The sequence below is a fragment of the Quercus suber genome, unplaced genomic scaffold, assembly GCF_002906115.3.
Source record: "Quercus suber isolate HL8 unplaced genomic scaffold, Cork oak 2.0 scaffold_21, whole genome shotgun sequence".
Lineage (NCBI taxonomy): Eukaryota > Viridiplantae > Streptophyta > Magnoliopsida > Fagales > Fagaceae > Quercus > Quercus suber.
Window position 1 is genome coordinate 12,934 of NW_027069486.1, and position 72,089 is coordinate 85,022.

The following is a 72,089-nucleotide window of genomic DNA, read 5'->3' on the forward strand; positions in this document are numbered from 1 at the left end:
CTTGAGGTTGCAAGATTTTAAAAGTGTGAGTGAGTACGATTCTGCACTTTTTAAAATAATCTCACTATTAAAATTATGTGGGGAAAAAATCACTGATGAAGACATGTTAGAGAAAACATTTACTACATTTCATGCCTCGAATATGCTCTTGCATCAGCAATATTGAGAGCATAAGTTCACAAAATATTCTGAACTGATATCATGTCTTCTAGTGGTTGAACAAAATAATGAGCTTTTGTTGAAAAACCACCAATCTCGCCCGACCGGTTCTAGTCCACTCCCTGAAGCGAATGGAACCTCATTTGATAAACATAGAGGAAATTATGTTCGTGGTCGTGGGCGTGGTCATGGTCGAGGCTGTGGATGGAACAATCAATATAGAGAGGATTGTACTCATAATTCTTCAAAAAGGAATAACACACCTTACCATCAGAAGAATCAAAACGGCAAGGGTTTACAAAATAAACCATCAAATAGTCATGAAAATAAGTGTTATAGGTGTGGAATGGAAGGTCATTGGTCACGTACCTGTCGTACTCCTAAACATTTGGTAGATCTGTACCAAGCCTCCTTAAAAAGAAAAGGAAAAGGGAATTGAAACAAACTTTGCTAATCATAAATCATAATGATCCTGAAGATCCTATGAATTATGTTGATTCTTCCAAATGGAATGGATATGACTCATCTTGATGTCTCTGATTTCTTTGAGGATGTTGATGGAAAATTTGATAATTTGATTGGTGATGGAAATGTCCATACCAATTAATTATTTTCTTTTATTATATTATCATATTCTAATAAGTATGATTGGTGATGGAAATGCCCATACCAATTAATTATTTTTCTTTCATTATATTATGGCATTGTGATAAGTATTTTTATTTTAATATGTTTTATTTATGTTTAAAGTAATAAAGTTTAATTTATGTTTTGCATATATGAAGATGCATGGGTCCTACTGGTAAAATCAATTCCAAGATGAATAAAGAAGATTTTTGTCTAGAAGACAGTGCAATAACTCATACGATCCTTAAAGATAAAAAATATTTTCAAATTTTAAAATTATGCAAAGCCAATGTCAATACCATATCAAGTTCATCAAACTTAATTGAAGGCTCTGAAAGAGCAATTATCATATTGCCAAAGGGCACAAAATTTTGTATTGATGATGCTTTGTATTCTTCTAAATCAAGCAAAAATTTACTCAGAGTTAAGGATATACGTTATAATGGTTATCATATTGAAACCAATAACGAAGGCAGTGAAAAATTTCTTTATATTACTTCAATAGTATCAGGCCAGAAGCTCATATTAGAAAAACTGCCTATTTTCTCTTCTAGGTTATATTATACTACAATGAGAACAATTGAAACAAATGTTGCAATACACCAGAAGTGTTCGGACCCAAAGGTTTTTATGCTTTGTCATGATCGTCTAGGTCATCCAGGATCAATAATGATGCGTCGAATTATTGAAAACTCCCGCGGACATCCCTTAAAGAACTAGAAGATTCTTTTACCTAGTGATTATCCATGTAGTGCATGTTCTCAAGGTAAATTAATTACCAAACCATCACATTCAAAGATTGTTGTTGAGTATCAATCTTTCTTAGAAAGAATTCAGGGTGATATATTTGGACCAATACACCCACCTTGTGGTCCATTCAAGTATTTTATGGTTTTAATTGATGCATCAACCAAATGGTCATATGTATGTTTACTTTCTACTAGAAATGTTGCATTTGCTAGGCTTCTTGCTCAAATGATTAGGTTGCGAGCACAATTTCCTGATTATCCAATTAGGAAAATTCGTTTAGATAATGCTGGTAAATTCACATCTCAAGCTTTTGATGACTATTGCATGTCAATTGGAATTGATGTTGAATATCATGTTGCCCATACACATACTCAAAATGGTTTAGCTAAATCACTTATCAAGAGACTTCAAATTATTGCTCGACCTTTGCTTATGAAATCAAAATTACCAGTTTCTGCTTGGGTTCATGCTATTTTACATGCTGCATCATTAGTTCGTATTAGGCCAACTGTTTATCATAAATTTTCACCATTGCAACTTGTACTTGGCCAACAACCAAATATTTTTCACTTACACACATTTGGTTGTGCTATATATGTACCTATTGCACCCCTACAACACACTAAGATGGGTCCTCAACGTAGACTTGGAATTTATACGGGTTTTGATTCCCCATCTATCATTAGATATCTTGAACCTCTAACTGGTGATATTTTTAAGGCACGTTTTGAGGATTGTTATTTTAATGAAACAATCTTCCCACCATTAGGGGGAGAAAAGTCGTTGCCTGAAGCATGACGTGAGATTAATTGGAATGTTTCGACACTATCTCATCTTGATCCTCGTACAAATCAATGTGAATTGGAAGTTCAAAGGATTATTCATTTGCAAGGAATTGCAAATCAATTACCAGATGTATTCACCGACAATAAGAAAATAGTGAAATCTCACATTCCAGCTGCCAATACTCTAGCACAGATTGAAGTCCCTGTAGGACAATCAGTTAATACAGCAGCAAATGAATCAAAGCCACACTTGAAGCGTGGAAGACCTATCAGTGTTAAAGATGAAATTCCCTGAAAGAGAAAAGTACAAGAAAAACAAGTTACAACTTATAAAGAGGCTATATCCAAGAAACAGGTCACATAAATAATTGATCTATCCAAAACTTATGAACAAAAATCTCCTGAAAATAAACCTCTTGAAGAGTTATCCCCTAAGAGGATCAGGTACCTGAAAATAACAAGATATCGATACATTATGTATATACAGGAGAAATATGGGATAGAAATAAAATTGTTGTCGACAACATATTTTCATATAAAGTTACCCTTGATATTACCAGAAGTAATGATAATGAATATGAGCCACAAACCATTGGTGAATGTCAACGTAGAAATGATTAGCCAATGTGGAAAGAGACGATTCAAGCAGAATTAAATTCACCAAGTAAATGTGAAGGTTTTGGATCTGTAGTCCGAACACCTAAAGGTGTAATGCCTATTGGATACAAATGAGTATTTGTACGTAAACGAAATGAGAAAAATGAAATTATAAGGTACAAAACGCGACTTGTAGCACAAGGTTTCTCGCAAAGACCTGGTATTGATTATGAAGAAACATATGCTCCTGTAATGGACGCAATTACATTCAGATTTTTGATTAGTTTGGTAGCAAAAGAAAATATGGATATGCGATTAATGGATGTTGTTACAGCATATCTGTATGGATTATTAGAGAATGATATCTACATGAAAATTCCTGAAGGATATAAAATGTCTGAAACATGTAATCTTACATCCCGAAATATGTATTCTATCAAGTTACAAAGATCCTTATATGGGTTAAAGCAATCCGGACGCATGTAGTATAATCGCCTCAGTGAATATCTTTTGAAAGAAGGATTTGAGAATAACCCAATTTGTCCATGTGTTTTTATCAAAAAATCAGAATCTGGATTTGCTATTGTTGTAGTATATGTTAATGATTTAAATCTTGTAGAGACTCCAGAAGAGTTAACAAAAATAGCAAATTGTTTAAAGAATGAATTTGAGATAAAAGATCTTGATAAGGCAAAATTTTGTCTTGGCCTGCAAATTGAACATCTTCCAAATGGAATTCTTGTTCATCAATCAGCGTACACTGAAAAAGTCCTGAAGCAATTTTACATGGATAAAGCTCATCCTTTGAGCACTCCAATGGTGGGTTGGTCACTTGATGTCAAGAAAGATCCGTTTCGACAACAAGAAGATGATGAAGAAACTCTTGGTCCTAAAGTACCATATCCTAGTGCAATTGGTGCTTTGATGTATCTTGCAAATTACACACGACCTGATATAGCATTTGTAGTTAACTTACTAGCAAGGTGTAGTTCTACACAAACTCAAAGACATTGAAATGGAATTAAACATATTTTACGTTATCTTCTTGGGACTACTGATTTGGGATTATTTTATCTAAATGGATCAAAACCACAGTTAGTTAGATATGCTGATGCAGGTTATCTTTCTAATCCACACAAAGGCTGATCACAAACAAGATATTTATTTACTTATGGAAATACTGCTATTTCATGGAAATCTGTTAAGCAATCAATTTCTGCTACTTCCTTAAATCATACAGAGATTATCGCAATTCATGAAGCGAGTCGTGAATGTATTTGGTTGAGATCGGTAATTCAACATATTCGTGAGAACTGTGGATTATCATTAATCATAAAAAGTCCAATGATATTATACGAAGATAATGCCGCTTGTATCACTCAAATTAGGGGAGGATATATCAAGGGTGATAGAAACAAGCATATTGCACCAAAATTCTCTTATACACATGAGCTCCAGAGGAGTGACGATATTGATGTCAAGCAGATTCGATCATGTGATAATTTGGCCGATATGTTCACTAAGCCATTACCAATTGCAAATTTTAAGAAGATGGTGCAAAACATTGGCATGCGTCGACTTAAGGATATTCGATATACTCATGAGGGGGAGTAAAGTTTCTAAAGGATGTGTGCTGATTGTACTCTTTTTCCTTTGCTAAGGTTTTTTCCCACTAGGTTTTCCTTTGCAAGTTTTAATGAGGCAATCCTAAGGCACTAGAAGATATACAAGAATATTGTACTCTTTTTCCTTAACCAAATTTTTTTCCCGTAGGGTTTTTATTTGGCAAGGTTTTAATGAGGCATATTCTTAGAAAGTGGTCATCCAAGGGGGAGTGTTAGAAATAAAGTCTGATTGGAATGTGTAAAGTTTGGGCAATGAAAAGGTTATTTGGGATGTGTAAAGGCTGAAATGTGTAAAGCCTATAGGGGAGATGTATGTCCATAATTGTACTCATTATTACAACCTTATCCCATAAACTCTACAAGTATTCTAAGGTCCTATATATATGTGGATTTCTTTACTGTTATTATAAACATCTAAGAGAGATCAAAAGAATTGTGGATGACCACTTGAATATAAAAGTTTACCAATATATATAAATATATATATATATATATATTTCTTGTTTCTTTTACTTTGATTTTATATATATTTTCATCATTTCACAACAGAGACAAAACTGTTTCTCAACCAAAAAAAAAAAGGTTAGAGAAAAAACTAAAAAATAGTCAGGTAAAAATATATGCCTAACTTGTACTGAAGCATTGCCTACAAAATATGAATACTTTCTATTCAAGTATTTGAAATGCTCCATCATGATTTCGAAGATGGAGTTCCCATTGAATTTATATTACATTTCAATCTTCAGTTATTATTACTCATTTTTTTAAAACGGTTACATCTAAATCAGTAATAATGTCTATTATGACCAATTTTTAAGACCAATGAGCATGAATTTTAGATAAACTAAAATACTTATACATATAAGAAATCCCACTACAATCCAAATGAAAATTCACAATACTTATTCTCCTTTTCATTTCACATACATACGAAACCAAACAACTCAATCAGTAAGATTCAATTCAATTTAATTCTTTGACTTTCCTTCTCTTTCGCTCAACTTTCTCAGCAACCAAACTGATAATAATCAAGCCAATAAGGCAATAATATTATATATTCACATTTCTATCATTTTCATTCTACGTACATCACAAAAACCAAACAACTCAAATGGTAAGTTCTTTCCTCAATTCAATTCCTTTACTTTCCTTCTCTTTTCCTCAATTCTCTTGGCTACCAATAGAGAGTAGGAAACCAATAAAACCTGAACAATGAAACGAATATCCATATCACAGAAAATAAGCTCAAGAATTGAATCAAATCACATAATCAAAAGCCAAGCTAGCACCATTGAAATCAGAAAACCACATCAGCAAATAGAGAAAACAATCAAATTCCTCAAATCAGTTCTTTTCCTTTATATTCTTCACTATTCCTTGCTTTTCTCAGCTACCAAACACATCCTAAATTCAATGCAACTCCAATTTGCACGCACAAACACACTACTTCCAAGAACTACGCAACAAATACAACTAAAACGCATCGTTTAATCGCTAGTACAACACCATTAACACGATCATGATTTACTCATAGTTTCTCATTCTTTCAAAAACAACGAAAAAATTTGATACGAAATCCGTTTTCTTTTTCAATTCCTTAATTTTCCTTGGTTTTCAACATAAAAAAACTAATTCTACCAAAAAATAAAATAAAAATATAAATAAAAATGAAAAGAATGAATTAAATGATTAATAATACTTGTGATTTCTGTATGATTTTGCGTTTGAAAATTAATGAATCAAGCTGATCAATTTAAGCTCTCAGAGAGAGAAGAGAGAGAGAGAGAGTGAGGGTAGCATTGGAAATAGCGGAAATGAAAGCGTGGAAATAGGGTGAAAATGGCCAAATACCACCCTTTTGTAAAATTTGTAGCAAAAAAGTACTGTTTCGGAACTAAATGGGAATCTACCACTTTTTATGTACTCGAGCTCACTAAACTCGAGTTCTAAATGGTACTCGAGTTCTTAGTTTCATTCCACCGTGGCACTGCTGACCTGGAATTTGTGCAATTAAAAAAAATAATATGGTACTCGAGCTTGGTAAACTTGAGTTCTATGCAACACAATACTCAAGCATACTAGGCTCGAGTTCTTTGTAAATAAAATGGTGGTTATTTATTTTTCTACGGTACTCGAGCTTACCAAGCTCAAGTTCCTTGCAATATGGAACTCGAGCTTGCTAAACTCAAGTTCCTTATAACTTTTTTTTTTTTTTTGGATAATCGAAAAATAAACATAAACTTAAAAATAAGTATTTTTTTTTCTGCATTGATAAAATCTGTTTCTACATTAATAAAATTTGTTCTCTGCACATCATATTTACTGTATATTCGAATCTGCTTATTGCATTCATAAAATCTGTTTTCTGTTTTCTCTTTTTCTTTGTATTTTCTCTCTCAACCCGGCTCTGCTCCATCTCGTTCTTTTTTTCTTTTCTTTTTTCTCCTCCATGCGATAATCTAGTGTATTAAGGCAGGGGTTTGCTTTGTAACTATTGGGCTAATAGATTTTTTGTTTTTATTTTTTAAGTTTTTGTTTTGTTAAGTTTTTGGGTTTGTAGTTGACAGTTGGGCTGGGTTGATTCATGATTGGAGGGAAAGAGCCAATTGTAATAATGAAAAAATATGCCTAATAAAAAAAAGTTCTTAGGGTCAGAGGGCTCGGGCCCTTTAGGACCCCCACTGGTCCGACCCCGCCACTAACTATTTGAAAGCAAAGTTAAACAGTAAAATAAGATGTAAGTGAAGAAAAGTGAGCATTAATAATGGTGGATGAGTCACGCTGTGTGTCCTATTTCATTCAGCCATAGGGACCAGGTGTTAGAATTATAACATGATATCATCATTACATTGAGCAAAATACTTTTTTTTTTTTTTTTTTTTTTAACTCCTCCTTTTCTTTTGCTTTGTAGACTATAGAAAGCCAAAAACCTATGTTGGTAATCTTATCATGTAAACATGCTAATCTTATCATGACTTTTTTGTTTTAAAATTTTCTTAACTTAAATCATATTAAGATCTCTCTCTCTCCAAGTAGACTATTGGAAATTCTAAGTGAAAGATCAACTCATCAACCACTTATTCAGCATATCTACTCTAGGGAGGGGAGATTGTATGGATTTAATATCTATAGTTTTATTTGTCTTTTAAAACCAAATCAGACTATAATTATATATAGTCGCACACATTCTTTTTTTTCTTTTTCTTTTTTTTGAGAAAAAAGTAAATAAATTTTATTGAACTAAATCAGACTGGAAAACGATATCCAAATAACTAGGTAGAGATTCTACCCATATATCTGTGTCTACAGATAAAACTGTTTTTCTAGCTAAAGCGTAAGTTGATCTATTTCCTTCCTTTCGAACATGCTGGAACTTGCAATATTAAAGAGTAGCGCCTAAACTTCCACTCTCATCTATCACATGACCAAACAAAGCCAAGGTTTTGGTTCTAAAATTAAAAAGCGTACTTATAAAAGAAATTAAAAATTAAAAAGTATAATCTAAATTCAATTCATGGCAATCATGTCAATGACTTGTTCCATAATGTTTTTTATTAAACACCTCAAATTTGACTAGCTAAAATTAAAGATGCCTAACTTTTTATGTCATATCAAATTTTGTTGAAATATGATGTTATTTATTATTTGATTAATAAGTTTATTTTTTATATATAAATTTAAAATTTAAAAATTTAAATATTTAATTGATAACATAATTATTATTATTATTATTATTATTATTTTCTGAACACGCAATGCAAAAGTTGAAAACAAACCTTTTCCAACTAAAAAAAACCAATAACTTTGATTCTATTTTTAGGAGCGGAGATACAGAGAAAATGGAACAAAGATCAATCATCCGGTCCCACGAGTAAAGGCAATTCCAATGATGAAATGAAACTTCCTAGTTCCTACAGTTTTTCTTAACTCTCCAACATGCTATAATAGTTTTCCTCTTGAATTATTGTCTCTCTATTTTTCTCTTTTTCAAACTGAGCACACGGAAAGTTTTATTTTTTTACCACCAATCGTTCAAGCCTACTCGAATCCTCTCTCTTCTCTTATGCAGTGTTTTGTGTGAATTCTCTGTTTTCTTTCTTTCTTTTTCAAACAAAGAATCTGAATGCCCAGCCATACTAGGATCACCACAGAATTCACAAGAGTTTACAATACCAATAAATGAGAGATATGTTGCAAAAAATAACTACCTCACTAACTTTTTTTTTTTTTTTTTTTGTGGAATAAAAGACATGTTAATGGGTTGAAATTTTTGCACACAGATCTTTCATTTATTAGATTTGATACGAATGATGTGGTAACTGATGTCGCAGAAGCCTGAAGAAGAGCACACACGGTGCTCTCTTGATGAAACAGAAACTAAACTGTTAGTTCCTGGGTAGTAAACCTTGAATCCACGAGGGTTTCCTGAATCCACAAGGAGATAAAACTGGAATCCACCAGAAAAAGAAAATTGACAAAATGTCTGTGCTTATTGATAATAGTCTGTTTTGCCTCTGACGGCTACAAACATATAAATACTGAGCAAAAACGTTTAAAACCCTAATTCGCACTAATTAAGCGATTAGGTGACAAAATTACCGAATTTTACCAAAAATGGCAAAATTGAGTTAAATGCAGAATCATAAACTACTGACCTTAAAAGTCGTCCCAAAATAGACGGGACCTTATTCTGACTTTTAAACTAAAAGTTATTAAGGAAAAACAAATATTACTATAAATAGCAAAAACATTGTTTTCGGAGCCTTAACGAAGGAATTTGCCTAAAATTTGGCGACGTTCATGGCATCTGCATGAATCTGGATCAGAAAGCCGTTTTCCTTCAACCTGCCAAATTTCATGCAATACCGACACTGTTACCTTTGATGGCCCCTACTGGCACCCCCCTTTGATCTTGCGTTGTGACTTCCTGCGCCCTTGCTGCTCCAAGAAGGCATGTGCTGTCTGTTCTACACCAGTAACATTCGATACAAAATATTTTTTACAAACTTAAGCCTAACACTACCCACCAGCTTCCTTTTTTCTCATATATTTATTTTTTAAAATGGCCCATGTGCAAGGTAGTTGGCAACTTGAATGTAGTTGTGAGAAGTGAGATTGTTGAGAATTTTATTGTGACCTCTCGCCCCTCTTTCACATATTCACAAAATAATAATAATAATAATAATAATAATAACAACAACTAGCCTCTAAGCAAGCATGTAAGGCTAGTTGTTATTTTTTCAAAGGTAAAAAAAAAAAAAAAAAAAAATAAATAAATAAATAAATAAATAAATAAAGGTTAAAATTTTTTGTTGATGGGAAATGGTTAAGACTTATTAAAGGTAAAAAAAAAAAAAAAGTGATTTTTTTTTTTTTTTGAAAACATGAGTTTAGGTAGTTGGAGCATTTCAAATACTTGAATAGAAAGTATTCATATTTTGTAGGCAATGCTTCAGTACAAGTTAGGCATATATTTTTACCTGACTATTTTTTAGTTTTTTCTCTAACCTTTTTTTTTTTGGTTGAGAAACAGTTTTGTCTCTGTTGTGAAATGATGAAAATATATATAAAATCAAAGTAAAAGAAACAAGAAATATATATATATATATATATTTATATATATTGGTAAACTTTTATATTCAAGTGGTCATCCACAATTCTTTTGATCTCTCTTAGATGTTTATAATAACAGTAAAGAAATCCACATATATATAGGACCTTAGAATACTTGTAGAGTTTATGGGATAAGGTTGTAATAATGAGTACAATTATGGACATACATCTCCCCTATAGGCTTTACACATTTCAGCCTTTACACATCCCAAATAACCTTTTCATTGCCCAAACTTTACACATTCCAATCAGACTTTATTTCTAACACTCCCCCTTGGATGACCACTTTCTAAGAATATGCCTCATTAAAACCTTGCCAAATAAAAACCCTACGGGAAAAAAATTTGGTTAAGGAAAAAGAGTACAATATTCTTGTATATCTTCTAGTGCCTTAGGATTGCCTCATTAAAACTTGCAAAGGAAAACCTAGTGGGAAAAAACCTTAGCAAAGGAAAAAGAGTACAATCAGCACACATCCTTTAGAAACTTTACTCCCCCTCATGAGTATATCGAATATCCTTAAGTCGACGCATGCCAATGTTTTGCACCATCTTCTTAAAATTTGCAATTGGTAATGGCTTAGTGAACATATCGGCCAAATTATCACATGATCGAATCTGCTTGACATCAATATCGTCACTCCTCTGGAGCTCATGTGTATAAGAGAATTTTGGTGCAATATGCTTGTTTCTATCACCCTTGATATATCCTCCCCTAATTTGAGTGATACAAGCGGCATTATCTTCGTATAATATCATTGGACTTTTTATGATTAATGATAATCCACAGTTCTCACGAATATGTTGAATTACCGATCTCAACCAAATACATTCACGACTCGCTTCATGAATTGCGATAATCTCTGTATGATTTAAGGAAGTAGCAGAAATTGATTGCTTAACAGATTTCCATGAAATAGCAGTATTTCCATAAGTAAATAAATATCTTGTTTGTGATCAGCCTTTGTGTGGATTAGAAAGATAACCTGCATCAGCATATCTAACTAACTGTGGTTTTGATCCATTTAGATAAAATAATCCCAAATCAGTAGTCCCAAGAAGATAACGTAAAATATGTTTAATTCCATTTCAATGTCTTTGAGTTTGTGTAGAACTACACCTTGCTAGTAAGTTAACTACAAATGCTATATCAGGTCGTGTGTAATTTGCAAGATACATCAAAGCACCAATTGCACTAGGATATGGTACTTTAGGACCAAGAGTTTCTTCATCATCTTCTTGTTGTCGAAACGGATCTTTCTTGACATCAAGTGACCAACCCACCATTGGAGTGCTCAAAGGATGAGCTTTATCCATGTAAAATTGCTTCAGGACTTTTTCAGTGTACGCTGATTGATGAACAAGAATTCCATTTGGAAGATGTTCAATTTGCAGGCCAAGACAAAATTTTGCCTTATCAAGATCTTTTATCTCAAATTCATTCTTTAAACAATTTGCTATTTTTGTTAACTCTTCTGGAGTCTCTACAAGATTTAAATCATTAACATATACTACAACAATAGCAAATCCAGATTCTGATTTTTTGATAAAAACACATGGACAAATTGGGTTATTCTCAAATCCTTCTTTNAGAGAGAGAGAGAGAGAGAGAGAGACCTGATGGTGATTTCTTATCACTGCAAAAAACACGTCCATTACATCTTGATTGTCAGCCAGTTTACTGCAATTTTCAAGATAAAGCTCTCCCTTACAAAAAAAATTAGGTTTTTGGAGATCTGGTGCCATTTCCAGTGAGGTACAACCATGTCCCAAAATTTGTACGATATCTATCGGAAGATTTGGCAATGATCGAAGACTCGTGCAATTCATCAAATACATCTTTTCTAACTTACATAGATGACTGATGCTATCAGGAAGGCAAACAAAACTATTCTCACTTAGATCTATTTCTTCTAAAGAGAATAAGCAACCAATATTATTCGGGACTTCCTTGAGATTGCAGTCTCGTAGTTTCAATATAGTCAAAGAATGCAAACCTAATAGAGAGGACAAACCCATGGGATCAGCAATTTTTGGCCTTGAAGAAAAAGGGAGGAGATCATACCAAGATGTAGAGTTAGATGACGATAACCCCTTACATCCATTGAAAGATAGCACTTTAAGATTTTTTAAGAGACCAACGGAAGAAGGCACCTCTCTTATAGCAGTTCCACTCACATCCAGCTCCTCTACACTTTCAGCGTTCCCCACATTCTCAGGCAGTCTCTCAAGTTTTAAGCATCCCGAAATATTCACGTCTTTAAGTAACTTCAAATTAAAAATGCTGCTTGGCAAACACGTAAGACTTTTGCAATCTCTTACATCCAATAAAACAAGGCTGGTCAAACGCCCAATTGATGTGGGTAATTTCGTAATAGCAGTTCCACCCAAATAAAGCTTTAATACACATTGCATGTTTTCTCCAAATTCTGGAATCTTTTTTAGTTTTGAGCAACCAGAAAGAATAAGAACCTCAAGAGACTCCATTTCGAACTTGCTTGGAAGAGTTTTGACATTTACACAGCCTTGGAGATTGAGAAAAGTAAGTCTATTATGAACCAAAGTTGAAGGGTGAATCTCATGTAAATTTGAACAATTTTCAAGAACCATTTCCTTAAGATTTGGGACTTTGATCAAATCAGGGGTTTCTTTAAGGTTTGTAGACCCATTCATTTGGGTGATTTTCAGCTTCTCAAAAGACTATTAAAAGTAACAACAATAAAAAAAGAACAATTAGCTTCAACAAATCCCTACAATTTAATGGAACTTAAATATAAATAAGTACAAGGATGCTTAAATTACCTTTGCTCCTTTCCAAAGTTGTTCAATGCAGCTACCACACAGGTGAAGTTCAACAAGCTCATTTGATTGGAAATTTAATGGCAAAGATTTTGAAGGGTACCTACTCCACCCAAGAAATCTTAAGCCAATAGGAAGATGTTTGGGTTCATGGAGAAGCTGAACATTTCTAATTATGAGCAGTTTAAGATTATGCATCTTTGAAAATGAATCAGGATTCCAATATGCCTCTTTTGATTTAGGCAAATTTAGGACTATGCATTGAATTGCTTCTGTTCCCTAATAATCATGAACAAAAGGGATTAGAGAATTGCAAAATGTATGATTACCAAAACTATTCTGAGTTGAACTTTTTTGAATAATATTATAGGATATATGTTCGAGTTTTCTAAATAACCTCTTACCGTATTTTTAGTTAGTACACTATTAATGTCTTCGAATGACCACAAAATGCTACGCTTTCCAGGTTCTTCAGGGCACTCTTCATGAACTATTTTCCTGCCCATGTCTTGTAGTAAATCATGCATCCACACTCTAGAGTCTTCTATTTTTATGAGAGATTTATCAACTAGAACTTCTAATCCAGCATAAGGGTGAAGACCAAGATAATCTAGTTTCTCTACTACACTATTTTTGACATCATGATAAAAGAAACATGCTATATATAGGAATATTTTTTTCTCAATTTCATGTAGTTCATCATAACTTATTTTAAGTACTTGGAGAATTGCGGGTTCAGGGAATTCTTTAAGCCTAATTAATATACTTTTCCAATGATTGATGCTTCTCTTAAAGAAAAGGGAGCCAAAAATCTCAATAGCTAAAGGAAGGCCTTTAGTATATCGTATGACATCTTTGGATAGCTCTAGATAATCTTCAGGAGGATGGTCTTTTTTAAAAGCTTTCAAACTCAAAAGATGAAGAGCTTTATCACCATTCAATCCTTTAGCTTCGTATATTTCATCTACTTCAAGTATATGCAGTAAATGCATATCCCTTGTTGTTATGATAACTCTACTACCAGAACCAAACCAATTATGCTTGCCAACTAACTTTTCCAACTGGTCTAATTGGCTTACATCATCAAGAACGAGAAGAATTCTTTTATGACGTAATCTATTTTTGATCACGAAAACTCCCTCATCGACATCTTGTATACTTCCGTTTAATATTTTCTAATAAGTTGTTGTTGCAATGGAAGTAAACCTTCTTTTTCACAAACCTCCCTAACATTATGGAGAAAGCAACAACCATCAAACTCCCTCCAAACCCTACTAAAAACAACTCTAGCAAGAGTTGTTTTACCTATTCCCCCATCCCCCAAACCCCTATTATGCGAACATCATTAGACCCTATAGCCAAACATGATTCCAATTCCTTCACTTGAGATTCTATTCCTACAAGGTCTTCAATATCTTCAAAGAATGCATAATTCAATTTATGCCATAACTCTTCCACAATATCTTGGATAAGTTGTGCCTCGGACCTGCAATGAAGGGAGAATGATATCTAGTAAGTACCACCCATAAATAGTACCAAAAAAGATAGTAGACATCCAACGTTCTGTTCTGTTGGTTAAACCAAGAAAAAGTAAATAACTTGGTGCAAGAGAAATTTGAAAGAAATACAAAACATAAATTAGTTAGATCAAGTAATAATAAAAATGAAGTGTGAACATCTATGTTGCTTTACTTAAAGTTCAAAACAAGGCTTAAGATAAGAAGAGTATTTATTTGAAGTTTGAACATCTAAAAAGCAAGTAATATGTCAAATTGGATTACCTATTCTGTAGGTGCCACCCTTTGAGATTCACCACTTTTTCTAAAGCAGCTTTCCATGTTTGCACTTTCTCTATATCGTCCTTGAAGCGTTCTTCATGTTTAATAAAGGCTTGGGCAAAGGTGCCTGTTTGTTTTCGCACCTCAGATGGGTCCACCTTGTAAAATATTGGCAAAACATTCGTCTCTTTCAAGCATCCAATTATCTTTGTAAGTTCATCCAAGCACCATGTTGATGACGCAAAGTTTCTTGAGAGAATGACAATTGCAAATCTCGATTCTTTTATTGCTTTCAAGAGCTCCGGTGAAATAAATTTTCCTATCTCAAGATTTTCCTCGTCTCTAAAGGTATCTATGCCCCTTTGTTGCAAAGCAACATATAAATGGTCTGTAAAACTAGTGCGGGTGTCCTCACCTCTAAAACTAAGAAAGACATCATATGTCCACCGAGGTGTTGAAGATGAAAATGATGACGAAGAGGAGGCCTTCTGAGAGCTAATGGAAGACATTGGAGATATGTTGGCGGCAAGTATTGAACTACAATAAAGAAAAATAAATAAAAGAGGTAGTTTTCAATTAAAATTGACAGAAAAAGTAAAAGAAAAAATTAGAGAAAAAAGGAATGATTTGATATGGATCTTTCATTTTAAGGAGGGAGTGAAAGGATAGAATAAAAAAGATGGACGTGTATAAAGTTAAAAATTATGGATTTGAGAAATGAATGTGCAGTAGTGATTGTAAAGCTAAAAAATATCTTAGAAACAACACATGATTCAGTTCCTATTATATAATTGCTTTTTTAATAAAGGAATGACTATTATTTTTTCTTTTGTTTGCGAGTATGTGAAAGAGAGACGAAAGACATTAATAAAATAAACTAAGGTCACAACAATCTTTCAACTACACCAAATTTGCTAATTACCTCGCACCATTTAATTTTGTTAAAAAAATAATAGTAAGGAAAAAAAAAAAAGCCAGCGTCAGTGATCCTAGCCTTGCTGGGCATTCACATCCTCTATTTTCAGTGAATTCAACATTTTTTTGTTTGTTTATTTTTTAAACAGAGTGGATAACTCGCGGCATTATGATTATTATTTATGCAGAAATTTATTTAACTAACGTTAAATCATTACAAAAGCATCCTCTGTGTTTGTAATTTAACAATCACAGTTCGTATAAGACTAGACAAATTCAGATACTATAAAACAAAAAGGTCAAAACCCAGGAAAAAAAATCTGTATGTTCCTCCTCACCTTTCCCTCTGCTTTCTCATCATCCAAAAGAGAAATCGAAACATATAAATAAATATGTTTACCCTTTAAAAAAAATAATTAGGAACAACCTCAAGTAAAATTAGGAACACCCTCAAATAAAATAAAATAAAAAATTATTTGTTCTACTTTCAAGCAAAAAAAAAAAGCCCAAAAATTTTTTTGAACTAAAATCTGAAAAAAAAAAAATTGTAACAGAGCAAGCCCAGCAGAACATCAAAAAGAACAGATTACAACAGATGGTAGCAAATCCACGGATTACAAATGCAAACCCAACAGATTACAGATAGTAGCAAACCCACAGATTGGATCTTCATGGAAAGCAATTACCTGTTTGCTGGATCTATTCTTCAGAGAAGAAAAAGTGAGAGAGGGAGAGAAAGAGGTAGAGGAAGTGAAGGCTGAAGCTGTGAGAGAGAAATAATTTGTTGCTTTACTCTGTGTTTGAAAAACTGGGGAAGACGAAGTGTAGTAGAGACTGAAAAGTGAGAAGTAGGAGATGGAGACTGAGAAGTATACGTTGAGACTGAAAAGTGAGAAAAGTGAGTTGAAGACAGAGAAGCATATATTGGGAAGAAGAAAAGCTAATTAAAGACTAGAAGACATTATCACTCATCAGATTCAGATTGCTTGGAAATGTGACAGTGGGAATAAGTTGTATATTTATTTGCTTTAATTATTTTCAAATTTAAAAAGACAAGTCTTTTTTCAACATTTGTTTAAATTATTTTTAAACTTACGAAGCTAGGTTTCAGACTTGACCTGAAGGGCTAGTGATGAGTGATGTGCTCACTGCGTTAAAGGACTTATTTATTATATAATATATAAATTTATATGTTATTTTATCACTTTATTAATATTTGTTCTTAATTTTGGTTTTATATATTGGTGTTGGTATTAGTGTTGGTGTTATTGTTGTTGTTGATGAGATATAATTAATTATCTTTTAGTATATTGTAATTTATAATTGTGAATTTATCTGGCTCTTATGATTAGAGTTATGAGACTTGTTTGTTGAGTTGAGTGGGGGTAAATGGGAGCATGGGCGGAGATGAGATATTTGATTTAGGAGAAATAATTGTACATGGAATGTGTTCTAGTACAACTAATACATAGTATTTTCAATAAAAAAAATTTATTAATCAATAATTAATTGGGGAAGTAACTAATTAATAATTTAATTAATCGATATATTATAAAAGAATAACAAATTAAATTATGATAAGCTAAATAATAATTAAAAATTTTATAATTAATAAAACAATAATATAACAAATTATAATTTATAAAAGACAAACAAATTAATGACACAACTAAACAATAATAATTAATAATTTATCTTTTTATTAGATGATGTAATTTATCATTTTTTAAAAATACCCTGAGAGCCACTGCTTGAGGATGCGAGTAGGCTTGAACGATTTGGTGGTAGAAAAAACTGTGTGCGCGCTCAGTTTGAGAGAGAAAACAAATAGAGTGACAATAATTGAAGAGAACCACTATTATAGTTAAAGTTGGAGAGTTAAGGAAAGTTGTATGAACTATGAAGCTTCGTCATTGGAATTGCTTTTACTCGTTGGACCGAATAATTCATCTTTGTTTGATTTCAGTTTATTGGCTTTTTGTTTTAGTTGGAAGATTCCTCTCCATTATGTTCACTAGTCTACAGAGCAAACGAAAAGAGGAGGAAAAAAAGAGTGTACTTTGCCCAGTGTAATGATGAAATAGAACACACCATGTGAGTCATCCACCATTATTAAGCTCACTTTTCTTGACTTCTGTACATCTTATTTTTACCGTTCAACTATGCTTTTTTTTAAATGTTTTCTCAAAAAAAAAAAAAAAAAAACTATGCTTTTACAAAGCTGGTGGCACTTGGAAATGCCTTTAGTAGCCAAATTTATTTTATTTTATTTACTTGATAGCCACATTTTTCCTTTTAGGTTCGGCGCGTTATAGGCTTGGCATTTCCATGGGATCTTTGAGAAAATATCCAGTGACTGTAGTTCCTAACCATCCACAAAATCATTCATCAGACATTCATACCCATTAATTGCCTTACTCGCTCGGCTTGTCTAGGCCCAAATGCGATTAATCCCAAACACAGTTGAGACCCAATTGTACAAGAAGTTTGCCCCAATGACCATGTAAGTGAACATTTTAAATTGAAAAAGGACACGTAAGGCCCTTCTAACGTTTAATTAAAGTTGAGCCCACGGAACGACATCATACATCTATTTTTTTTCTCTCATAAGAAGATATATTATGCATCCAATGCATGTATTGCCTCTTTCACATTGAGGTGGGATGATATATACACCCGATACATGGTCTAATACCACATCCTCTTCAACCCTAACTATATGGTAGAAAACAGAAATAAGAACTTTGTTTAACCACTAAACTATATAATTACAATATAATTATCCTAAATTCATAGGTAAAAAAATGCTAAAATCATAACAAATTACACTAGTTTTGCTACAACTCACCACATATCATTATTATATAATTATCCTAAATCCATAGGTATTCCATAGGAAAAAATGCTATGAACACAACTTTTTGCCACTTGGCGAGTTGTGCTGGAAGTTGTATAATCTATTGTGCTAAGTGGTGTGTTGTGTTAAAAGTTATATAATCTATTGTGGTCTTAGCATTGTTGTTCCATAAGCATTTGTGTGTGCCTTTTGAGTTCCAAAAAGTGAATCTAAGGTAGAGGTTATATATATATATATATATATATATATAACAAATGGAAGAGGGGAGACTTGAATCTTGTTTCTCCACATAAAGGAAATCAATCATATTATTGAACTACAAGACTCTTGATAGTTATCTGCGTAATTTTTTTTTTTATAAATATATTGATAATTGGAATGGGGGATTTAAATTTTAAATATCTATATTAGAAATATCAACAAGTAGCATTTGAGCTACAAGACTCTTGATAGTTATCCGTTTAAATTGTTTTTTAATATATTGATAATTGGGGTGGGAGATTTGAATTCTAAATATCTATATTCGAAATAGCAAAAGGTAGCATTTGAGATATAAGACTCTTAGCAGTTGTCCACTTAATTTAATTAACACCCATTAAAATGTCATTTTTTTCATAATTTAAGATCACTTTTGGCCTTACCATCAAATTTTGTGGTAAATACTAGTAAATTAAAAAAACAAAACAAAACAAAAAAAACTCTAACGACATTTAACTTTTTTTGTAATTACTTTTTTTGATACATTTTTCATCATTACTTACGTGACTTGTTATAATTGATATATAATAAAAATGGTATCAGTGTTAAGTTAAAGTAAAAGTGATCTTACTATGAACACAACTTACTATCTTATCATTCTATAAAAAAAAAATTAATTAAAAAAAATAAAAAAAAACTTACCATTTTATCAAGTTATGACAAAAGTCAAATACTTCTGTCTCTAACATTACTTATAAATTAATTATTAATTTATAAGTAATGTTAATAACAAAAGTAAAAAAACTTACTAATAAATTAATTATTTCTTGGTAGATGGAATTTGGCCACAATAAATATAAAACTGTCATAACATAATCATAGAAATTGTTATGAGTATTATATTCAAGAACCTCAATGAGGTTCGAAAAAGATGATTCATTTAAACAACTAATGAAATTTCGATTGATTACCAAAAAAAAAAAACTATATGGTCAATATTTGTAGCCCAAGCCCAAGAGATATGGAATATGAGCCCAACAAGTCCAGTACAATGAATTTGTAGAGAGTGAGTGAAAGAGTTGGGCTGATAGTGAATTAAACAACCTCTAATTCAGGTTTTAAAGGATAAACAAATACAAAAACACACTTGAAATTTAAATAAACTGATGCCCAAAGAGATAAATTATTGTTTGAAAGGCTAATACAATTCTTAGAATTACAGTAAATCTTCCTTTCTTCTCATTCTTTTCTTTTTTCCGATCCCCCTCACTATGAGAGGTCTCTTACACTTATATAGTTTTCTTTCAGACTATCCTGATCGTCCACTTGTTCTTCATCTAATTGTTCACTTAAGTATATGTCCCATCAGGTATCTTCGTCGATTTTTCATGAGTGGTGGTAGCTGAGACAGCACTGTTCATGCGTCTTCGCCACATTAATGCAATTAGAAAAGTTGCTGCAGTACATTTAATGCGGTGGTAGCAACTTTTTCTTTAGATATTTCTCTGTTCTTATCATCTTTATATGTGCCTGAAGTTTATCCTTATCGTTGGAATTGCCAAGAAGGTCACCCAAACCTCCCAGGTACTTACTTGACCGATATTCTTCATATCTGAGGAGGACACACTCTTTGAACTATATCCTTCGATCATTTCCTTGCATGATTCTCCAATCTGGGGTCTTTCTCAATTATTTAAACCTCTTCGAACATACACTAATCTTCAAATAGGGTCTTAGGCCCAATATACAAATTTGGGATTTTATCCCCACAATAGCCCCTCAAAATTTTAATTTTTCCCTCGCATTCGAGGAAAAAAAATGGGATTTTGATTTGTCACAGAAAATAAAAGCTAAAAATGTAAAAATATCTGAGTTTACACATGTGGGAGCATGGATTTAGGCACTTCATCATTGTTGCTGACGTTTCGGTTTTCACGAAGCGCTATTAATTACTCCAAGTAGCGCTATATCTTTGACATCCAATGGTGAACTATTGATCCAATGAAAGACATTTTTCCTCAAGATTTGGGCGGGATAACTCCCACCCACTTTCTAGCCCCTATATAAAGCCTCAAAGAAGATCATCTCTCTTTTACTTTGCAATTTCTTAAACTCTCTAGCGAACTCAAACACTTAAGCTCACCAAGTTTTTCAAATCTTTTGTCTCATTTCTCTAAAAACTTACAAAAATCCTTCCAAGGATTTAAGGATCACTCCCTGACCCAGTTTGTGTAAGTTCTAATTTCCTCGAATCCTTCATTCTCTTCTTGGTCAGCTTCCTCGGCCCTCAAACTCTCATTTCTCAGTTGTTATTCTTAGTGTTTCCTTCTTTCTGCTAATCCGAAATGGGTAGATTTAAGTATCTGGTTGATAGTCCTGCCTTAATGGAGACATTTAAGGAAACATATGACATACTGCAGGGAGTAAACCTGAGGTATTGTCCCCTGGAAAGATTATTAACCAACCAAAGGGTGGGAGAAGTCATAATCCCTATGATAGCGTGCATAGAAGGGGGAATGACTCTCCCTATGGGTCTTGTTACAAGAGATTATCTTCGTAACCATAGGCTTTCTTTTGATCAGTGCGCACCTAACGTCTTTAGGATCCTAGGAGCGGTTGACGCTTTGAATCGTCATTTAGGCCTGGGGCTCACCTGGCTTGACGTAGTACATATATACAAATGTCATAGCCAAAAGGGAGCAGGATATTATCTTAAATCCCAATCCAAGATCGTTAGGCTCATTTCCTGTCTTCCTAAGTCTAACAAGGGGATGAAAGACGACTATTTGATCGTCTCGGGCGCGTGACATGACGATCTTCATTGCCCAACCCAATCAGGAGAGCCAGGTGGGATATCCTAGATTTAGGTTTCCTAATAATAGATTTAGGGTCCTCATCATTTATCATTGTTTTTCTTTTCTTTGCATCAATGTTTTTGAGTTTCTGATTATGGTTAATTCTATTGTGGTGTTAACAGATAAAAGACAGGTTGCTCCTCAGCTTAGTCTTACTAACGTTGCCGCGCTCAACTATCTATTGAGATCAGAGATTTTTATAAGTGAAGACGGGCAATTTTGTGCTGCCTATCTAATTCTTAGTTTCAAGCCCCTTTCGGATTCGTTTCAACCGGTCGGCAATGCCACAAGGCAAGGAGACTATCGGATAAACCGAATAGACGTTTCTCGGCCAAATTTTTTGTTTCCATTCGATCTTGCCCCTATGCCACATTTGAACTCGCAGGGTGTACCACTATTCATCTAACCGGTTCAACAGGTTCCCCTTGAACCAGTCGCAGTAGGGGAAAGAGTTGCTTCTTCGACCTCTTCCCTTGAGGAATAGATTAATCAGTTCCAATTTGAAGAAGAGGCACCAAGAAAGGTTCAGGTGATTCCAATTTCAGACGTCGAGGAAGAGACTGACAGACAGTTTAGCGTTCGCTTTCCTGTTTTAATAACTGCCTTTCCAGACGATTCTTCAGAAGAAGAAAAAGAAATGGCGAGCCTAAGGGACTTAATGAAGGCCAGGAAAAAAGCGCCTAAGGCCAAGGAGACCGGTTTGTCTCAACTAGCTGTTAGTCTTCCTCTACCCTCTCCTCAGCTTCCTGCTAATCTCGGACTCAAGCCAATCCCAGATCCGAAGAAGAAAAGGCTCATTACAAACACTGAAGAAGGTGAGGTAGTGCCTCCAAAAGGAACTAAGCAGCAGAGAATGGCTAAGGACCAAAGGAGTAAAAGGGCTTCATCTACTGAGAGCCGAGAAGACTCTTTCATTGCTGAAGTGCGCCGAGGACCGCGCACCTGGTCCCCCAAGCTGGAGTTAGATGGTGTTCCCTTCCCTTGGGATACCACTCTCAAAAATTACCAAGGGGGGAAGGCAGGTCTCATTGCTGAGGCCCTGGAGCAATCACTTCTCCTACCAAAAGATATGGAGGCTTATAGGCACTTCAGCCAATATGAACTCTTCCTATCCCTTAAGAGAGATTTAGCCATGGTAAGCGAATTAATCCACTTCTTCAATTAAGATGCTGATCATTTTTACTCATCCCTTTTCTTTGCTTTATACTGAAATTTTCCATTCTGCTATGTAGATTACTTAGCAAATTTATGTGGCCGAGGAGTGGAATAAAAACGCTCATAATGAAGCCCAGACAGAGGCCTATTCTCGGTCTAAAGTTGAAAAATCTTTGGGTAATCTAAAGGAAGATTATTCTAAGCTATCTGAGCAACTAAAAGAGATTACCAAAGAAAGAAATAGCCTCGATGCTGGCCTCAGAAATACTACAAACCAAGCTGAAGACCAACACAAACAGTTGCACATAACTAAGATTAATCTAGAAATAGAGAGAGAGTTGGTGAAAGGTCTTTGAGCTAAGTTTCAGAAAGCCAAGGAAACTGCCAATTGGCCAAGGAGGCAGTTGAGGCTGAAAAGCAGGTAGCATACAAGCTTAGGGTGGAGGAGACCCAAGTCAGACTCACAGAGGAGTTCTCCACAGTCTACAGAGATTATTACGATATAACTTAGGGTAAAACCCTTGATGCTGCTGGGGTCTCTACAGAATCTGACTTGAGGCAACCTGGGAGCATCTACTACGATCCTGATATTTGCGAACTCCCAGGTCCTGACTCCTCTCCCTCCAAACAACTCCTAGAGGCCTCGGAGCAGCCCTTGGTCAGTCAAATCCCTTTTGCCCATCCTGAAGCTTCTAAAGAGTCTGGTCAGCCTAGTGGTCAGGGCAAGCAAACTGAGGATCCTCAAGATAAGGATAGAGACTTAGGGAAGAAGAAAACTCCTCCTGAACCTAAGGACCAAGCCCCAGATGCCGCTGCTGCCCAGTCCAGCCAGACTACTGACCCTTTGGCTGCCCAGATGAAGGCCTAGATGTTTAGGAATTTTATTTCATGCTTGTATTAGTTTTTTTATTTATTTAAGGGACTAAAAAGTACTTTCTTTTAATCAATGAAATTGTTCTTCTTTTATTTTCTATGTCTTCATTGCACATATTATAAGATTTATTATTATTGCAAATAACTCTGACTTGTAGCAATTGTAACCTAGGCAGACTTAACAACAATATCATGGTAATGATGAAAATAACTTATACAAATACTGGAAGAAGTGGGCCGTATAAGAATTGTTAATAAGTATAGAAAGCAATGAATGATATGAAGGTCTTATATGTTTTCTCGAACATTTACAAAGAATAATACTAAGCACTGACTTTGAACTAAGTACATGACCGAAGAGAATTATCATAAGTTAGAGTCTATTTAAATACCTCCGAGGACTTTAGGCATGATTAGATTTAAGTTTAAACACTTATAAGAAATATAAATGAGTGTTAACTAACCCACATTATCTGGTCTCAGCATTTCAGGCATGATTAGATTTAAGTTTAAACACTTATAAGAACTGTAAGGGAGTGTTAACTAATCCACATCACCTAGTCTGATGACTTCAGGTATGATTGATTTTAAGTTTAAACACTTATAAGAACTTTAAGGGAGCGTTAACTAACCTACATCACCTGGTCCGAGGACTTCAGGCATGATTGAATTTAAATTTAAACACTTATAAGAACTGTAAGGGAGTGTTAACTAACCCACATCACCTGGTCTGAGGACTTCAGGCATGATTGGTTTTAAGTTTAAACACTTATAAGAACTGTATGAGAGTGTTAACTAACCCACATCACTTGGTCCGAGGACTTCAGGCACGATTGGATTTAAGTTTAAACACTTATAAGAACTATAAGGGAGTGTTAACTAACCCACATCACCTAGTCCGAGGACTTCAGGTATGATTGGATTTAAGTTTAAACACTTAAAGAACTGTAAGGGAGTGTTAACTAACCTATATCATCTGGTCCGAGGACTTCAGGCATGATTGGATTTAAGTTTAAACACTTAAAGAACTGTAAGGGAGTGTTAACTAACCCACATCATCTAGTCCGAGGACTTCAGGCATGATTGGATTTAAGTTTAAACACTTAAAGAACTGTAAGGGAGTGTTAACTAACCCACATCATCTGGTCCGAGGACTTCATGCATGATTGGATTTAAGTTTAAACACTTATAAGAACTGTAAGAGAATGTAACTAACTCACATCATCTGGTCCGAGGACTTCAGGCATGATTGGATTTAAGTTTAAACACTTATAAGAACCATAAATAAGTGTTAACTAACCCACATCATCTGATCCGAGGACTAAATTTAAGTTTAAACACTTATAAGAACCGTAAATGAGTGCTAACTAACCCACATCATCTGATCCGAGGACTTCAAGCATGATTTGATTTAAATTTAAACACTTTATCTGAAATCTTTATGCGATAAATAAACATATTGATCAAAGAAAGAACTCGATTAATAATAATACCTTTTAAGGTTGTTTACATTCTAAGGGCGTGGTATTACATGACTATCTAAATCTTCCAAAAGATATGACCCAATGCCAGCCCCTGAGGTGATGCGATATGGCTCTTTCTAATTGGGTCCTAATTTTTCCCAAGATGGATTTTTTGCAGTGTCCACAACTTTCCTAAGCACTAGATCACCAGGTGTTAAAGGCCTTAGTTTTACATTGGCATCATAATCCTGCCTGAGTTTTTGTTGGTAATATGCCAATTGGACCATTGCATTTTTTCTCATTTTCTCAATTAGATCCAAACTCTTCTCTAACTGCTCATTATTGCTAGTCGGACTGAATGAACTAGTTCTCAACATTGGGAACCCAGTCTCCAGAGGTATGACAGCTTCAACCCTATAGGTCATTGAAAATGAGGTTTCCCCAGTAGACCTACGAGGTGTAGTTCTGTATGTCCAGAGTACATAAACTAGTTCTTCCACCCATTTACCCTTCATATCATCTAGCCTCTTCTTCAGTCCATTTACTATGACCTTGTTAACAGCTTCTGCTTGCCCATTTCCCTAGAGATAAGCAGGGGTGGAGTATCTGTTCGTAATTCCTAATTCGCCACAATAATTTCTGAATGTTTTGCTATCAAACTAAAGGTCATTGTCTGAGATGAGAGTATGAGGAATCCTAAACCGAGTGACAATATTTTTTTAGACAAATTTCTTTGCATATACATCTTTGATGTTGGCTAGAGGCTCAGCTTCAACCCATTTGGTAAAATAATCTGTACCGACTAGAAGATACTTCTTGTTTCCTGTTGCTTTAGGGCATGGACCCACAATATCTAAACCCCATTGACCAAATGGCCATGGGCTGGATAATGGATTAAGGATTTCACCTGGTTGATGTATGTTTGGTGCAAACCGTTGACATTGATCGCACTTTCTAACATATTCATGGGCTTTCTTTTACATATTTGGCCACCAATAGTCTTGGGTAATGACTCTATGTGCCAAGAATCTACCTCCAGTATGGCTTCCATAGATCCCTTCATGTAATTCCTTGAGAATTGACTCAGCTGCTTTAGGATGTATGCACAATAAATACGGTTTTGAATAGGAGCGTTTGTACAGTTTATGGTTTTCAGATAGCCAGAATCTAGTAGCCTTTCTTCGAACTTTGTCAACTTCTAACCTTATTTCAGGCAAAGTATCCTCTTTCAAGAATTGAATTATAGGGTCCATCCAACTTAGCTCAGCTCTGATTTGATGAATTCAGATTGCCTCTTTTCTTACCTCTGTGGGTTTATGCAAGTCTTCAACGAGGATAACCCGAGGCAGATCTTGTGCTAAGGAGGTTGCAAGCGTGGCTAGAGAATTAGCATGTGTATTACCATTTCTGGAGATGTGTAGCAAATTAAAAGAATCAAACTCTGACTATAGACATTTAACTTGGCTCAAGTACTCTTGCATTCTTTCATCTTTCTCCTCAAATTCCCCTTGTACTTGTTCGACGGCTAGTCTTGAGTCCGAGAACATTTCCACTGATTTTCCTCCCATTCTTTGAACCATAGCTATTCCCATCAGCAAAGTTTCATACTCAGCCTCATTATTTGTGGCTGTGAAGCTTAATCTTAATGACTTCTCAATAATAATCTTCTCTGGAGATATTAGCACTAGCCCCACTCCGGATCTTTTCTGATTTGCTGCACCTTCTACATACACCTCCCAGAATGGGAGACCTTTCTAAGAGATCATGCCAACCGATTTTTCATCCATGTTCTGTGCTAGTTTCAATTCTTCTACTGAGGGTTCAGTGAACTCGACCACCAGATCCGCAAGGATTTGCCCCTTTGTAAAGGTACGAGGCATATACTTGATGTCAAAAACCCCTAGGATAGTGCTCCATTTGGCTATTCTCCCTGTGTAGTCAACACTTCTGAGTATGGTTTTAAGATAAAGTTCGGTAAGAACAACAACCGTATGTGCTTGGAAATAATGAGACAACTTCCTTGTACCAAGCACTACTGCTAGGATAGCTTTCTCCAATGGCAGATAACAAATCTCGGCTTCATGCAGCGACTTACTCACGTAATAAACTGTCATTTGCACACCACAATCCACTTGTATTAACACCAAGCTTATAGCATAAGGAGCTATAGCAATGTAGGCAAATAAGACTTTATCTGGCTCAGGACTGGACATAATTGGTGGCCGAGGTAGATAGTCTTTAAGTTGCTAGAAAGCTAAAGCACATTCTTTAGTCCACTCAAATTCTTTCCACTTGTTGATCAGCAAGAAGAAAGGCCTACACCTATCTGCTGATCGTGAAATAAATCGGTTCAAAGCGGCAGCCATTCTAGTCAATTTTTGGACCTCTTTAGGATTTCGATGAGCTTGTAAATTGTTAATGGCCTTTATCTGATCGAGGTTGACTTCAATTCCCTTGTGAGTTACCATGTAACCCAAGAATTTGCCTGATTCTATACCAAACGAACATTTGGAAGCGTTTAGACGCAACTTGTATCTTCTTAGGACTTCAAAAATGTTTCCAAGATCCTTCACATGCTTAGAAACGATTTTGTTCTTCACTACCATGTCATCTATGTAAATCTCAATATTTTTACCCAATTGTGGCTCAAACATCCTCGTCATCATTCTTTGGTAAATAGATCCCGCGTTTTTCAGACCAAAATGCATCACTTTGTAGTGGTAGTTCTCAATAGGGGTGACAAATGCAGTCTTCTCTTGATCATCCTAGGCTAAGGTATTTGGTGATAACCTTGAAAAGCATCCAGGAAACTCATCCTTGTAGATGGCCCACAGTGGCATCTACAAGTTGGTCTATTTTAGGCATAGGAAATGGGTCCTTAGGGTAAGCCTTGTTTAAGTCAGTAAAATCTACGCACACTCGCCATTTTCCATTCTTCTTTTTCACAACCACAATATTTGCTAGCCACTTAGGATAAAAAACTTCTTTAATAGCCTCAGCTTGTTTGAGCTTTGTTACTTCCTTTCTTACTACATCAGCATGCTCCTTGGATGGGGGCCGAGAAGGCTATTTCTTAGGGGTGATCAATAGGTTGACCTTCAGATGGTGACATATGAATTATGGATCCACCCCCGGAGCTTCGTAAGTATTCCAGGCAAATACATCAATGTTTCTTTTAAGGAACTCTATCAGCTCTTCCTTCTCCTGAAAAGGTAACTGAGATCTAACTTGAAAGAACTTCTTTGGATTGTCTTCGATAGCAACTTTTATCAAATCTTCACATCTCGCACCCTCGACTAAATCATTGATGGGTAATGCCTGAAGTTTTAATTGCTATAAATCCTTTCCAGCATCGGCCGAGGACTCAGCTTCTGGCTTATGCTGAATGGCAGCCACTAAGCATTGTCTAGCCATAGATTGATCTCATAAGATTTCATTAACTTGGCCTTCAGATGGATACTTAACCTTTTGATGCAGAGTAGAGGAAACAACCCCTAGTGTATGAAGCCAAGGTCTAGCCATGATTGCAATATAGGGTGAATACGTGTCTACTACAATGAAACCTACCTCTATTACCTTTAGACTAGCCTGCACAGGTAGTCATATTTGCCCATTCGGAATAACAACTCTTCTGTCGAAACTCACCAAGAGAGAACTATAGGGCGTTAAGTCCTCAAGTTTTAAATTCAGCCCCTTGTAGAGATCAGGGTACATTATCTCAGTTGCGCTACCCTGATCCACTATTACCCTATTCACATTATACCCCCCAATTCTGAGGGTAATTACTAAAGCATCGTCGTGGGGTTGGATGGTTCCAACTTTGTCTTCGTCCGAGAATCCAAGAATTGGTGGAATACCCGTTTTAGCTTTCTTCTTGATTAACATCTCCTGCGGGTAAACGTGCTACCAACATTATCTTGGATGGGTAGGATCCTGTCCTCCTAGGTGCGGCGAAGATGACATTGATTGTTCCTAAGGGGAGTCTTGAAGAAGCATCTCTCCGAGATTCTGAACCTGCTTGACTTCCCTAACCACTAGAATGATGCAGGAGTTGCTTTAATTTACCCTCGCGGACAAGCTGTTCCAAATGATCTCAGAGACTTCTACAATCTTCTGTGGTATGTCCATGATCCTGATGATACTGGCAATAGAAGTTATGATTATGTCTTTCAGGATTTTCCACCATCTTGTTCGGTCATTTGAAGAATGGTTCATTTTTTATCTTCTCCAAAACTTGATGCATTGACTCTCGGAATACTGCGTTGATTATTTGAAGATTCGCCGATCCTGACTGTTCGACAAAATCTCTTTGTGGTTTATTGTTACTGTAACAATCTGACTTGAAATCCCTCATCTCCTGAGGGATAACCTTATCCTTGCCTTTTCCTTGCTGTTGATCTTCTTCAACTCTTTTATACTTATCAATTCTGTCCGTCAGTTGACGCATATTGGTGACAGGTTTTCTAGTAAGAGATTTTCTTAAACCATGGTCAGCGGGGAGGCCGAGCTTAAATGTATTAAGGGCCACTTCGTCAAAATTGCCTTCCATCTCATTAAACGTCTCCCAATACCTATCTGAGTACGTTTTCAGGGTCTCACCTTCTTACATGTTCAAGGATATCAATGAAGCTAAGGGCCGAGTGACTCTTCAGCAGGTGACAAAACGGGAACCAAATGCTTGAGTGAGTTCTTTGAAGGAACTAATGGAATCTGCCTTCAGGCTGTCAAACCATCTCATCGCAACTAGTCTCAGACTGGAGGAGAAAACTTTGCACATCAAGGCTTCATCCCTGGAATGGACAACCATCCTTTGGTTGAAATGGCTCACGTGTTCCACTGGGTCTGTTCTACCATTATAGATAGTGAACGTTGATTGATGAAAACGACGAGGGAGTCTCGTTTCTTCAATTCTGCGTGTAAAAGGCAATCTAGAGATTTGATTCAAGACTTTGCTCATAGCGTCGTTCCCTACGCCTCCACATGATGGGTTTCGAGGTTGCCGTTTATGATAATGCTCTTCTTCATAGGAAAAAGATTCACTAACTGGTGTTCGAGATCTCCGTTTATAAGTAACATCTTGTTCGTTATCAGAATTATCATCAGAGTATGAAGAAGTCCACCTCCTCTTTGCATGGCGCAACTCTCTTTTTAACTGGTCAATCTCTAGTTGCATGTTTTTGTTATTCTCTGCATGAAACACATGACTTCCACCTTGTGGCTGGCTTCGGTCAGTATGTGTAGTATGTACACTACCTTCACGATCTCGTCTTTGCTCTAGGTTGAAAAAAGGATCAACGTGTTGGGACGCCCTAGATTCTGCTGGTTGTTGCCCTAGTTCAACCATCGTCAACTGTTGCTTCCACTCTCGCTCAAGCTCTTCTCACAGACGGCGCCAATTGTATGGTCAATATTTGTAGCCCAAGCCCAAGAGATATGGAATATGAGCCCAACAGGCCCAATACAATGAATTTGTAGAGAGTGGGTGAAAGAGCTAGGCTGATAGTGAATTGAACAACGTCTAATTCAGGTTTTAAAGGATGAACAAGTACAAAAACACACTTGAAATTTAAATAAACTAATGTCTGAAGAGATAAATTATTGTTTGAAAGGCTAATACAATTCTTAGAGCTATAGTAAATCTTCCTTTCTTCTCCTTCTTTTCTTTTTTTCGATCCCCTTCACTATGAGAGGTCTCTTACACTTATATAGTTTTCTTTCAAACTATCGTGATCGTCCACTTGTTCTTCATCTAAACGTTCACTTGAGTATATGTCAGATTAGGTATCTTCGTCGATTTTCCATGAGTGGTGGTAGCTGAGACAACACTGTTTAGGGGTCTTCTTCACATTAATGTGGCTAGAAAAGTTGCTGCAGTGCATTTAATGCGGTGGTAGCAACTTTTTCTTTAGACATTTCTCTATTCTTATCATCTTTATACGTGCCTGAAGTTTATCTTTATCGTTGGAATTGTCAGGAAGGTTACCCAAACCTCCTAGGTACTTACTTGACCGATATTCTTCATATCCGAGGAGGACACACTCTTCAGACTATATCCCTCGATCATTTCCTTGCATGATTCTCCAGTCTGGGATCTTTCTCAATTATTTACACCTCTTCGGACATACACTAATCTTCAAATAGGGTCTTAGGCTCAATATACAAATTTGGGCTTTTATCCCCACCGTTACAAAAGACACATGAAAAATAATACAAAAGAATATGTAAAAAATGTAAAAATTTGTAGAGAAAAATCTAATTTAAAATACAATTCCTAGTTTAAAATTACACTTTATGATAGTATTATTTTTCTGCAATGAAGAATTCGACTTATGAGTCTTCAGCTCTATTTATTTTTTTATCCTAAGGAAAAACTTCAAGATTTGCATCAATTTTAAACAAATTGTCAATAATGGCATCTCGATCTCTAACATCTCCTCCAATCAAATTCACAATCAGAACCTCAAATGACAAATATACCCCTTATACCATCAATATTAATTAATTGTAGGCATCTTAAAGCTTGCTTTCCCATCAAGTTGACAATCAAATCAAAATCAGAAATGAAAAATATTTCCTTTTTGCACCTTCAAGGAAGCTCACTTTTCATCAAATTGCATGTACATTATCGTTTGAAAAAGATAGCATGAATCATGTATTGTATAAAGTGCTAAATTATTGTAAGATATGACTATAAATAAGAAGTTTATTATAAAATTACTTGGGCTAAAAACCTCACTCTCTTTTATGGGAAATTATTATCTCTGTTTAAAATGAATCTATTTTAAAATTCAAAGGTATACAAATTTAAGATTATTATTAAAATTTTAAATAAGCGATACTTTTATACACTACTAAATTCAAAAAATAAAATTGTTAACCGTAAAATTAATCAAATGGAGAGAATTTTATTAGGAGACGCGTTAGAATTCAATGGACTTCAATAAATTGTTTCCTCTAGAAAACATGAATAAAAAATTAGCTCGACTTCCACTAAGTAAAAACTATGGTCTACTTTTTTTCTTCTTCTTGTTTTTCATCTACCTTTTGACTTTCTTCGTAATAATAGTAGTATAAAAGTACTGCGATGAGGGATATTGAGGGACATAATAATAGTATAAAAACCCACACCCACGCTCATGATTGCGCGTGGAATGGAATAATATGAGGTAATGATATTCACAATGTAAGCACACATTATAATGGGCGCGTGAGACAATAATTGAAAAGGAAAACTATTATAGTTTTTTTTTTTTTTTTTTGAAAACGAAAACTATTATAGTTAAAGTTGGAGAGTTAAGGAAAGTTGTATGAACTATGAAGTTTCGTCATTGGAATTGCTTTTACGTTTGATTTTAGGGTCCGTTTGGTTCCCGTAAAATATTTTTCGGAAAATACCTATTTTCCGGAAATGCTATTTTCCGGAAAAGGAAAATATTTTTAAGTGTTTGGTTATATTATGAAAATTGTTATGGAAAATAATTTCATGTGTTTGGTTCCGTTAGGAAAATGCTATTTTCCGGCAACAACAACACAACAACAACAACAACAACGACAAATTGATTCCGGCCACCACAACAACAACAACAACAACAAAAAAAATCGATTCCGGCAACACAATAACAACAACAGCAACAACAACAACAACACAGCAACAACAACAACAAAAAAAAAAAATGATTCCGGCAACACAACAACAACAACAACAGCAACAACAACAACACAGCAACAACAACAACGACAAAAAAATTTGATTCCGGCAACACAACAACAACAACAACAACAACAACAGCAACAAATTGATTCCGGTGAGTTTAAAAAACAAAACTGAGATGGGTCTGGGTCGAACATCGGTTTGGGCTTTGGGTTCGTGGATCGCCGGCTCTGGTTCGAACATTGGTGGGTCGTGGCGATCGTGAAGATGGGTTCGCCGGCGAGCTGGGCTCTCCGTTTCGATCTGGGCTCTCCGGCGAGCTGGGTTTGGGTCGTGGCGATCGTGAAGCTGGGCTCTCTGGCGAGCTGGGTCTGGGTCGTGGCGATCGTGACGTTTGGCTCTCCGGCGAGCTGGGTCTGGGTCGTGGCGATCGTGACGTTTGGCTCTTCGGTGAGCTGGGTCTGGGTCGTGGCGATCGTGAAGCTGGGCTCTCCGGCGAGCTTGGTCTGGGTCTCTCTCTCTCTCTCTTCGTGCTCTGTTTCTCTTTTCCGGAAAATTGTGTTTGAAGTGAAAATGAAAGCTGAAATGATTTTCAGCCTTGACCATTGGTCAACGGAAATTAATTTCCGGAAAATGGTATTTTCGTGCGCCACCAAACACCGGAAAATACTGAAAAGCATTTCCGAAAATGCATTTCACCCGATTCAAACGCAGCCTTAGTTTATTGGCTTTTTTTTTTAGTTGAAAGATTCCTCTCCATTGTGTTCAATAGTCTAAAAAGCAAACGAAAAGAGGAGGAAAAAACGAAGAGTACTTTGCCCGGTGATTGATGAAATGGGGCACCCCGTCTGAGTCATCCACCATTATTGAGCTCACTTTTCTTGACTTCTGTACATCTTATTTTTACTGTTCAACTATGCTTTTAAAAAGCTGGTGGCACTTGGAAGTGCCTTTAGTAGCCAAATTTATTTTATTTACTGTAGTTCCTAATCATCCACAAGATCATTCATCAGACCCATAAATTGCCTTTCTCACTCGGCTTGTCTAGGCCTAAATGTAACTATCCTGAACACAATTGAGACCCAATTGCATAAAAAGTTTGGCCCAATGACCTTGTAAGTGAACATTTTATATATAAAAAGGACACGTAAGGCCCTTCTAACATTTAATTAAAGTTAGGCCCATGGACAACAACATATCTCTATCTGTCTCTCGAATAAGAAGATATATCATGTATCTGATGCACGTATCGCTCTTTTTACATTGAGTGGGGCAATACATGCACCGAATACATAGTCTAATACAACCTCCTCTTCAACCCTTAACTACATGGTAGAAAATAGAAATAAGAACTTTGTTTAACCACTAAATAATTATCCTAAATCCATAGGTATTTCATAGGTAAAAAAAAAAAAAAATGCTAAAACCATAACAAATTATGCTAGTTTTGCTACAGCTCACTAATCATTACAATATAATTATCCTAAATCCATAGGTATTCCATAGGAAAAAAAATGCTAGAACCACAACTTTTTGCCACGTGGTGAGTTGTGCTAGAAGTTGTGTAATTTGTTGTGCTAGGTGGTGCATTGTGGCAAAAGTTATGTAATCTATTGTGGTCTTAGCATTGTTGTTCCATAGGCGTTTGTGTGTGCCTTTTGAATTCTAAAAAGTGAGTCTAAGGTAGAGGTTATATATATATATATCCTCTTAATTTTTTTTTTTTATATATTGATAATTGGGGTGGGGAATTTGAATTATAAATATCTCTATTAGAAATACTAAGTGGTAGCATTTGAGCTACAAGACTCTTAGCAGTTGTCCACTTAATTTAATTAACACCTATTAAAATGTCATTTTTTCAGACTTTAAGATCACTTTTGGCCTTACCATCACATTTCGTGGTAAATACTAGTAAATTAAAAATAAATCTAACGACATTTAGTGTGTGTTTGGCAAAAATTATTTTTGCTAACTTATTTTACTATTCAGCTTATTTTTGCTACTATTTATGAGCTCTACTACACTTTTTGGTACTATACATGGATCTCATTGTACTAATTCAGCTAACTTTTACCTTTAACTACAGTACTTTCAGCAAAAAAAATTCAATTTTAGCAAAATAAGCAGATCTCAAACATATCCTTAACTTTTTTCATAATTACATTTTTTTTTAATACATTTTTCGTAATTACTTATGTGACTTGTGGTTGATGTATTATAAAAGTAATATTAGTGTCTATTTGGCTAGCTTAATTTTTGCTAACTTATTTTACTATTCAACTTATTTTTTCTACTATTTATAGGTCCCACTGTACTTTTTGGTACTATTCATAGATCCTACTGTACTATTTCAACTAACATTTACTTTTATTTATAGTACTTTTAGCAAAAAATTTTTAGTTTCAGCAAATAAGCGGATTCCAAATAAACCCTTAGTGTTAGGTTAAAGTGAAAGCAATGTTACCATTAATTATTAATTTATAAGTGATGTTAATGACAAAAGTCAAAAACTTACTCATAATTTAATTATTTATTGGTAGATGGAATTTGGCCACAATAATATAAAACTATCATAACATTAATAAAGAGGCCTCCATAATAGTAAAAAAAAAGAAAAAAGAAGAAGAAGAAGAAGAAGAAGAAGTGAGGAAGTACAACAATTAAATAAACAATACTAACAAAGTAGTTAACAAATAACTAATTCTAATACGTTGCGAAAGACACATGAAAAAACATACAAAAATGTGGGAAATTGTTGTGTAGTCCCAACCAATAAGAAGAAGATAGATCATTAAAAATTGATGATGTAAGCTAACCTGCCATGTCACCCATTATGTGGGATCTGAAAACTTTTCTTCAAAATTTATTTTATGGAATGTCACATATTTCCCAACACCAAACAAAATGTATTTCTGGTGAAATCGCCTCCAACGTTCCACTCACCAGCAATGGCAACCTTAGCACTGCCTTGCTTATCACCACACGCCTCCTCTATGTTTTCTCTATCGTAATCCCTCGCCTCCTCATCCTGGATATACAAAATGCTTTGATGGGTAATCCAAATTTTTAGATTTGAGAGCTATTTTGTTCCTTTAACAAAGGATGATAATGCTTCAAGATTCAAGCAATGAATGGGGTAAGTTCTATTTTCCCTTTCTTTTTGTAGGATGAAATTCCTGGATTTCTTAGCCCATGACATTTTATTCCACAGGTGTTCTTGGTGATCTTTTTTTTTTTTTTTTTTTTCATTGATATCCAGGTTGATCTCTTTGATGATTTTTCTTTTGGGTATTTAGGTATTTATAGCCAATTAATTTCATGCTCATTCCTCCTGTCACTGACTCATTGTAATCAATGTGTTTGATAAAATGCCCCAACGAAAAGACCATGTCATTTTTAAAGAATTTGGGTATAGGCTTTTCATTCAAATTTTTTATTTCCATGAGAAAAGCTTAGTCCAATTATCAAGACTCATTCTTGGACCTGTTATCACGTGAACTCTTGAGTGTTGTTTAACTTTAATTTGCAAGTAATTTCAGATGCTAGATCTGAGGTGCAATGCTCTATATACTATATCAAGATTAATGCTATGACCATGCTATACGTTATATTCTTTGTTTATGAGTGTTGTGTTAATTATAGGCATACATGCATGAGCAGTGGTGTCTGGTCATATTTTCAATTGGTGACCATTCACATGGAATGAATGTCAATGACAAACCAAGAGAGAATTGAATCCCTGAAATAAAGTTTAGTATGCATTATGGTTTCCTAACTTTAGCAGAAATGGTGAAAATTTGGATAGGCAAAAACTTTTGAACTTTGAATATGTTGCTAGTTAGATATTGGCTTTTATGCCTTATATGAAGTTCAAGTTATCCTTACCATGAAAAAAAATCTTATTTTCACAACAAAGGTAATGATTGATAGTAAAAAGACTTGTCAATCTAATTGACAGTAATAATAATTGACATTTGTGCTAGCAAACTTGTGTGCATTTTAATGTACTTTTGAATACAGTTAATGATGCAATGGTGGATATTGGATAGTTGAAACCATGAAGTTAGACAATAGATTTTTATTGATGAACAATAATTTAGTGATTCTATGTTATGATTCAAAAAAAACCTAGAAGGCATTTGCATTTTGGAAGATGCTTGGAGTAGAGGGAATCTCGGCTTGCCAAAGATGAGGATGAGCAATAGGCCAAAGATGAGGATCAACAAGTTGAACATGAAGAAGCTGTCATTATTGGCTTTGGATGAGATGGATTCATTAGCTAGAGATAAAAATTATTAATAGCTTATTTCCTAGACTTTCTGAAGTGTAGAGGAGGATTGGGTTGTTCGCTAGTTTTTTTATCAAGCTTCTGTTATGAGTTGGGTGTTTATCATAAGTTGTATTGTACATATGTCATGTATTGTATGCTATTTAAAGAGAAACAAATTAATAAATGATGATGCCGAAAATCTCACCAGTGAATTGCACGATGTTTGTACGCTCAAAACGACACCTGCACAACGAAAAGGAAAAGACCTAACAGAGAGCACCGGTGTGGTGCCGGCCAAATACCCTCCGAAAGTCAAGTTAGAACTTCTTTCCACTCTAGAGTGCTAGAGAGGGGTTAATTATGCGTACCTCGGCTTATGAGGGTATTGGGGTTTTTATAATAGTAGAGGGTGGACCTTTCTTCCTTGGAGTAGAAGTCTTTTCCTTATAGGAATCCTTATGCGCGTAGATTGCGGAATCCTTTCCTTATAGGACTCTGATACTGGGCGTGGAATACAAGCAATTTCCCTAAAACCCATGCGTGGTGACCAAGTCATGGTTTTCATAGAACCGTCGGCCTTTAAACCGTCAGCTTTCACTTTCCCCTTCAGCTAGGTTGGCGTCAGCTTCTCGCTACGTTCAGTAGCCTAGGGGCTTCAAATTGCCGTCAGTTAGACTTGGGGACTTCAGCCCGTCGGTTTTGTCTTGATCTAGTCAGCATGCATTTCTTCACATTTAGCCTACAACATCTGTCACAACTGACCCGTCAGCCAGAGCAGAAGCTGACGGGTTAAGCTCATGGAACCTGCTATAACTCTTCCATATCAGTTGCCCCCTACTCCATATCTCCGTCGGCTATACCTGACGGGTTATAGAGTTTGCATTCGTCACTACTTGCCACTTTGATCAAGAGAGAAGAATTATTACTGCTGACACTTTTAGTATTAAATGCTAGGACAGGTGGCGTGCTTGGACTGGCTCCGTGTCTGAACGCGGGCGTCGCTTCGTCTTCCGTGCGTTTAACTTATATATATGTGGCCCCCCCTCTTCCCATTTTCACTATTTCATTCACTTGATTCCTGGAGAGCACATCCGTCGCCCACATTCCGTCAGCTCTACCCACGTTCCTGCCGTCGCTTTTTCAACCGTCACTCTAGAACTTGTAAGTTTCCCTTCCTTTCTCGCATGCTTTCAATTTCCTTTTTAAAGTGAGGTCGTCATCCTAGGTGCTTAGTTTACACCCGTCACTTGTAGGTAGATGTCGAGTGATCAGTCGTCGGTTCGCGAAGGAGCGGGCTACGACGAGGTGTTTGGTTCAGGCTCAAGTAGTGAGTCTGAGAGTTCCTCCTGGTCGTTAGAGAGGGAGACGTCAGCCCATGTTGCCGTCGAAGAAATAGAGGGTCAGGGAAACGGCGGCCAGGAGGAGGAAGTAGGCAAGGGGAGTGAAGTTGAATTAGGAGGGGGGAATAGTGACGGGGATGAAGGCGACGAGGAGTCTAGTAAAGGGGATTCTGAAGGTCCTGAAGGTAGTCGTCCCTTCATCCTTCCCAAGGACTGGGCTGTGAATAAATTTCTTCCAAAGATGACGCTTAAAATTTTTAATGAACTACGTACCCGTTTTCAAATCCCTGATCATATTCCCATCCGTCTACCTATGGAGGGTGAAAAGTGTTATACGGGAAGAACTGCAGACGTTGGTATGTACGACGCCATGTTTGCTGCCGGGTTGAGATTGCCTCTGACGGCTTTGCACCATCAGCTGGCTGATTATCTTGGCATATCAATCAGTCAGATTGCCCCAAACTCATGGAGAATTTTTATAAGTGCCGAGGTGTTGTGGGGTCGTCTAAGCGGAGGTCACCGTCAGCTTACCTTGGATGAATTTTTCTATTGCTATAGACCTCGGCACCTTTCTTCATCAAGAGGGATGTATCACTTCGCCGTTAGGGAGAAGGAGTTAAGGCTGGTGTCTGAAATGCCAGATTCCAATAGAGCCTGGAAGAGTAGGTTCTTTTTCGTAGAGGGGACGGACTGGGTGTGCCNTCTTTCTGGAATAAGACTTCAATTACCTTTTTAAGCATTTGTTACAATAAGCCCAAAGGGCAGTTCTTTCCTACTTATGTTTTTGCTACAATAAGCCCAAAATGGGCAGATTTTGTTTCTAGACTACCTTTTATATTAATGCATAATGATGAGAGTTTACTCAAGACAACAGAAGTCTACTTACAAATATGAGATCAAAAATAATGGAGTCCAAAGTTGGACAAATCAAAAAGCTGACGATCCAAAAATGGACGAGCAAAACAGCCGACGGTCTAAAGATGGCCAAGTCCAAAGATGGACGAGAGGCTGACAGTCTAAGCGACCGAATCCAAAATTGGACAAGTCAAAACAGCTGACGGCCCAAAAATGGACGAGTTAAACAGCCGACGGTCTAAAAATGGCTAAGTCCGAAAACGGATGAGAGGCTGACGGTCTAAAATGACCAAATCTACAAACTGGATTTAAAATAGCCGACGGTCTAAAGATGACCAAGTCCAAAGTTGGATAAAGCTAAAAAGCTGACGGTCCAAAAATGGATAAGCCAAAAAAAACTGGCAGGCTGAAAATGGCGAAGTCCAAAAACGGGCGAGAGGCTGACGGTCTAAATGACCAAAAAATTAAACCAACTAAGCCGACGGTATAAAAATGACCGGATCCACGAAATGGACGAGGCAACCGAGATTAACAGACTAAACACTGACGGAATACACGGACCAATAAATAGGCTAACGATCTAAAAAAGGCCGAATCCGTCAGTCCGCAAACAGACGACCATAAGGCAGATAACCTCGTCACGAGATGATGGGATTTTGCCAAAACTTTCTACAATCATTAAAGCAAAATGATCAAAAACTGACGGGTTCATTAAAATTGACTGACAGTTTAGTAAAACTAACGGTACGACTAAAATAAGAAGGCCCGCAATCTTGGTTTCAAAACATACAAGAAAACCAAGCAAAATAAGCTACACGCAGGTAATAGAAATCTGACGGCGTTATAAACAAATCCAAGCCAAAGAAAGGGCATTTAAAAAGCTGTCAAAATATTACACAACGGTACCCAAAGAGGCACTTAATAAAATTGTCTTCTACATAGATAAAATAATAATAATAACAAAAATAAATAAAAAAAAAACATCACTTCAAAAATTCTTTCTATTTGGCGGCAGGCTCCTCTTCATCAAGCAGCACCGTAGGGGGAGTGACTGCAGTCGTCGGAAGATTCGCAGCAGGTTGGGCCAAGACAACCCCACTCTCTCCAGGAGGGGGGGAATCAACCACGTCGTCAGCACCAGCAGTGACAGCATCAGTAGCAAGCGTCATGGGCTGAGCGTCGTCCAGAGTAATCCCAGATAGATCCAACTCAGGGAAAGCCGATGCCACCTGTTTGAGACAGTCGTCGAATCCCGTGCCATAATAAGCACCATAGGAATCGACGAAGGAGTCTGACGCTTTGAAGTTCTCAACGGCGTCAGCCCCTGCTGTCTCCAACTAACCACGAAGGGTCATCAGCTGTCCTGCTAGCTCGACCCTCTGACGCCTCGCCTCTTCCAGCTCCGCCTTCACATCTTTCAGCTCAATGTTAAGTAAATGCACCGCCTCTTATACTGAGCCTGCTGGTCTCGCATATTGGCGTTATGCCTGTTAACACGAGCGACGACCCCCTCCTTGCCACGCACCGTTCCTGCAGCGCCTTCACACGAACCAAAGCCTGGAAAATGATATAACGTCAGTTAGCAAAAAGAAAAAAGCGCGTCAGTCAAAAGAAAGAGGTAAAGCTAACGGCTTACCTGCGAAAGGTCGAATAAGGCCGACGACCCAGTTCTTCCGTCCTAGCTGAGCACAAGGATCCATGTCCGTCGGCTTTATGAGTGCTTCGATGGCCTCGACGGCAAAATCCTTGTGCATCAGCAGGCTTTGGGGGCCCTGCAGGACGGGACCAGAAGAGGTCATGACACCTTTCCCAGCTCCATGGCCCGATGTAGGGGGCGACTTCACGGAGTGACGGTTGGTCTCTTCGACGGACGAATGACTACTCCGTCAGATTTCCTCTTCTGGGAGCCCTTGGCAACGGTCTTGGGGCAGACGTAGACGTCATCTCTCCCTTCGCCTTCTTCTCCTCCGCTGACGGGCAGCGGCGGCCCTGATCCGCTCCTTAGCAACATCCATTTCTGCAACAAAAACAAAAAACAAACATAAGGAAAGCCGACGACTAGAAGTATAGAAACTGACAGATAGGTAAAGACTCACGGTGACGGGCAAACTCTTCCAACCTACGAGCCTCGGGCGTTGGTTCGGGACCCCCACAGTATGTATAAAGAGTGTCGAGGGTAATCAAGTCCCGGCACGATCGCTCTTTATGGGTATCCCCAGAACCCGACGGATGAAATCCTCTTGCTCGTCAGTTATTGATGGACTTATGCATTAATATAAAAGGTAGTCTAGAAACAAAATCTGCCCATTTTGGGCTTATTGTAGCAAAAACATAAGTAGGAAAGAACTGCCCTTTGGGCTTATTGTAACAAATGCTTAAAAAGGTAATTGAAGTCTTATTCCAGAAAGAAAGATGTTGCTGCTCCTACTGGTAGTACTTTCGTAAGTGTTCCGCATTCCATGGATGTGGTAGCTTTCGTCCGTCCAATGTCTCTAGATGGTAGGTGCCCTTCCTTTGCCATGCCGTAACTCGGTAGGGTCCTTCCCAATTTGGGCCGAGCTTTCTTTGGGTGGGGTCTCTTCCTGCATCCATAACCTTTCTTAGAACGAGGTCTCCCTCTTGGAAGTTTCTGTGTCTGACTCGGGAGTTGTAATTCTTGGCCATGCGATCCTTGTATCGCGCGAGCCTTTGTTCTGCTGCCATTCTGACTTCGTCCACCAGATCAAGCTGCAAACGTATGGCTTCGTCATTCCTCTTTTCGTCATGGTTGTGCACCCTATAGCTTGTGAGGCCGACTTCAGCTGGGATGACCACTTCGTTTCCGTACGTTAACCGGAATGGTGTCTCTCCTGTTGGTGTCCTTACGGTTGTCCTGTAGGCCCATAGTATGCTCGGCAATTCTTCAGCCCATATGCCTTTTGCCCCCTCGAGCTGGGTCTTGATGATTTTGAGCAAGGACCGGTTTGTAACTTCGACCTGCCCATTGGCTTGGGGGTGGGCGGGGGAGGAGTAGTGGTTCCGTATCCCTAACTGCGAGCAGAAGTCCCTGAAGGAGTCGTTGTCGAATTGCTTCCCGTTGTCCGAGACTAAGATTCTTGGAATGCCAAACCTGCATATGATGCATCGCCAGACGAAGCTCCGTACGTTTTTTTCTGTGATGGTGGCCAATGCTTCAGCTTCTACCCACTTCATAAAGTAGTCAATACCGACAACTAGGAACTTCAGTTGTCGTATTGCCATGGGGAATGGCCCCATAATGTCCAACCCCCATTGAGCGAACGGCCATGGTGCCGTCATTGGGGTTAGTTCTTCGGGTGGCTGCCTGATGATGTTGCTAAACCTTTGGCATTTGTCGCAAGCCTTCACATAAGCCTCGGCATCCTTTTGCATTGTTGGCCAAAAGTACCCAGTTCGTACTAACTTGTGTACTAGCGACCTTGAACCTGAGTGGTTTCCACAGATTCCTTCATGCACTTCTCTCATGACGTAATCCGCTTCTTCAGAACCTAAGCATCGTAGGTAGGGGCGGGAGAAACCTCTTTTGTATAAAACATCTCTGATCAGCACGAATCTTGCTGCTTGAACCTTCAGTTTCCTCGCTGCCTCCTTATTATTTGGTAGTATGCCGTTTTTCAAAAAGGAGGTTAATGGCGTGGTCCAATCACACTGGGGATCGAGCTCCTGTACGTCGACCGCACTGATGAGTGGAGAGAGCTGCGTGAAGGAAAGTGTACTACTAATGGCGACCATGTGTTCGGCGGAGGCGGCTTTGGCCAAGCGGTCGGCTTGCTTGTTTTCGCCCCGGGGGATCTGCATAATTTTGACCTTCAGCTCGTTCATTCTCCTCCTTGCTTGTTCCAGATACTTCTTCATTCTTTCGCCTTTGCATTCATACTCCCCGCTTATCTGGTTAACTATGATTTGGGAGTCACAGTAAACGATCACTTTCTCGGCTCCTGCTGCTTTCACGAGGTCGAGCCCTGCTATCAGAGCTTCGTACTCCGCCTCGTTGTTGGTAGTAGGGAATGCGAGGCGGACCATACATTCTACCGTGTCTCCTTTGGGTGACTGTAGTACGATGCCGGCTCTGCCGGCCTGTCTGTTGGAGGATCCATCCACATGTATGCTCCACTGCGGGGACTCCTCTGCCCCCTTATCTTCGCCATTCGCGAATTCTGCTATGAAATCTGCCACGGCCTATCCCTTGATAGCTATGCGCGGGCGATATTGGATGTCATATTTGCTCAATTCTATGGCCCAAAGTGTCAAGCGCCCGGCAGCATCTGGGTTGCTCATTGCCCGTCGCAAAGGCTTGTCGGTTAAGACAACAATTGAGTGGGCTTGAAAGTACGGCTTCAGTTTTCGTGCCGCTGTAACTAGCGCGAAAGCAAGTTTCTCCATGGGTGGATATCTCTCTTCAGCCCCGTGTAACGCCCGGCTAGTGTAATACACGAGTTTCTGTATTTTCCCTTCTTCTCTGATCAAGGCGGCGCTGACTGCGGCCGAAGAGACAGCAAGATATAGAAAGAGTTCTTCTCTTGGTTGTGAGGGACTCAGCAGTGGTGGGGAGAGAGGTAAGATTTCAATTCTTCAAACGCTCGCTGGCATTCATCGGTCCACTCGAAAGACCTTTTTAACTTGCGGAAGAATGGTAAGCACTTGTCTGTTGCTCTGGAGACGAACCTGTTTAGCGCTGCTATCTTGCCGTTGAGGCTTTGTATTTCCTTCACATTTTTTGGTGGTGCCATCTCCATTATAGCCCGGATCTTGTCCGGATTGGCCTCGATGCCTTTCTGGGACACCATGAATCCTAAGAACTTTCCTGCCATCATCCCAAAGGCACATTTTCCCGGATTAAGCTTCATGTTGTAAGAGCAAAGGGTGTCGAATGTTTCCCTGAAGTCTTCTAAATGATCTTCTTCCCTTTGACTTTTGACCAACATGTCGTCGACATATACTTGGACGTTTCTCCCCACAGACGGCGCCAACTGATGATGCCGAAAATCTCACCAGTGAGTTGCACCTGCGTTTTTTAAACCAAACGGCATTACCTTGTAGCAGAATAGGCCTTGGCTGGTAACAAAGGACGTTTTTTCCTGATCATCATCGTGCATCTTGATTTGGTTGTAGCCGGAGAAAGCGTCCATGAAGCTTAACAGCTGGTGCTGAGCCGTGGAGTCTACCAGAGTGTCGACTCTCGGGAGGGGGTAGCTGTCTTTAGGACACGCTTTGTTTAGATCGGTGAAGTCTACACACATCCTCCATTTCCCGGAAGCTTTCTTGACCATTACCACGTTTGCTAGCCAGTCGGGGTAGTATACTTCTCTAATGAATTTTGCCTCTTGTAGCTTGCGGACTTCTTCGGCTATGGCTTGATCTCGTTCCGGGACGAAGACCCGCTTCTTCTGTCGGATGGGCGGAAAGGATGGTGATACATTCAGCCTATGTACCATGACGGAAGGATCTATTCCAGGCATATCCTCGTGACTCCAGGCGAATACGTCCCGATTTTCCTTGAGGAATGCTGCAAGCGTTCGCCGAGTGGCGGGACTCGCGAGGGTCCCAATCCTTGTTGTCTGGTCAGGTACGGAGTCATCTAGAGGTATCTCCTCAAGCCTCTCGGCTGGCTCTGTTGCGCTCCGGTGCTCCTCTATGTTCATGGTTTGGAGGTGATCGTCCATTTCCGTCATGGCCACATAGCATTCTCGTGCGACAATCTGGTTTCCACGTAGCTCTCCGACTCCGCATTCTGTTGGGAACTTAATCATTAAATGATAAGTTGAAGTGGCCGCCTTCCATGCGTTGAGGGTGGGCCGCCCTAAGATGGCATTATAGGCGGACGAATGGTCTACCACGAGGAACGTTACATCCTTCGTGATTTGTTGGGGGTAGTCGCCTGCTGTCACAGCCAACGTGACCGCGCCTAACGGAAACACCTTTGCACCCTCAAAACCGACAAGTGGGGCATTCGTCAGGACCAGATGTTCCTTGCTGATTTTCATCTGCTGATACGCTGGGTAGTATAAGATGTCTGCCGAGCTGCCATTATCGATCAATACCCGATGCAAGTTGTAGTCCCCAACCCGTAGGCTGACAACAAGCGCGTCGTCATGTGGATGGTGGATACGTCGCGCGTCTTCTTCCGAGAACTCGATCACGGGGCTTTCCCTTTGGGCTGCGTTTCGCACTGGATCCGCCACTTGGACGTTTTGGACCATTCGGAGGTACGTCTTTCGAGCCCTTTTTGACGGTCTGGTAGCCATCCCTCTTACGATCATTCGTATATCACCACTGGGAGGCCTGGGACGATCATGGTCTCGCCGGGGAGGGTGCTCCTGAGGTGCTGGGTCTGCCTTATCCTTGTTCACAAATTTTTGTAACTTCCCTTGCCTTATCAGAGCCTCGATTTGTTGCTTCAAGTCGTAGCAGTCGGCTGTGTCATGACCGTGATCTCGGTAAAAGCGGCAGTACTTGTCTCTGGAACGCTTATTAGGATCCCCCTTCAGTTTTCCAAGGAAGGTCAGAGCCCCTTCGTCCTTAATTTGCATTAGGACTTGATCTATTAGGGCGGTCAGCAGGGTGAAGCTTGTGAATCTCCCTCCCGGAGGCTTAGAACGCCTTTCGTCTCTTCGATCTCTTGTTCTGGGCTTCTTTCTTCCTTGGTCTGGTCGCGCATCTTCCTGCCTTTCCCTTTTCCTCAGCTTCTCTTCTCGGGCATGCAACGCGTCCTCAGCATTCATATACTTAGTAGCCCTGTAGAGTACTTCTGACATGGTCTTCAGGTCGTTTTTGTACAGGGAGAACAAAAATTTGCCTTTTCATAACCCGTTTGTGAATGCTACTACAAGTATTTTGTCGTCGGCTTCGTCAACCGATAATGCTTCCTTATTAAAGCGCGCTATGTAGGATCGTAACGTCTCGTCCTCTCTTTGCTTGATGCTCATCAGGCATGCCGTGGACTTCTTATACCTGTGTCCCCCAATGAAGTGTGTAGTGAATTGGGCGCTTAGCTCTTTGAAGGTGTTGATAGAGTTGGGCGTCAGCCGGCTGAACCATACCCTTGCAGGGCCTTTGAGTGTTGTGGGGAAGGCCCTGCACATAATCTCATCTGCTACCCCCTGAAGATGCATCAGGGTTTTGAAAGTTTCCAGGTGGTCCAGAGGATCCTTCACTCCGTCATAGCTATCTATATTTGGCATGCGAAACTTGTGGGGTAAGGGGAAGGAGTTCACGGCCATAGTGAAAGGTGAGTCGGTACGGTTGACTAGATCGTCAAGATCACTAGAAACTCTCCCCTTGAGGGCGTTCATCATGACCTCCATCTGCTCCTTCATTGCCTGCATCTCGGCGGCAATATGTGGTGGAGTTGTATCCATGAGGGATGGCATGCTCACGGGCTGCCTTTCCGGCCTGCTTGGGGCGCGGCTGCCCTCAGGTCTTTCCTGGTTCCCCCTTGGAGCGCTATTTTCTTCCTGATCTTCGGGTTGGCCATTTTGTGCTGCATCCTTCTGGCGTAGCTATTCTTCCAGGTCGAGGTTCCGTTTGGTAAGACGCTCTACGGCGGCGCCGAGAGTCCGAACTTGTCTCTCGAGGGCAGTCGTGGGTGGTTCCTCTCCTTGCACGTCATTAGTAGTTGCCATTGAACGAGTGAGTACCATGCAACCCTTTAGTCCGGGAAATGATAGTGCGGCTTAATTGCTTCACGTTATTTCCCACAGACGGCGCCAACTGATGATGCCAAAAATCTCACCAGTGAGTTGCACGATGCTTGTACGCTCGAAACAACACCTGCACAACAAAAAGGAGATGACCTCACAGAGAGCACCGGTGTGGTGCCGGCCAAATACCCTCCGAAGGTCAAGTTAGAACTTCTTTCAACTCTAGAGTGCTAGAGAGGGGTTAATTATGCGTACCTCGGTTTATGAGGGTATTGGGGTTTTTATAGTAGTAGAGGGTGGACCTCTCTTCCTTGGAGTAGAAGTCTTTTCCTTATAGGAATCCTCATAAGCGTAGATTACGGGATCCTTTCCTTATAGGACTCTGATATGGGGCGTGGAACACAAGCAACTTCCCATGTGTGGTGGCCAAGTCTTAGCTTCAACAGAGCTGTCGGCCTCGAAACCGTCAGCCTTCTTTCTCCCCTTCAGCCAAGTTGGCGTCACCTTCTTGCTATACGAGTAACCAAGGAGCTTTGAATAACCGTCGGTTAGAACCGGAGCCTTCAGCCCCGGTTTATCTTGGTCCCGTTAGCATGACTCCGTCTGTCACCCGTAATTGGCCCGTCAGCCGAAGCTCGCGCTGACGGGTTAAGCCCATGACACCTGCTATGATTATTCTTCCATATCACTGTCGTACCTCCATACCTCGTCCGTTGGATTTCACATTACCAAGCAGGAGTCCTTGTTTAGTAACCCCATGACTTGTTAGCTTTAGTAGGAACCAAGAGCTTAGAATTTTGTCTAAATTTTGCATTATGAATTTCACACTTGCCAGCATTAGCATCTTGTTAAACCAAAAGCCTGAACTATTGCAGGTAACACATATAAACAGGTGTAATAGCTTCCACTAGATGTTTGCATACTTTCTCCCTCAAGATTTCATTGCAGATAATCCAGTTGGATTGCTTCTTATAATAGTCATCGAAAGCCTTATTGAATGTAGTTAGCCTTTCAACCAAATCTTCATCGGACAATGAAGTTAGACCCTTTGGCTTAAAGGTGTCAGAAGCCTTTCCCAGCTGTAGGGTGCTGCATAAAAGTCTCTGTACTGCTCATGTGCTGTTAACCAAGAATCTTCATTCATATCCCCAAACTTTGTGCCTTTAAGATCGCAAAAATGGTAGTGATTATTAATCATGAAGAGGTAGGCCAAGGAGATAACCTCATAGGCCTTTGACCATCCATCCAAATTCAGCCAATTTCTTTCATTATTTCACGGAACTTGGTTGGTTGGGAATGAGGACCTCTTGGTACTTCTCTTGTTTCCGACTCTGATGGATTACAAGAACCAGTGTCAATATTGGCCTATAACCATCAATAAACAACGGATTACACTAGCAAGTTACAAAGCCTATCAGCTTAGGAACATTGCCATCTGAAGGAGAACTTCGCCTCTGCTACCCCACTTGAAGAGGTAGGCACCATCGACAATCTTTTTTTTTATGAGATATCTTGTCTGATTCTATATTTCAATGCAAACTTCTCCACCAAAAAGACAATTGAAATCAAATCTCCGATTGTTCAAAGAAGCAAACGTGTCTAACAGCTTCAACAGCGTCCAGATTGAGAAGAATTCTTTGAGAAGCTTCCCATTGCAACTTATGATCCAATCTTCTTGAAGAAATCATTTGAGAGTCTATGCTCAATCTCAATACTTGCTTCACTGCCAACAACAAATGCTTACTTATTTGTCTATGTATCCCTCTATACTTAGCACATCATCAAATTTTGTGATTCACATCTCAAGGTAATCTAAACCAAGAGCTTTTAAACTTTGTTTTGCATTTGAACTTCGAACATCAACATATACAGACACGCATACCTTGAGTTGGTTATTAGAATTTAATCTTTCAACACAGCCTGCAACTTTTGTATTTCATAATTGATAGGTAATCGAAGAGATCAGAACATGGGTCAGGCATGAGTAACATCTGAAGCTCATGAGCAGTATCAAAGACCTTTATAACTGCAACAGCAGGTCCTATTGCACTATCAACATGGTCTCTAATTCTGGCAAATGAACATTGTTGCATTGAGATAGATCTTCCTGCAGCATCCAAAGATTGCCATCTGTGGTTAGTCTCCTCCAATCTATGCCCCATTGTGTATAGTGCACTGCTAAGTGTGAGTTGAGAGGGGAAAACTTGTTTTTTGTTGTCAATACTTGCTTCACTGCCAACAACAAATGCTTACTTATTTGTCTATGTATCCCTCTATACTTAGCACATCATCAAATTTTGTGATTCACATCTCAAGGTAATCTAAACCAAGAGCTTTTAAACTTTGTTTTGCATTTGAACTTCGAACATCAACATATACTGACACGCACACCTTGAGTTGGTTATCAGAATTTAATCTTTCAACACAGCCTGCAACTTTTGTATTTCATAATTGATAGGTAATCGAAGAGATCAGAACATGGGTCAGGCATGAGTAACATCTGAAGCTCATGAGCAGTATCAAAGACCTTTATAACTGCAACAGCAGGTCCTATTGCACTATCAACATGGTCTCTAATTCTGGCAAATGAACATTGTTGCATTGAGATAGATCTTCCTGCAGCATCCAAAGATTGCCATCTGTGGTTAGTCTCCTCCAATCTATGCCCCATTGTGTATAGTGCACTGCTAAGTGTGAGTTGAGAGGGGAAAACTTGTTTTTTGTTGATTTTTTACTATTTATGTTTATGGTTTTCATCGTTGATTGAAATTGTAATAGCGATTCTACAATTTCTTGCCAGATGAATGTTCAAATAGCGTATAAAACACTGTGAACTTTTAAACTCTCAATTACAAATTACCAATTCAAGCTTAATATCAAACAATGTATGTGCAAAAAATGAACATAAGCTTATAACAGAATTGATAAACAATCTAAACCAAATAAAATCACATCCACAGCAGAAATTAAATGACAAAGATTAAGAGAAGAGAGATGCAAACATAAGGAAAACACAGCGATGTGTTATCGAAGAGAAAACTGAAGCCCTCGGCGTAAAACCTCTCTGACGCCCTCCAAGCCGTCAATAATCCACTAAAGAATGAAGTTGGGACACATGAACAGCAGAAGACCCTCCATGTCTAATCTACCCGGTGTACCTAAGCCCTCCAAGTTTCTTGCTCCAACGAGGTTGTGCCGAACCTTTGTCTTCTTTAGTTTACCGGATTCTACTATAGCCCATAGCATTAACCAATATCAATTGGTCCCTTCCTAACTGCTTCCCAAGCACCAAATAGTCTTCTCACAAATATGGGTATGGTGAGAAAATGATTTGGGTAATAAACCTCTCAATGATGTAACAATGGAGAGGGTGAGAGTAGAGGAATTTGAAAAGTCTCTATATAAAGATTGTGGATGAGTCAATCTTGTTTTTCTCTAAAGTTTTTCTCTCAAAATTCTCTTTAGAAGTTCTCTACATTTCGTGGATATAAGGGCTATTTATACTAGGGTGAGAAAGGAATGCGAAGAGTCAGTTTTTCTAAAACAGAGCTGGCTAGCGACTTGGTCTCGCGACTTGACTGAGTCGCGAGTTCAAACTATGAGTTAACTGAATGGCCAGTCTGGACTTTTTGTTTTGTAGTGCTAAAACTGGCATGACGGTTCAATTTCTCTGCATGCTTAACTCATGTGCATCTTTTAGCGGCTTGCTAGTTGCGAGCCAGTCGCGAGATCCAGTCGCGAGTCCTTACTTCACTGCACAGTTTTGAGCATTTCTTTAAACTCTCTCACACACTACCCTTACATGATTCCCACATAAATACAAGGTTTCTATATGCTGAATTACAAGCAAATTTTGTACAGAATAAAACCAACAAGATGGTTGATTAAATTCAACCTTACACCAGAGATTGAGATTGAAGGGTTCTGATTGAATGTTGATGAAGTTGAATCATTTTTTGGATTTTGGAAAATTGTATTAATTTTAGTTTTTAACTATTCTATTTTATATAAGATAATTAACATGCCATTGTTTGATTGGCCTAATTAACATACATGACAATCTTATCGTGGGATTTTAGAAAAATGTATTAGTTTTAGTTTTTTAATCATTCTATTTTATAAGATAATTAACATGCCATTGTTTGATTGGCCTAATTAACATACATGACAATCTTGCTGTGGGATTTTAGAAAATTGTATTAGTTTTAGTTTTTTAATCATTCTATTTTATAAGATAATTAACATGCCATTGTTTGATTGGCCTAATTAACATACATGACAATCTTGCGTGGCATTTCACAGTCACACCATCATCGAATATGGAATTTGATGATGCTATAAAATACCACCTTAAAAATTGTCCATATGGCTCGTCTACCAAAAAAAAAAAAAAAAAGAGAAGTATGGGCACGGCCAAGTTGCCTCGTCCGTCCCTATGGACGGACGAACAAGGTCTCGTCCATCCCAAAGGACGGACGAGGCAAGCATGGCTATGCTAAGGCACGTCCACCCCTAGTTAGGGATGGACGAGCCAAGCATTCATGACTTACCAATAGACCAAAACCTCCATTGCTCGTAATGAGGCACCGGTTCGGATGAAGTAACTTCCACGGAAGTTATGGAAGTTACCTCCGATTTTGGTGAACTCCTCGACAATAGGAACGGTTATCAAAGCAAATAACAGTTCCACACACTATATAAACACGACTCTGCGTAGAGGTAAGGGGATTCTGATTTTTTCCCATTGAGAAGAGAAGAGAACACTCTTAGAAAGTTTCCATCCCTATTCTAGATCACTAACTTCATCATCGGAGGACCATAGGCCGGCACCGACCGGTCTTTTCTCTGATTGAATTTGGTTTTGCAGGATTTAACTCTCAAGATTGGCGAAGTCTGAAGATTTTTCAACCCACTGATTTTCCTGAATTATCAGTTGGCGCCGTCTGTGGGAATAGAATTTGTCGCTCTCGAACTTGTTTGGTTCTGCGATTTCTTTCCCTCGCGAAAGGGTTGGAATGGTTCGGACTAGATCAAGGGCAACTAGCCCAGGCCCTCAACAGAGTAGAGACGCATCGAGTAATCCTCAGCGTGATCACCAATCTGCACCGGACATGCAGGCCCCGTCTGTCCAGCATATGCACTCTATGGCGGCTGCGATGACGGAGTTAACCCGCCAAAACCAGGACTTACGGGGAGAGGTTAATTTAAGAAGGCAGACGCATCAGGAGCATGAAGAAGAAGGGCAAACTCAGAGTCAAGAGGGCAGGGAGAACTTTCAGCATGGGAGTCAATCAAGGGATACCACTTCGCAAAGGGCATCTGACTTAAAGAAAGAGATGGATCAGATGAAGAAGGCCATGGAAGAAATGAAGGAGAATATGAGGAGGGCGAATCCAGTAGAAGATTTGGTTCATAGAACTGACTCTCCCTTTACAGCTTCCATTAATGGCCATCCCCTACCACCGAAGTTTAAAATGCCTTCTTTAGATTCATACGATGGAAATCGAGATCCCTTTGATCACATTGCTACCTTCAAGACCACTATGCATCTTCAAGGAGTTCCAGATGAAATAATGTGCAGAGCCTTTCCTACCACTCTCAAGGGTCCGGCTAGAGTATGGTTCAGCAAATTGCCCCCAAATTCAGTAAGTTCTTTTGGAGAATTGAGCAAGTTGTTTGTTAATAATTTCATAGGGAGTCAGCATCACAGACGATCTACTTCCAGTCTGTTAACAATAGAACAGGGGGAGAATGAAAGCTTGCGTTCCTTCATCACACGCTTCAATAGGGAAGCCCTGACCGTGGACGAGGTAGATGACAAGCTACTGTTGGCAGCTTTTCATAATGGAGTTAATTCTGATTTGTTTATACATAAACTTTACGAGAAGGAACCTCAGTCCATGGCTGAACTCGTCCATTCAGCCCAAACTTCATGAACGTAGAAGATGCGATTATAGCTAAGAAGAGGAAGAGGGCTGAGAGAACGGAAACAAATCCTGCTCGTCATTCCGAACAGGGTCCTTGTCCAAAGAAGGGACGAACGGAGGATAAGAAAGACCGAGAAAAGAGGGCAGGTCCGCCAGCAAGGACAGTACACTCCTTTGAACGTGCCACTAGAGCAAGTCCTCATGCAAGTCAAAGACGAGCCTTCCTTAAAGTGGCCAGAGAAGATGAAGGGAGATCCCAATAAGCGCAATAAAAATAAATATTGTCGCTTTCATAGAGATCACGGGCACGACACGGATGAGTGCTTCGATCTGCAGTAGCAGATTGAGAATCTCATTAGACAAGGGAAGTTGAAAAATTTCCTTGGACGAGATCACAGGGACGAGAAATTGAAAGCCAAGGTAGAAGAATCGTCACGGCCACTGCTCGGAGAAATAAGAATCATTTTGGGGGGAAGTTTTGTAGGACAGTTGTCTAAGTCAAAGAAAGCATACTTGAAAGCAGTGCAAAGCGTTCAGCTCTCTAGACGATCACCAAGTGCAGGGACTGCAGACGAGCAGGCGATCACCTTCACAGACGAGGATGCAGAGAGAGTCCATCACCCTCATGACGATGCTATTGTCATCACTCTCCTTATTGCGGACTACAAGACTAGAAGGGTGTTGATAGATAATGGAAGTTCTGCTGATATCTTGTACTTTCCAGCCTTTCAGCAGATGAGGTTAGGACGAGACTTGCTCCATCCAACAAGCTCCCCCTTAGTAGGTTTTGGTGGAATGAAGGTGCAACCTGTGGGTAGTATTTCATTACCAGTGACGGTGGGGGTATATCCGCAGCAAGTAACCAAGGAGGTGAATTTTCTTGTAGTTGATTGTTCTTCTTCTTACAATGCAATAATTGGAAGGCCAACCTTAAACAGGTGGAAGGCAGTTACATCTACTTACCACTTGTCAGTCAAGTTCCCAACGGAACACGGGGTAGGCCAAGTACAGGGAGACCAATTAGCAGCAAGAGAGTGCTATCTAGCCATGTTGGCTGCGGACGAGCAAGTTCAAGCAATGAATATCGAAGAAAGGAAAGTGGTGGCAGAACCCATTGAAGTGTTGGAAGATATTCCTTTAGATGATGATAACCCTGAGAGGTGTACCAGGGTTGGAGCAAATCTGGAAGCGAAGATCAAGAAAGATCTCATTTGTTTTTTGAAAAGAAACAGAGATGTGTTCGCATGGAGTCATGAAGACATGCCGGGTATAGATCTTAATGTCATTACCCACCGTCTGAGTGTATGCCCTTCCTCCAAACCAGTGCGACAAAAGAAGAGAGTGTTTGCCCTGGAGAGAGACAATGCTGTTAAGGAGGAAGTTCAGAAGTTGATTGCGGTGAAGTTTATTCGAGAGGTATACTATCCTGACTGGTTAGCCAACGTGGTCATGGTCAAGAAGGCGAACGGCAAATGGAGAATGTGCGTTGATTTCACTGACTTAAATAAGGCTTGTCCTAAGGACAGTTACCTATTGCCGCGTATTGATCAATTAGTAGATTCTACCGCAGGCCACAAATTGCTTAGTTTCCTTGATGCTTTCTCTGGTTACAATCAAATTAGGATGGATGAAGTGGATCAAGAGAAGACATCCTTCATCACTAGTCAGGGACTGTTTTGTTATGAAGTAATGCCTTTCAGTTTAAAGAACGCTGGGGCGACATACCAACGTCTGGTCAATCTCATGTTTCGTCTGCAGATCGGGAGAAATATGGAAGTGTACATAGATGATATGTTGGTAAAAACTCAGGACGAGGAGAGGCATTTAGTCGATTTGCAGGAAACATTTGACACGCTGAGGCAGTATCATATGAAGTTGAACCCTAACAAGTGTGCTTTTGGAGTATCATCAGGAAAGTTCCTAGGATTTATGGTTTCCTACAGGGGAATCGAAACAAACCCTGACAAAATTCAAGCAATATTGGATATGAAGCCTTCGAGCAAAGTTAAAGAAGTCCAGTCCCTCACCGAACGAGTCGCCGCCCTCAACAGGTTTGTTTCTAAAGCTACTGACAAATGTTTGCCATTTTTTAAGGTTCTTAAAAAAGCATTTGAATGGACCGATGAGTGTCAGAAAGCTTTTGAAGATTTGAAGATATATCTCACCAAAGCCCCGTTATTGAGCCCGTCGGTGCCCGGAGAAGAATTGTACTTATATTTGGCAGTCACTCCACACGCTGTAAGTTCGGCACTGGTGAAGGAAGAGAGCAAGGTGCAGAGACCTGTATACTACACTAGTAAAACATTGAGGGGAGCGGAAGGACAGTATCCGTTAATGGAAAAATTGGCTTTTGCGTTGATAACTGCTTCCAGAAAACTAAGGCATTATTTTCAAGCTCATGTTATTAACGTCATGACAGATCACCCACTCAAGAAAGCAATGAACAAGTTAGAGGCTGCAGGACATTTGATCCAATGGGCCATCGAGCTCAGTGAGTTTGACATAAGATACCAACCAAGGCATGCCATAAAAGCTCAAGCTCTAGCAGATTTCATTGCTGAATTTACCCTGAATTGTGACGATGAAGGTGAGGTGGAAAACGTTAAGTGGATCGTCCATGTGGATGGCTCGTCTACATTGCACGCAGGCGGAATCGGTGTGGTTTTGCAATCCCCAGAGGGGGACAAATTAAAGCATAGAGTTCGTTTGCAGTACCAGACAACTAATATGAAGTCGAGTACGAAGCTCTTCTTAAAGGGCTGGAATTGGCCAAATTTGTAGAGGCGAAGTCACTCCTCGTCTTGGGAGATTCTCAGCTGATCATAGAACAAGTGAATAGAATGTTTGAAGCAAAAGAAGAACGAATGAAGAAGTATCTAAATAGAGTGACGCGCCTTGTAAAGAAGTTTGAAGAAGTTAACTTCGTTCAAATCCCAAGGGAGGAGAACATGGAAGCTGATGCCTTGGCGAAAGAAGCCTCGTCGAGCGAAGCCATAGATAAGTTTGATGAAATCTAGTACATGCCGAGTATAGACATCCCTGAAGTACAACAGGTGGAAAGTGGAATGAATTGGATGGTTCCAATTATGTCGTACTTGAAAGACGGACGACTCCCGAAAGAAAAGGACGAGGCTTGAAAACTGTGGGCAAGGGCGGCCAGGTATGTTCTTATGGACGAGATTCTCTACCAAAGAGGTTTTTCCCAGCCTTATCTCAGATGTTTGGCCCCAGACGAAGCAAACTACATATTGAGAAAAATTCATGAGGGAGCATGTGGCAATCATTCAAGCGCTAGATCGCTCGTCCACAAAGTCGTCCGTGCGGGACATTATTGGCCAAATATGCAAGTTGACGCTAAGGCATACGTCAAAGTCTGCGATCAATGCCAAAGGTTTAGCAATGTCCCCATGCAACCATCAGAGTATTTAACTCCAATGACAGCCCCGTGGCCTTTTGCGCAATGGGGACTAGACATTCTGGGTCCATTTCCACTGGGTATAAGGCATATGAAGTTCCTTGTGGTTGGTATTGATTATTTTACCAAGTAGGTAGAAGCAGAACCTTTGGCCAATATCACACAGCAGAATGTCAAGAACTTTGTATGGAGAAATATTGTGTGCAGATTTGGAGTACCTAGGGTGCTGGTTTCGGACAACGGACGGCAGTTTGACAATGCAATTTTTAGAGATTTTTGCATACACTTTGGAATTCAAAACCATTACTCCTCACCAGCCCATCCGCAAGCTAATGGCCAGGCAGAAGTTACAAACCGATCCTTGTTGAAAATAATCAAGACTCGGCTTGAGGGGGCAAAGGGAGTATGGCCAGATGAGCTTCCAGGCGCTCTGTGGGCTTATAGAACGACAATGAGAACTCCTACAGGAGAAACTCCTTTTAAGCTAGCATATGGAATTGAAGCAGTTATACCCGCGAAAGTGCACATGGCCAGTCATAGGGTGACGACCTACCAGGACGAAGCTAATGAGGAACAGCTACGTCTGAACCTCGATTTGATAGACAAGGTAAGGACGGACGCTGAGCAAAGGATGGCAAGGTATAAAAATCTTATAGCTAGGCGGTATGATGCAATGGTGAAGCCAAGGCGATTCAACATAGGGGACCTCGTCCTAAAAAGGGTTTCCTTAGCAACAAAGAACCCGACTCATGGGAAGTTGGGACCAAATTGGGAAGGCCCTTACAGAGTCGTCAACTGCAAAAGGCAAGGATCCTATTACTTAGAAGCCCTTGATGGGAGGAAGTTGGAGCATCCTTGGAACGTGGAACACTTGAGGAAGTATTACCAGTAGAATGACAGCCTGGATGAGCTCAGCAATTGAAGAACTTTATTATGTTATTTGGTGTGGCTTTATTATGTTAAAATTGTGGACGACGTTATAGTTTAAATAAAGGCATTGGCCTCTAAGGTGCTTGCCTCGTCTTTGAACAATACTTATGATATGAATGGTATTCGTGGAATGTACATAATGTTGTGTAATTCACTGATTCCCATATTACATTTGTTTGAAGTTTACCTTTGAAAAGTTTAAAAAAAAAAAAAACATGAGACAATTCTTTGAATACAGGGATACAATGGCAAGCTTTCCTAAAGGAAAAACTTTAAGGCATGCTCGTCCAAATCAAAGGATGAAGCAAAGCCTGAAGTCCTAAGCATACTCGTCCATACCAGGGACGAAGTGAAGCACAACGTCTAATTCGTGAGCAAAAATGAATAGACGAGTGCATATTAAGCCATGGACGAAAGAAACATGGCTATATTTCGGTCCTATTAAGGCTTTTGTCGAAACAATCCAGTCCATGGACGAGTAAAATGAAAAGCCTTAGAAACTTCAGAGTATAAAAATCAGCCAAGTCCATGAACAAGGCAGGCTGGTTGTTACCATTTCACATGGATGAACTACATTTGAAATTCTAATGAAAATGGTAGACAAATATATATAAAAGATGGACGAAGTCAAGCAAGCAAAATAAATAAAACTCGTCCATACATATGCCACGAGAATAATATTGAGTCAAGAGTGTATATCTAACGTTTTTTTTTTTTTTTTTTTTTTTTTTTTTTTTTTTTTTTTCCTTGCAAAACAAACTTGGATAATTGTTTAAAACCTCGTCCTAAAACTTTGGACGAGGCAAATGTATTCAAATTACATAAAGGTCACAAAGTGGACCAAACAGAAATACGTTAAAAAAAAAAAATCTCTTTCAAGTGGAGGGAGAAACATTGGGGGCGTCCTGAGGGGGCAAGGTTGTAGCGTCGTCTTCAACATTGATGTCATCAGAGCCAGTCTGGACGAGAGAACTAGTGGCAGCAGTGTTCAGGTTAAGGAGAATGAAACTGAAGTCAATGTCAGGGAACCTTTCCACAGCTTCACTTCTAAAATCCTCAAACCCTGCTGCATAATTAGTGTCCAAGACTTCAGTGTACTGTTTGGACGACTTAAACTCAGCCACTGCATCTTCCTTCGCGTTGGAAAGAAGGGCACCATATTCATCATTCTTCTTCTGCAGGGCCTCAAGACGAGCGTCCTTCTCTGCAGCCCTGGTTTGTAGCTCCTCAACCAATGTCTTCAATTCCTTTACCTCGTCCATGGTCTTGGCAGCCACTTCAGCCCATTGCCTCGCCTCGGCCTTCAGCTCCTGGGCCCTCGTCTCCAGCAGGATCCTCGTCTTGTCTAACCCCGTGGCTTGCCTGGACGTAGCTATAAACTTTGACGTGCCCTATAAAAAAGAAACAGCAAATAAAAAGTTAAAAAAAAATAATAATAAAAAGTAAAAGTAAAGTAAGACGAGGAAGGAAAGTGAATTATTGCTTAAGACGAGATATAAGTACCTTAAACAGATCATGAACACCAGAGTGTTCAAAATCTTTAAGAGACATGTTGTAGCAAGCATTTATATCTTTGTCCGTCACAGCCTTCTTGAAACGTTCCCAGGCCAAGTCCTCATTCTCAATAATATTTGAGGGGGTTGCTCTGGAAGGCTGAGACGGGGTTGACACGGTCTTAGACGGAGTGGTCTGGGACAGAGTGGTCTCGATTGGGGTGGACGAGTCCACATCAACTACGTGCACTGGCTGTTGAGACGAGGGAGGTTTCATCACTTGAGACGAGCTGGGCTTGGCTTTTTTGCCTCGATGACTGGGGAGATTTCCCAAGTCCGAGTTCCTTGACAAAGTTTTCCTCTTCTCCCCAGTCGTAAGACGAGTTTGAGCATCGCCCTTAGGACGATCCCCCTCAGCAGCCACATCTTTTCCCTTGTTTCCCTTCATTGTTGCCATTCCTTAAAAAAAAAAAAAAAAAAAAAAGAGAGAAGATAAAAACACCTTTAGAATTAAAACAAAACAAAGTACAAAGACGATAAAGACTTGAAACTTACTTCTCCTTACTGTGACCTCGTGTGCAATAGCTTCGTCGGATGGATTAGGACCCAAACCCCACTTGGCAAGGCATCTAAGTGAGACCAAAGAGTGAAAGTCCCTATCCACGTGAAGACGAGCTCTGTGGACGCGGTCACGGAAAAACTTACTCAAGGACGGACGTTCAACAGCTGAAATAAAACAGATACTCCTGTTAGTTGGCCGTTGATATTAAGAATAAATAAACAAATAAATATAAAGACAAAAATGAAAGGAAAAACGGGGAACAACTTACCTTCAGGACGAAGGTTTCCTAGGTCCCCGGTATAATGGCCAAACGAGTCCCGACTAACGTCTACAGGGTTTCCAGCCCAAAAGCCAGAGACGAAGAAAAATTCTGTCTTCCATTTTCTGTCAGACGAGGCCAAGGACTTGATTAACCTACAATCTTTACCCCTGGCTGTAAATTGGTGGAAGCCAGGAGATTGGTGTATCTCTGAAGGTTTATTGCAGTAAAGGAACTCGTCCACAGTAAGAGGACGGTCCCTTCCAAATACTTCACCCCACAAAACTTGCATTGAGACGATTAGTCTCCATGCATTTGGGTTGAATTGACATATTCCTAAACCTAACCTAATTAACAACTCCCTAGTAAAGGCGTTTAAAGGGAATCTTAAACCCCCCAAGAGGTAAGCTTCATAGACGCCAATCTCGAAGTGAGGGTTGCAACACCATTCTCCTCGAACGGGCAACCTAGGGTTAAACTCATCTAGGATTTGGTACCACTTCCTAAGGTTTTTCAGTCTCTGCTCGTCCGTCTTGGAAGGGATATCTATTGCACAACTATATACAATTACTTCCTCTTCATCTAAGGGACCAGGACAAGGGGCAGTGGACGAAGTACCAGCTTGAGACCCTGAGGTCTTCCTAAGCTGTTCCTGTAAAACTTCCATAGGAAGCCCAGGGACGCCAGAGACGTACTCCTCGTCCGTGGTGTTCCCCCCACTACTGTCACTATTGCTACTAGAACTATCGTAACTACTCTCGTCATTATATTCGTCTATAGCCTTATCTATACTATCACTAGACGAGGAAAGTATAATGTCTACCATCTTAACAGGAAAACTAAGGACGAGAAAAAGAGAAATACCTGGATCTAGGACGAAGGAAGGCTATAGACGCGAGAAGCTTCTAGACGAATATCTAGGACGAGGAAGGACAAGGAAAAAAATTTCAGAAATGAAGAGGGTACCGGAGGTATTCAACTATTTATAGGGAGCAAACTCAGGCATCCGAAGCGACGTAACCCAATCATTAAGAGACACGTGGCATGCTCCTTGGTTAGATCAATCGACGAGATTTTTTCACCAACAAATTCTTGACACATGGCACACCAAACTACTACTAACACACATCTTATTTGTCTTAGAACGACCCAATGAACAAGGGGACAACTGATGATGCTATAAAATACCACCTTAAAAATTGTCCATATGGCTCGTCTACCAAAAAAAAAAAAAAAAAAAGAGAAGTATGGGCACGGCCAAGTTGCCTCATTCGTCCCTATGGACGGACGAACAAGGTCTCGTCCGTCCCAAAGGACAGACGAGGCAAGCATGGCTATGCTAAGGCACGTCCACCCCTAGTTAGGGATGGACGAGCCAAGCATTCATGACTTACCAATAGACCAAAACCTCCATTGCTCGTAATGAGGCACCGGTTCGGATGAAGTAACTTCCACGGAAGTTATGGAAGTTACCTCCGATTTTGGTGAACTCCTCGACAATAGGAACAGTTATCAAAGCAAATAACAGTTCCACACACTATATAAACACGACTCTGCGTAGAGGTAAGGGGATTCTGATTTTTTCCTATTGAGAAGAGAAGAGAACACTCTTAGAAAGTTTCCATCCTTATTCTAGATCACTAACTTCATCATCGGAGGACCATAGGCCGGCACCCACCGGTCTTTTCTCTGATTGAATTTGGTTTTGCAGGATTTAACTCTCAAGATTGATGAAGTCTGAAGATTTTTCAACCCACTGATTTTCCTGAATTATCAGAATTTCCCAAGACTTTAATGTTGTAATTTTAAAACTAGTCTATCTAAAAGAAAATAATAATAATAAGATCGCTTTATACCAAATATTTTATTGCTGATTTCATATATATTATAACCAAAAACACATATAAACAAAAACAAAAACAAAAAAAATATATATATATATATATATCGCCATGCATAACTCCACATACAACAACAATTGGTTTTCAGTTTACCTGAATAGTCTATGAATTCTGAAATACTAACACAGTAACACCACAGGCCACAACATTGCTTCATTGAATTATTTTTTATTTACTTAGATATAGAAAAAAATTTATATCCTTATCCCTCCTTTTTTTTTTTTTAATTGAACTTTTTACTTTACGTGGTTGATTTTAAAATATATTTTCCATCACAAATTTGCTTTTAACATAAAAATTGTCAATAATTTCTCTTTTATTAATGTGTATAGCACACTACAAAAAAAGTGCACATATGTTACGAATGTAGATGATTATTTAATTTATTTTATTATTTAAATTAAATTTTATGTTTACGTACATTTTTATGTTTATGTTTATGTTTATTATATAAAAAAATTATTAAAGATTTCATAGTAAGAATAGTAGTAACTACTATTGCAGTTAGAATTTAGACAAATATACTATATCTTACTTGACTAACTATCAATGCATTTTTCATTTCGAAGAAAAACCGAAATTCCCATTACTTGCTGCTTTTTCAATGCACACTTTGTTTTGCATTGAGCATCACTTTGTTTTGCATTGAGCATCACTTTAGGGTTCAACGAGTGATCCATCCATGCAAATTAAAATCTCACACAAAAGGGGGTGCTATATTTGACAATCATACCCACAACCCAAATAGTAATCGTCATACTAAAAACAACCATGTATTTGTAGTATTTAGACCAAGAAAAAAAATAATAAATTATAGCCTAAAATCGAAAAACTTTCTCCCCCTTGTGTCGGTCATTGTATTTTCATAATTTTTCTGAAGCAATATTTAGCTATATAATTGATTGGGAAGTTTAGCGAGAAGAATTAGACCATTGTAGAGAATAAATTATATGCTAACTACTACATTGCAATAACAATAAATAACAAAAATGATAGAGTATAGCTCGAATTGGTTTAAAGCTAACTCTTGCAACCCATTACGTGATTATGTACAAAATTATATGTGTATTTAAACAAGTCACATGAATCATTAAAAAGTCATATGACTAAAACCACATATGAATAGTCTCTCCAATTATCACATAGTAGATTGAAGGAAAATAGCTTCAAATACAAGTTGGAAATTAAATCTTTTTCCTAACGAAAATGCCATTACTTATGTGACTAACTTTTATATCATTCCTCATTCTAAAGAGTATAATGAATAATGAGAAGGGTTTGGTTCTGTGAGTATTCACCATAACCATAACCATAAGCGTGGATGACTAACCATAAACTTGTATATAAAAATATTAAATAGATTATATTACAAATTAAACCTTATAACTTTGCCTAAAGTTCAATTCATCTCTCTAATTTAACTTAAGTCCAATTCAATCTTTTAAGTTTTAACTTTATTCAATTTAGTCATCTCCTTAGTCTTTGTCAGAAATGCACCATTAGTGACCTCCAAAATGACATAGTTTCATTTTTTCAGTGATTTTATTTACACTAAATCATAAAAAATAATAAAATAAAATAAAATAAAATCCATTATTATTTGAGGGGGAAAAGAATTAATTAAAAATTTTAATCTATTATTAAATTTTCTTCCAATGTCTTCTATGCTTACAAAATTTCAAGAAAATCAAAGATTAACAGCTATGTCGTTAGTCAAATATTTAAAGTTCAAGTTTTCTAGTCTAAAAGTTGCATAAAAATAAGTTTACGGATCGAATAGTAAATAACATCCGATTGACATGAAATTTGGCATGTATGTTAAGAACATAAAGAACATATAATCCAATAGTTAAATTTTCTAAATATGTAGTATTGTTAATTTTGTTTTAAGTGGGAATTGTAGCCGCTACCTACAACTCAGTTTATAGCCAAACCTTGTCCATTATTGTTTTTTTTTTTTTTTTGAAACCTACTTCTTTCCTCTCTTTGTTCTCAAATAATAAAATAGAAAATGATTTTCTGTAATTTCATATAAAGAAAATCTTTAAAAAAAAAAAAAATGAAACCACTATCATTTTAGGAAAATTATAGAGTATGTAGTGGTACAATAAATGTATACACATTCATCTCACATGAATAGTGGGTTTCAACGTGAATTTAATTAGTGAGACTATTCTTGGTGTAGTGTATAATAGTGTATAATGTCATTTTGGGGGGGGGTGGGGTGGTGAGTAATGGTGCGTTTTTTACCGAAACTAATTTAAAGATTGGATTGAATAAAGTTGAAATTAAAATGACTAAATTAAATGAAATTGAAATTGAAAGACTAAATTAAATTATAGGTGTGGAGGTGCAATTTGTAATTTAACCCATGGTTTTAAAGACTATACTGGACCGACCTGTTCAACCAAAAACCGAACACTAATTCAGTTTAGTTCCAAGTTGAAGAACACATACTGATATTAGGGATGGCAATGGGGCGGGGCGGGTCTGAAGGATGGGGTACTCGCTCCCGCTTTGCATAGTTTTGTCTTACCCCATCCCTGCTCCGCCCCGCATAAGGGGAAAATTTTATTACCCGCAAAGCCCTACCCCACTCTGTAAAACTTTACTTCTTATAAATTTGCCCACAATTATTACAATTTTTTTTAATAAATTTTTTCATTAATAAAAATATACTTGAATTACAAAAAAATTTATCCCATCAAATCAAACTAATTTTTAGCAAAAAGTTGAATAATATTATTAAAATGTTTAACAAGACAATATCACAACAAAAACAAAAACAAAAATCTGAAAATACAAAATCAATGATTCAATAGTATATAAATTTGTTCATAATAAAGATAAAAAGAAAATGTTAAAATTGGTACCTTATTTCCAACCTTGCTAAAAAAAAAAATAGACAGAAAGTCTTGTTGAGTAGAATAAAATAAGTTGAAAATATGTTTTTTAAATAGTAGGATTTTAGGGTATAAAAAATTTATAATTTAGCTCTTATCAATGCGGGGCGGCGGGCGGGACGGGGTAAGTTAGATCTAAAAAATCTATACCCATCCCCGCCCCACCCCATGGTGCGGGGCTAAAATCTCACCATATTCTGCCCTATCATTTTTGTGAGGCAGAAAAAACCGCATGAGGCGAAACAAGGAGGGACGGATCAAATAGGGCGGGACAAAATTGTCATCCCCAACTGACGTAGCCTGTAAGGACAGTGGAGGAGAGAGAGAGTCTTACCCAAGAGAGGGGTTTGGGGAAAGTAAAGTAGAAAACTGAAAAATAAAAGAGTTGGAATGTGACCTGCAATGTGTGGTAGAAGATTCTCAGGAAAAAAAAAAAAAAGAAAGTGTGGTAAAAGATTTGGGGGAGAAAAAACGAAAAAAGAAACTTCCCACTGGCAGTCCCACACGTCCACACGTTTACACCTCCCCCCCCCCCCCCCTTTTTTTTGGGAATGGGAAAGTGGGTTATTGCCTGACACATTGACGTTTATGACTTTTTATTTTTAATAATAAAGTGTTTTTTAGTAGAATAATAAATATTTAAAATATATAAGTAAGGTTAAATTATTAAACTATTATTTATAAAAAAAAATTAAAAATTAGAAAAACTGAACTTAAATAGTATTCAAATAAAAAATTTTAATAATTTTTTAATATTTTCTTACTATAAGTTATGAAATTTCACGTAAAAGTTATTTATCTATTTTAAATATATTAAATATGATGTTACTAGTAATTAGATCATTTTTCGGTTTTTTGTCCTTACTGGTTTTTAAAACCATGATTTAGCCTATTTAATAAAATTATCATTTTTTTTAATGAATTTTTAAAATAAATTTAAACACAAATATGTACTAAACCATAAATTTGTAAGTATAAGACATTGAGAAGAATTCTTACTTTCAGCCACATGTTTCCCAAATTGGAGAAAAGTAAGGATAAGAGATTGAGAAGAATTCTTTGAGAAGCTTCTCATTGCAACTTCGGATCCTATCTTCTTGAAGACATCATTGCAGAGTCTATGTTCAAGCTCAAATACGTGCTTCACTGCCAACACCAAATGCTTAATCCCTTGGCCGATGTATCTATACTTAGCACACCATCAAATTTTGTGATTGACATCAATGTAATTTAAACCAAGAGCTTTTAAACTTTGTTTTGCATTTGAACTTCAAACATCAACATATACAGACATGCACACCTCGAGTTGGTTATCAGAATTTAATCTTTCAACATAGCCTGCAACTTTTGTATTTCATAACTGAGAGGTAATCGAAAAGATCAGAACATGGGTCAGGAATGCGTAACTTCTGAAGCTCATGAGCAGTATCAAAGACCTTTATAACTACGGCAGCAGGTCCTATTGCACTATCATGGTCTCTAATTCTGGCAAATGAACATTGTTGCATTGAGATAGATCTTCTTGCAGCATCCAAAGATTGCCATCTGTGGTTAGTCTCCTCCAGTCTATACCCCATTGTGTCTAGTGCACTGCTAAGTATAAGCTGAGAGAGGAAAACTCGTTTTTTGTTGGTTTTTTTACTATTTATGTTATAGTTTTCATCGGAGATTGAGATTGTTATAGCGATCCTACGATTTCTTGCCAGAGATTGAGATTGATGGGTTCTGTAAGGTTGAAATTTATCAACCATCTTGTTGGCTTTATTCCGTGCCAATTTGCTTGTAATTTAACATTTAGTAACCCTGTATTTAGGTAGGATTATTGTAAGAGTAGTGTGTGAAAAGAGATGAAGAAAAGCTCAAGTATGTGCAAGAAAGCAGGGGTTCACGGCTAGGACTCGCGGCTGACTCGCAACTGGCAAGCCGCCAACTGCAAGCACGTGAGATGCACACATGGGGAGCTGAAGGGTCGCGCCAGCTGTCGCACTATAGGACAAAAGTCCCAGGCTGGCCAGGCCGTTACATTGCGACTTGAACTCACGACTTGGACAAGCCGCGAGGTCAAGCCGTCAATCAGCCCTGTTTGGCAAAAACTGTCTCTTCGTATTCTAAATGCACACCACTATATATAGACCCTTATACCCACTAATTTGAGAGAGCTTCCAGAGAGAATTTTTGTGAGAGAAACCCTAGAGAAAAACAAGATTGTCTCATCCCCAATCTTTACCTTAGAGACTCTACAAATTCCTCTACTCTCTTCCTCTTCATTGTCATACCCTTGAGAGGTCATTGACCAAATCCTTATCTCATCACACCTATGTCTGTGAGAAGACTCATTTGGTGCTAAGGAAAACAGTTTGGAAGGAACCAATATACATTAGTTGATGCTATGGTCTAGTAGCGGAATCCGGGAAGCTAAAGAAGAAATAGGTTCAGCGTAACCTTATTGGAGCAAGAAGGTTGGAGGGCTTAGGTACTTGGGTAGATTAGGCTTGGAGGGTTTTCTACTGTTCATGTATCCCAAATACATTTTTTAGTGGATTATTTGACTGCTTGGAGGGCAGCGGAGAGATTTTACACCGAGGACTTCGGTTTCCTCTTCGAGAACACATCATGTGTTGTCCGTATGTTTGCATCTTCTTTCCCTTTATCTTTGCCTTATATTTACTGCTGTGAATGTGTTTATATTTGGCATAGATTAATTATCAATTTCGTGATTAGCTTATGTTCATGTTTCACACATCAATTGTTTGATTATTAGCTTGAATTGATATTTATAATATGGGGTCTAAACGTTCAAGGGTGTTTTAGACACATATTGAACTTTCATTTGGTATTAGAGCAGGCGCACTCTTTGTGGTTTGATTACCTAAGTGCGATCCTAGACCCCTTGGCTATGGATGCAGCTGTAAAAAGGGCCATGCAGAATTATGGTTTAGGTGTTTGTGATAATGACTCTATGAGTATGTTTGAAGGGTATTCTGTAAAGTTGTGATTTACAACTATGTTTTATATTGGCTTTATTCCATGACAAAATGTGTTGTAATTACTTTAATTCATTTCATTGTATTTTGTGGGATTTAATTGTATTGGGTTTAGTATCAAGTTGGTGAAGACTCAAACTTTTTTGAAGATCAGTGGATCTCACAGGTGTGTCGCTAGAAGCTAACCCACGAAAAAGCCATGTGAGAAGCACATGACTGGAAGCTGAAGAGTTGTGCCAGGCTGTTGTTTTCGTGAGTGTCTCGCGGGTAAGGCCTTCCCGCGAGATAGTCGCGAAACATTCTGCTTTGAGGATTTTAATGAGTGACTTTCTTACCCCTCACCCATACTATATATACCCTCATTACCCACAAATGTGATAGAGGCTATTTCAGAGAGAAAAACCCTAGAGAGGTTTTCAAAAAACACACACACCCATCTTTTGAGAGAGAGCTACTCATTCTTAGTGAGAAATTACTGGAGCCTCTTCTCCATCCCTCTCCCATTATCATACCTTAAGAGGAGATTTGTACCTAAACACAACCCACACCTATTCAGAGTGTAGAGAGTGTTTTAGAGCTGCTGGGAAGCATTGGAAGAAGCCAAGGGTGGCAGATGCAACATTGAGCTTGTTGCGGGATCCGAAGAGCTAAACAAGACACGGTTCTGAGAAGCCTTGTTGGAGTAGGAGCTTGGAAGGCCTAGGTACATCGGGTAGATTAGGCTTGGAGGGTCTCTTGCTAACCTATGTATCCCAACTGATTATTTAGTGGATCGATTTTCGCTTAGAGGGCGGCGGAGAGGTTTTCACCGAGTTCTTCGGTTTCCTCTTCGAGAACACGTCTCAATGTTTTCCGTGTTTGCATCCTTCTTCCCTACTCTTGTTTATTTCATTTTTACTACTGTGTTGCTTTAAATATGGATTAGAGTAGTTGTCTTGCATATACGCTTGTGTTTACACTATTCCGCACTTAGTATTAAGTTAGTGTAAAATCAACCAAGCCATAATTTTAATTGGGGGGGTCTAAATTGCTCTTGTGTTTTCAACACATTTTCGAGCTCTCATATTCCACAAATGAACTCTTAGAGTTAATTAAATCTAGGAAACATGCTAGGATGTTCATTCACATGCTGAAATACTTTGAAAATAAGAACCACATTCTACACAATAGTCTATGTGAGTCTAACTCTTTGATTGAGAAATACAAAAGAAGAAATAGAACATTGTGTGAAAAGGTTGATAATCTGAAAAAGAAAATTCAATCTGGAAAACGCATGGAAAATAAAAAGGAATTTTTGTTTGATGGTCAAGAATGCTTGTCTCATGCTTGTATGTTTGTGCACACCTCATTGAAGGTATTTAACTCGTGCTTATGGTACCTTGACAGTGGATGTTTTCATCATATGACAGGAGATAAATCACTGTTTAAGACTCTTAAAGAGAAAACATGTGATTATGTGACTTTTGGTAATGGGAGTCATGCTCAAGTTCTCGGGAAAGGAACGGTTGAAATACCGGGATTACCTCTACTGAAAGAAGTGCTATACATTAAAGGATTGAAGGCAAATCTCTTAAGTATCACTCAAATATGTGATAAAGACTTTCTTGTCCAATTCTCAAAGAAGGGGTGCATAATCATTTATGAAAAAGGGACTCAAGTCTTGGAAGGAAATAGGACTACCGATAATTGCTATGGAGTAGTTCCTACAGCACCTATTTCCTGTAGAAGTTCTCGTGTTGATATGCGTAAACTTTGGCATCACAGGTTTGGACATGCAAACTTCAAACAAGTATGTAAAGTCTCTAAACTTGAGGCAGTTAAGGGACTCCCAATGTTTGGAAAGGTGGAGAAGACTATATGTGGAGCATGTCAAATGGGGAAACAAACAAAAGCAAACCATCACAAGGTGAATGTGATTGCTACCTCACGGTGTTTGGAGCTTCTTCACGTTGATCTAATGGGGCCTACAAGAACTGAAAGCCTAGGAGGAAAGAGATACATTATGGTGGTAGTTGATGATTTCTCAAGGTACTCTTCGGTGGAATTCCTTAGAGAGAAGTCCGAAGCATGTGATAAAATGTAAAGATTATGCAAGAGACTGTAGAATGAAAAAGAAGTTCCCATAGTCAAAATCAGAAGTGATCATGGGAAGGAATTCGAGCATGATAAATTTGAAGCGTTTTATGAAGAGCATGGTATCAAGAAGGAATTTTCAGCTCCAAAGACTCCACAACAAAATGGGGTAGTTGAAAGAAAGAACCGGGTGATCCAAGAGATGGCAAGAGTCATGCTACTCAACAAAAACATACCCCAAAGGTTCTGGGCTGAAGCTGTGAACACATCTTGTCACATTTGTAACAAAATCTATTTCCGAGCAGGGACAAAAAAGACGTCATATGAAATATGGAGAGAAAAGAAACACAAGGTGAAGTATTTTAGAGTATTTAGGAGCACATGCTACATTTTAAATGACAGGAAAAATCCGAGAAAATTTGATGCTAAGAGTGATGAAGGGATATTCTTAGGTTACTCCACAAATAGCCGAGCTTATAGAGTGTACAACAAGCATACTAAGACGGTGATGGAGTCAATCAATGTGGTCATAGATGACACCATATCTAAAAAGGAAATTGAGGATGATGGAAAGGGGCTCAAACTCAAGGAAAATGAGGATGATAATAATATGCCTCTAAGTGATAATGTTGAGAAAGTAACACCCGAAAAGGAGTCCACACCTTCTATATCAAGAAGAGAGACTAGATCAACACAAGAAGTCTCAAGTCCACTCACTCCTCCAGAAGTTCAAACCCCAATTTCTCGTGATAAGGAACTCTCAACTTCCAAGAAACCTTCATCAAGAGTGACTTTCAATCACCCATCAAGTAATATTATTGGGGATGTGAACAAGGGACTTCGTTTGAGAAAAGGGCCAAAGTACACTACTAACCATGTAACATACAACTACTATCTTGCTCAATTTGAACCTAAAAAGGTAGAAGAAGCACTGAAAGATGAGAATTGGGTAGAGTCTATGCACCAGGAGCTACACCAATTTGTTAGAAATGATGTGTGGGAATTGGTTCCAAGGCCTGAAGATACACATGTGATCGGTACTAAGTGAATTTTTAAGAACAAAACAGATGAAGATGGTGAAGTTATCCTAAATAAGTCTAGATTGGTGGCTCAAGGGTATACTCAGGTGGAAGGCATAGATTTTGATGAATCATTTGCTCCGATAGCAAGACTAAAGTCCATTCAAATTCTCTTATCCATAGCATGCATCATGGATTTCAAGTTGTACTAAATGGATGTAAAGAGTGCCTTCTTAAACGGCTTTCTAAATGAGGAAGTCTTTGTTGAACAACCAAAGGGGTTTGAAGATCCTCACTTTCCGGGTCATGTACTAAGATTGAAGAAAGTTTTGTATGGGTTGAAGCAGGCACCAAGAGCATGGTATGATCGTCTCACTACTTACTTATTGGATCGTGGGTTCAAAAAAGGTCAAGCAAATCGAACATTGTTTGTTAAAAGAGATGAGAAATCCCTCCTTGTAGCTCAAGTGTACGTGGATGATATTATATTTGGATTCACAATTGATCAACTAGCTCACGAGTTCTCGGAAGAAATGAAAAGGGAATTTGAAATGAGCATGGTGGGAGAGTTAAACTACTTCCTAAGGCTTCAAGTGAAACAACGGAGAGATGGAATATTTATTTCTCAAGAGAAGTATGCCAAAAATCTTGTCCAAAGATTTGGTCTGGACTCTAAGAAACATACCTCTACTCCCATGAGTTCCTTAGCTAAGTTAAGTATTGATGCAGCCGATATTGACGTTGATCCAACCCTTTATTGAAGTATGATTGGCAGTTTTCTCTATCTCACAGCAAGTAGGCCAGATATTGCATTCAGTGTCGGGGTATATGCGTGGTTTCAAGCGGCTTCTAAAGAATCCCACTTAACAGCAGTTAAGTGAATCATCCGCTATGTAAATGGCACATCTAACTATGGGATTTGGTATACAAAAGATTCGAATGAGTGTTTGGCGGGATATTAAAAAATGATAGAGTATGGCTCGAATCGGTTTAAAGCTAACTCCTGCAACCCATTACATGACTATGTACAAAATTATATGTGTATTATTTAAACAAGTCACATGAATCATTAAAAAGTCATATGACTAAAACCATATATGAATAGTCTCTCCAATTGTCACATAGTAGATTGAAGGAAAATAGCTTCAAACAAGTTGGGAATTAAAACTTTTTCCTAAAAAAAATACCATTGCTTATGTGACTAACTTTTATATCATTCCTCATTCTAAAGAGTATAATGAATAATGAGAAGGGTTTGGTTCTGTGAGTATTCACTATAACCATAACCATATACGTGGATGACTAACCATAAACTTGTATATGAAAATATTAAATAGATTATATTACAAATTAAACCTTATAACTTTGCCAAAAGTTTAATTCATCTCTCTAATTTAACTTAAGTCCAATTCAATCTTTTAAGTTTTAACTTTATTCAATTTAGTCATCTCCTTAGTCTCTATTAGAAATGCACCGTTAGTGACCTCAAAAATGACGTAGTTTCATTCTTTTAATGATTTTATTTACGCTAAATCATCCAAAAAAAAATCCATTATTATTTGAGGTGGAAAATAGAATTAATTAAAAAAATTTAATCTATTATTAAATTTTCTTCCTATGTTCTCTATGCTCGCAAAATTTTAAGAAAATCAAAGATTAATAGCTATGTCACTAAACAAATATTTAAATTTCAAGTTTTCTAGTCTGAAATTATGCATAAAAATAAGTTTATAAATTGAATAATAAATAACATCCAATTGACACAAAATTTGGCATGTATGTTAAAAACATAAAAAAC

At 38.2% G+C, this 72,089-nt stretch overlaps 1 protein-coding gene across 1 annotated transcript; it reads right to left on the reverse strand.

The window, feature by feature from the left end:
* Positions 1-11,244: 11,244 nt before the first annotated feature.
* Positions 11,245-16,641, reverse strand: LOC111983179 (disease resistance protein RPV1). Its single transcript, XM_065763346.1, is given in 7 exon segments — positions 11,245-12,855; positions 12,958-13,233; positions 13,359-14,086; positions 14,089-14,271; positions 14,274-14,440; positions 14,736-15,269; positions 16,334-16,641. Coding segments are annotated over 6 exon segments (3,471 nt in total). The 5' UTR covers positions 15,242-15,269; positions 16,334-16,641.
* Between the last annotated feature and the right edge of the window lie 55,448 nt (positions 16,642-72,089).